We start from the raw sequence: 72,089 nt of genomic DNA on the forward strand, positions 1-72,089 counted from the left end.
TACTCTGAGCTCGAGCTATTGTTCACTCAATTATAGAGGCTACAACAACCCGATTGCAACAAAGTTTTCACAAGGCAAAGGCAAAACAGAATTTATCATAAATCAGAAATCGGAGACGAAACGAAAAGAGAAGGAGTCTTTCATATATGCAAAGTATTTACAAAGACCACACATGGTCTTACACAAATTATTTCCTAAGTGCGTAGTCCGCCTCGGGAGCTGCATCTTCGGGAGCTTCATCTTCATCTCCTCCATTATCGGATCCACTCGCAGAGTCTTCATCATCGGAAAGCAATGCTCCGGCCTCGTCCTCCAAAACCTTCGCACTCTCGATATGGGCCGTGAGGTCGAAGTCACGAGCATGTACCTCCTCAAGAGTCTCTCTCCGAGAGTGATGCCTAGAATGCTCGGCAACACGGGACAATCTAACCTCAGCAGTGTCAGAAATTTCCTTTGCCCGAGTGTTAGCGGCTTCAGCATCGGCTCGGTAGGAGGCCACGAGCGCCTTTGCCTCGGAGGTGTCCCTTGCAAGCTCAGTAGCCAACCGAGTCTCGAGCTTTTCAACCTTCTGGGATCGGGCCAAGTTCTCCTCCTTTACACTTTGGAGGTGACGCTCAACCGAAGACAATTGGGCCCGAACTGCATCTTTCTCCAAGGCGAGACGGTCCATGTTCTACTTCCACCCCAAAGTCTCTGCCTCTTTTATCTTGGCATCCTCACGAAGCTGCTCAAGCAATTCGGCCTTCTGCTGAACCTGCAGAATCAAAGTGTTAGTCGCCAATATCAAGTTAATACATAACAAGCTCCCAAAAATTTACATTACCTGTTCAATGAGCTCGGTCTGATCTTTGATGAGCTCTTGTCAGCTCGGCTCGAATACTCATGATCTCCTCTTCATTTTACACATAGAGGAGTTTGAGGGCGTCTCTTTCCTCCATAAGTTTTTGAGATCAGCCTCACATCGGGCCAGCTCAGCTCGGTATTTAGAGGACGCTTCTTGATGGAGCGTCGTAGCCTGTGCAGAAAGAAAGGAAATCAGACTTAGAGAAATAAGAACAAACGCAAGCATGGTAACATCATCGAGCGCATGTAAAACTCACTTGGTTCAGAAGCCGCTGAGCCTCATCAAAAATAAGTGATGCATCCAGGTCGGAAACATCATCGACCCTCGCGAAGCAGCCGCAAAATATATCATCCCCTTCGGAGGCCGTCCCCAAATCGAGTGTCCCCATGAACCAGGCATCCCGAAACTGCCCCTTAAAGAATGTGGGGCCGGTGGCAAATCATCAATGTTAATTGCCCCAAGCGAGTCACTTGGGGAATTCTCTTCTCTTTGAAGGGCCTCAGAACTAGACCCTTCGAGCACACCCGCCGGTTGCTCATCACGGCATGAGGCATCCTCAACACTCGATGACTCAGGGATTCTGCTCAGACCTTCCTGTGAGATCACTTCGATCTGCGGCTGAACCTCCTCGACCGTCATCGGTTCAGTAGTTCTCGAAACTTCAATGCCTACCCTCTTCCGAGACACCAGCAGGCAGTCGGCATCTTCTCCCTCCTCGTCTTCATCTCGTAGCGTTTGGGCTACATTGGCAGACATAACGACGGGATCAGTCTTCGACTTTCGAGCCTCGCTTTTCCTAGGCTTTAGGGTATCTGGTGGCGAGGCCCTTCTCCTTTTCTTGTCTTTGATCGGCTTCGGGACCTCCTCTTCCCCGGGGGGAGGCGGCCTCATGACGACATTATCTCCAAGACCTGTATGAGAAGAAATCAAGTTAAAAGGAAGTATTTTATAGGAAAGCATCAAACACGGACAGGGGAACTTACCATGATTTTTGGCCTCCCATCGACCCTTGGCCAAATCACGCCACGAGCGCTCAGCATACGAAGAGGTTGAAACTAGCTGTCGAACCCAACCTGCAAGGTCCGGGACTGCACCAGGAAACCAGGGGGAAGCTGCACCATAAATAAGAATATAGATGAGAAGAGGAAAAGGAAACATAATAAGTAATCAAACGTTATCGGTGAGGTTCTACTTACGCTTCATGTTCCATTCTTCGGGGAATGGTATCTTCTCGGCGGGGATTAAATCGGAGGTCCTGACTCGGACAAATCGACACATCCATCCTCGGTCCTTGTCCTCGTCTATGCTCGAGAACAACATCTTCGTGGCCCGGCGCTGAAGCCTTATCAGTTCCCCCCGATAAAGACGGGGGCTGTATAGCCTAATGAGATGATCGAGGGTGAAAGACATCCCCTCGACCTTGCTCGAGAAAAATATGAGCAAAATGACAATACGCCAAAAAGAGGGGTAGATTTGGCCTAGGGTTACTCGGTATTGGCAGCAGAAGTTGATTATGACAGGATCGACGGAACCTAGTGTGAAAGGGTAAGTATACATACTTAAGAACCCTTTCACATGAGTGGTGATGTCCTCCCCGAGGGTAGGAATCACCACCTCTTTATTCTCCTAGTGGCAGTCCTTTTTTACCTGCTCGAGATCGCCTTCGGATATCGAACAGATGTATCTAGACATGGGCTCGCATCGGCCAGGAACCGAAGAGGGTTTTTCAACTTTAAAGTCAGAAGTAAGTTCACATGGCCCAGGGGATGCACTCTTTGATACGTGGTTCCACCGGTGTTTTGTCACCGGCCGGCCGCGATGAGGAGGCCTTTTCTTCTTGAGGAACGGTCTTTGATGTTTTTTCCATTGCTATATGAGGTTTAAGGAAGGAAAAGGCGGAATTTGCGTTTTAATAAGAGATTGGCAAACGGAAATCGACAAAGTTGATGAACTTGAAGAGAATAAAAGAGCTTTTGAAGATTAGAAGAAGTTTGAAAGTAAAGTTTGAAAAGATTAAAAAGGTGGTCTATTTATAATAACCACTTTGACGGTTTGAAAGCACTAGTGGCTGACCATCAACTGGCGTTAATTAATGACCTTGGGAACTGCGCAGGCGCGACGCTTCAATCACTTATGTCGCTTACGTCACGATGTTGACGTCATAATTGATTGAGGTATTAAATCGAAGTCTCAAATTCGTTTCTTCTCGTTACACTCCAAAAAACGAGGGGACCATCTATATACGGTCGAAATCGAGCATACCCGATTTCGTTGGCATGGGACTTGCCTCGAGGGTGGCCTCGCAATAAATCAGACCGGAGCTCGAAGATGAGACATCGAGCCTAGAGATCGAAGTGTACGTTGAGACCGAGGCCAGCAACAATCGAGACTAAGTATGACCGACTTCGAGGGGAACATAATAATAGAATGACGAGATATCAGTAACCGGTCGAAAATCACGGCGTGAATCTCGGAACAGACCAAATCAGAAGCGGTTAACTAGCTGTTTATACGATTTTCTTCTGTAATTAGAGACATACCATAATTAGGTTTCCTCTACTATATAAAAAGGAGTTCCAATCATTTGTAGGGCAGGATTTTATTCACTCATAAGAATATACATATACGCTGCTTTCTTTGTCTTACTTACTGTTCATCACTGCTTGTTCCATCCTCTATTGTTCTTATTAACTAATGTCGAGACTATCTCGACTCGAGGTCGAGGCATTGTTTGTAGACCGGTTTGATTTATTTTATTATCTAATTTATCTATTTAATTCGTTGTTTATCAATTGGTACTAGTTTAAATCACATATCCTTAAAACCACAATATAAGTTTAATTGTTACTCAATTTTTAGGGTAAATAATATTCATGTTATAATCTCGATATTATAATTTCATTATTACTTATTCACAAATGCACTACATCCCAAATCAAGAAAGAATAAAAAATAATCCATTAACAAAAAGGTGAAAAGTAAAAGCAAGAAAACGCTGAGGAATTCCCATAAGGCTTGAGGAAGGGCTCAGCTACTCTTCCAACCAAACTTGCTGACAAAAGGACATATCTTAAATAGCCTTTAAATGGGAGAGAAAGAGCCAAATCTAAAGTCTTTGGATGATTCAATGCCTAAAAGCCCGTCATCAGTGGCTGCGCCTGCAAAAACAGACATGGCCAAAGCTTCAATTTCATCAGCATTAGCTCCTCAACCTTCTTGGTTCACTGCCAAAAGGTATCATTTCGCAATTTTTTGAATTTATGTACGTTAAATGGAAGAAACCAAGGTTCCTGGGATTTCTTCATTGTTTCGATACTTAAGAAGCAAGAGCCTTTTTTTCCCTTAAATTTGTCTGATGAACAGTTTCTGAAGAAAGATTTGACTTTAGAGGTATTAATATGGTGATGTAATGCTCATTATCACTTTGGGTTGTAATTTTTTTTATTTTTTATTTTTTATCTTGGCTAGAGGATTGTAATTTTTAGAGGGTTTTTTGTTGTCATTATTAGATACTAGAAGTTCATGATCTATGTCTGCGGGTAATAGAGAAATGAATGGATTAATTTTGTAAGGGTTTTATTCACTAACTGTGAAAAACTTTTAGCTGGTAGGTTACTTAAAACCTCAATTATAGGTATATGATCTTAGTGAGTAATGTAAATTGATGACCTGGGAAATATAGTAAGTCACTGCTAGTGTATATAACTTTATTCTAATGATACTTGTAGGGTTGACAGAGGATTTAATTAAAGCAGCGGCTAATGTATTTGATCTGAAAAAAAAACATATGGCTCTTAGAACTGGAGTGTCTATCACTATCCATTTTATAGGTCTTATTGTTATCTAGTACCAAGTTATATTAGCTTATGACATTTCTGCTGCCCATTGTCAGGTTACTAGCCATATTCTGTGTGATCAACTTGTTAAATTATGTGGATCGTGGAGCTATTGCGAGCAACGGTGTTAATGGGAAACGTAGTGAGTGTACTAAGAGCGGTACATGCTCTTCTGGCAGTGGAATCCAGTAAGATTTTTTTTTTTTTTTTTAAAATGTTTGTGAAATTTCATTACAAGTTTGCTTGGTTCCCAAGTGATTGATCAAAAGGGGAAGATGTGTATTTGATGTTCACTGTCTAAGTTTCTTCCTGGAAGATATTTAGTGTTTTGCTTTCTAATATTCTTTATTTTCTTGATGATTGACTAGTTATTGTATCCAAGAGTCCAATGATGTACTTATTATACTTTCCCTTGGATGATCAGCTATTGGATAATAACTATTCCTTGCTAAATTTAATGATTGGAACAGCCATTAAGTTGCAAATCTGTATGCTGTTGCTCAGACTTAATGTTAATCTTTTGTCTATTTCTGCAGGGGTGATTTTAACCTGAACAATTTTCAGGATGGTGTTATATCATCTGCTTTCATGGTTGGGCTTCTCGTGGCATCTCCAATATTTGCCTCCTTAGCCAAGAGGTGATAAATATTAATGCATCACAGGTTTGATGTTGAGATTTGATGTGTTGAGGTTGAGGCGTATTTCATATTTAAGTGCTATTACTGTAAAAAGCTAAGTTGCTCGGACTCGGGTGCGGATGTCCGATACGGGTGCAGATCCAGAGGTTAGATCCTTCATAATCTAAATTTTATGATTCGGGGGTACGGATCCAGGTACAGATACAACTGCAAGGATTCGGCTAAAAATAATTCACATATCTAAAAATAGAGTTATAAAAATATGTTTAATTTATGAGTTATGAGACATTTTGTGAAAAACTTACAAGGTCTTTAAGAAGGAGAAAACATTGATCAACATAGAAATTTCTATATTCAAGATATGCCATTTTCTTCAATTTCACCCTATTTTTTTTTAATTTCAGTATCATTGTATCTGTCCCGAATTTCTTCATTGATTTTGGTCAAAGTACCCAAAATTGGTTGACCAGATCCGATGCGGATCCCACACCTACACCCACACAACCGCACGTTGTGTCGACTGCTGCACCGAAAGTGAAGAGTCCGAGCAACTTAGGTAAAAAGTATATTTGAAAGCACCCTACAGAAATAAGCATTGCATTTCACTATGGAGATCATTTTTATCTAGCCAGTGAATATAATGAACTACTTTATTCTCATTGTACTCATTCTTTTTACCCCATTTTTTTTAGTTTGTCCCAATTTACTTGGTACGCTTTCTTGAAGTTTCAATCTAATATAAGATTTAATTACTTAAGATTCTTTTGTTTAATGTCAAACATCGCACTTTCCTTTCTAGGCCATGCCAAATCATTGATCACTTTCTGAAACAATTAACTCGCCACTTATTCTCCCACTTTTACTCTTCCTAGCATTTGAAGAAATCAAAAAGTATCCTTCATCTTAGAGGGATAACCAGGTGAAAATGACCTCTCCACCTCCAATCTTGAGGTTGAGGGTTCGTGTCACCACGGGAGCAAAGTGGAGAACGACCATTGTTAGGCAGGGCGGTTGGGGTGGTCAGTTTACCATATAAAAAAGTAAAAAGAAGAAAAGGATCCTTCATTTTACACTTGGACCCACTTGAACGAAATAATCCATATTTCAAACTCCAATTTGTTGTAGGTTAACGGTCTTTTCTACAAATCATTCAAAGTCAAACAATGACAATCAAATTGAATGGGAACTAAGTGCTCATTTTTTACCGTTTAACTATTATTTTAAGCATGTCTCTTCCTTCCAATGCACATGATATTAGTGATATAATTTGTCAACGAGTGGATTTGAAAACTTACATAATATTTCTAACCAGTAACTAAACTTTGTGTTTAACTTACCACTTATATTAAGCGCACTATAATCTGGATCAGTGCTTTCACCACAGCAAACTTCATAATTTGCTTGCCCTTCCTTCTATGGGATTAGTATATTGTTAAGAATGTTCATAAAACATGCAGTGATAACCACCAATCTAATCTTGAGATGATCAACCTTACCTTCAGCACTTACCTCTCCTTTTTCCGATGGCTCTTCTTGTTGTTTTCAGCTTAGTTTTTTCATCAATCATTCATCAGTGATTGCTTTTGAAACTTTGTTCGTTTTTATATCCTATTTTCATTTATGGTTAACAGAATTTATTTCAGCAGTGGTGGGAAATCCTTTGATATCACAGAAATCAAAGGTCTAGATGAGGTTTGGTTTGAGTGGGTGGAGCGTAAGTCAAACAACATGAGGAAAATGACTTTAAGCAGGAAAGTCATGCTGTGGATTTGTGGAATTCTGCACATTGCATCTGAAGGAAGGGGAAATGACCTTAGGAGATGGAAGATCAGAGATCACATGTAAACCTTTTTCTGCGCTAAAAAGTACAATGATTATGGCAGGTTCATTAGTGTTCTAGCAGTTCAGGAGCGCAAGGCAGTAATCATTTTGCCAGAAATAACATTTAATGGAGGGTGGAGAGATTTTGCTCTTAAGATTGAAAGGTTCATAAATAGGGAGGTCCCAGTCATTCAAAGAATGCCCATCCCAGTGAAGCAAATTCCTCCCAAGTCAGATGAAAATCATGCTTATTTGGAGGCTTTCAGAGCTGACAAATGGAAAGCGAAAGGATCCTCAACATCTGCTAGTGCTTCCAGCACTAATCGTATCACAGTAGTAGGGCCTGAAATCTCGGATCACGACGTTCTCTCCAGATGCCTGGTTGGAAGCTTCAAATCTTCTAAAGAACTTCCAACTCTATCGGACATTCGAAGATGGGCTAGCAGTAAATGGAGCTCAATCCCAGAGGTACAAATGTATGAAATGCATGGCTCCAAATTTCTTTTCGAATTTCCCTCAAGGAAATTGGCAGAACACATCAGAGTAGGAGAATGGAAATGGAGAAATCTGCTGATGAATTTTGACTGGTGGACGCCAACGACTGGATGTCTTCCTGCAGGCGCTACTCTCGATTGGGTATGGGTGAGACTTCTGGGAGTTCCTCTTCATCTCTGGTATCAAGACATCTTTAAACAAATTGGGGACAAATGTGGGGGTTGGATTGAAACTGAAGAAGAAACCACCTTGAGAAATCATCTGAAGTAGGCCCGCATTAAAGTCAAGGGTCCTTTTGAGCAGATCCCTAAATCTATCGAGCTTGAAAAAAATGGTGTTGTCTACACTATTCCGGTGTGGTGTGACCGTGTGAGGCACCGGCGAGCTGGAATTTTACTAGCAAAGATGAAAAGCTAGAAGGAGGGTTCAGGGAAAGTAGACTTATAACTGGGTCTACAAATGAGGGGTTGGTGCACAAGGTTCAAGGGACAGCTGGTTCAGACTCAAATTTGAAAATAAGGGAAGATATTATCATGGGGCCTGTAATTAAAGGCCCCGCCTACTAATGGGCCTGTTGAACTGGGCCAAGGAGTTCAACTTACAAAGTTCAATCTTGGTATTTCAAAAAGCCCAGAAATGGGGAATAAGGTCCAACTTTCAAACAAATTTGATATTCTCGATACAGATATAAGTGGAGATCCATTGATGGATGAGATTACTTCAAACCACCTGCTAAGGGATTCTGAACTCAACTCTCTCCCTCTTCTTATTTCTGAAGGTGACCAAGTCGCTTATGAATTTCCTAGTACTGAGGGATTATGCATGCGAGTTTCAAGAAAAGATGACAGGGAAACAATTATGGCGGGGGATTTCACTCCTTTCTCTCCTAGTGCAATGAATCCTCTGCAGATATTTGATTTTAATGAACGGGAAAATTGGTTGGTGGACGAAGCTGATCCTTTGGACACTCACTTTCTCGCAGCAGAGTCAGATGCTTCACTATGGGTTCGTAAAAATATTTTAAAGATGAGCAAGTCTTATGGGGTAAATTTTCAGGGGTGTGAAGAAGAAGCACTATCACTCTTCATGAAAATTGATAGGCGAAGGCAAGAGAAAAGATTGGAGACTGCTGTGAAAACAGTATCTACTCCAATTAGGAAGAAGGGGAGTATGGAGGTCCAAAATTTAGTTTTCAACATGAACTTTCCAGAATCAAGCTCAAGGAACAAGGGGAAATCCATCAGCAATGGTTATCAATGAAGGTAAAAATCTTATCCTGGAATGTTAGGGGATTGAATCGAAGAGTCAAGAGATCTGTAGTCAAAATGTTAATAGAGAAATGGAAGGCGGACATTTATTGTTTACAGGAAACCAAATTGGAGGGGGATATTAAGTGGTATGTGAAACAAATTTGGGGGAATGAGTGGGTCAAGTTTGGTTGTTTAGAAGCCAGTGGAAATAGGGGTGGCATCCTTGTATTATGGGACAGTAGGGTTTGGAAAGGAGAGGTGATTAATATAGGGAGTTACACTATCACTTGCACATTTGAGTCGCAAATGAATAACTTCTCATGGCACTTGACTGGAGTATGTGGGCCGCATAAAAGATTGGAAAGAAGGAGTGTTTGGTGGGAAGCTGCTGCTTCTAGGAGACTCTGTGCAGGCCCTTGGGTTGTTTGTGGCGATTTCAATATAACAAGATTCATGGATGAAAAGAGAAATGGCAATTCCATCACCAGAGCCATGACTGATTTTACTAGCTTTATTGAAGATATGAAACTTATTGATCCTCCACTACTTGGAGGGATTTATACTTGGACAAAGAGCAACAACTCTCATATAGCATCTAGAATTGACAGAATTTTGTTCTCTTCAGAATGGGATGAAAGCTTCAGAAGCATGAGACAATCAGTACTTCCTAAAGTATCATCTGATCACACCCCTATTGTTCTTGATTGTGGAGATTGGGAGAATGCTAAGTCATATTTTAAATTTGAAAACTGGTGGCTGGGTGTTGAAGGGTTTAGAGACAAGGTGGCTCAGTGGTGGTTCTCTTTCACCATTCAAGGCAGACCCGATTTTATCTTGGCACAGAAATTAAAACTCTTAAAAGGCAAACTCAGAGAATGGGGATCATCACAAGGTGAGAATCTGGAAGTCAGGAAAACAGATTGTCTGAATAAACTACTTGATCTTGATGCTGCACAGGAGATTAGGGACCTCACTGAAGATGAACTTATACAAAAGGCAAGTTTGGCCATGGATCTAGAAGAGATTGCAAAAACTGAAGAGATTTCATGGAGACAGAAATCAAGGGTACAATGGCTGAAACAAGGGGACAGAAACACCAAATTCTTCCATAGGGTGGCCAATGCAAACAGGAGGTTTAACACCATTGACAGACTCAACATCAATGGTATACAGGTGGAGGATTTGAATACTATCAAGGTCGAGATCCTATCCTTTTATCAGCAGCTATACAAAGAGCCAGAGGAATGGAGGCCAGATTTCAACTATCCACATGCCTCTAAGATCTCTGAGGTGCAGTGGTTACAAAGAGAGTTGGACGAACAAGAAATTTTGGAGGGCCTTAGAGCATGTGCAGCAGATAAGGCCCCTGGTCCAGATGGATACACTATGGGTTTCTTCCTCCATTGTTGGGAGGTGATCAAGGTGAATCTCTTGAACACTTTTCATAATTTTCATTCTCAAGAATAATTTGAAAAGAGTTTCAATGCTACTTATTTAGCTTTAATCCCCAAGAAAGTGGGGGCAGGAGACTTGAAGGATTACAGGCCAATAAGCTTAACAGGGAGTGTTTATAAGATTATCTCTAAGGTCCTGACAGAGAGATTGAAGAAAGTGATTCATAAGCTGGTGGATGAGCAACAAATGACTTTTATTAAAGGCTGACAAATTATGGATGCATCTCTAATAGCTAATGAATGTGTTGACTCCAGAATCAAAGAGAAGATCCCTGGCATACTGTGCAAACTAGACATTGAAAAGGCTTTTGATCACATCAATTGGAGTTTTCTTCTGATGCTGCTCAAAGATTTGGGCTTCGGAATCAAGTGGATCAGGTGGATCCAATTTTGTATTACAAATGTCAGATTCTCCATCCTTATCAATGGATATCCTGAAGGATTGTTTCCATCTCAGAGAGGCTTAAGGCAGGGTGATCCTCTCTCACCCTTCCTTTCTATTATTGTTATGGAAGGTCTGAATTGCATGATCAAGAAGGCTAATATGGAGGGGTGGATAAGGGGGTTCAAGGTGCCTAACAATGCTAGTAGCAATATGGAAATCACCCATCTTCTGTATGCTGATGATTCTTTAATTTTTTGTGATGCTAAAGTGGAGCAAGTGACACATCTGACGTTGATTTTGACTGTTTTTGAGGCCATCTCTGGCCTTCATGTGAACCGGAGGAAATCCCTGATCTACACTGTTAATGATGTCACAGATACTCAAAGATTAACTGGCTCCTTGGGATGTGAGGTAGGATCCTTGCCTACCACTTATTTGGGGTTACCACTGGGTGCAAAGAGCAAGTCTCGTCAGATATGAAATGTTGTCCTTGAAAGGTGTGAAAAGAAGTTGTTTAGATGGAAGAATAATTATTTGTCTATGGGAGGGAGGGTTGTACTAGTCAACAGTGTGTTAGACTCTCTTCCCACCTACATGATGTCACTGTTCCCATTACCAGCAAGCATTGAGAAGAAGATTGATGCTCTGAGGAGGAATTTCACATGGCAAGGCAATAGAGAGAAACAGGGTTACCATTTAGTTAAATGGAAAACCCTTACAACTAGCAGAAGAGAAGGTGGTAATTTGAAGCAACACAATAAAAGCCTACTCATGAAATGGCTTTGGAGATTTTCACTAGAGGAACAAGCTTTATGGAGGAAGGTGATATGCACAAAATATGGGATTGAAGGTGAAGGTCAGTGGAGCTCAGGTGCAGCGGCCAGTCCCTATGGAGTGAGTGTGTTGGAGATCTATTAGAGCTCTATGACCAACTTTTATGAGCAACACCAGCATAAAGGTGGGGAATGGAGCAAAAACTTCTTTCTGGAAGGATGTTTGGATAGGAAATTGTCCATTTAAAGACAGTTTCCCTGATTTGTACTGCTTAGCACTTCAACCTGATGCTACTATTGCTGAAACCTGGAGCCAGCAGGGTTGGAATTTCAGTTTCAGAAGATTTCTCAATGATTGGGAGGTAACCAGAGTGATTGAGTTCCTTAAGGTCCTGGAAACTTTCAAGGGACCAGTTGAGTAAGTGGATAGACTGACATGGGATAGCAATTGCAGAGGAGTTTTCACTGTTAAATCTGCATATGAGGGCCTTAACAGATCAGTCCAGCAGCAAGGGCCTTGGTTATGGAAGCATATCTGGAGTTTGAAGGTTCCTTTTAAAGTTGCAGTATTTTGTTGGCTAGTGGTCAAACAGGCTGTCTTGACTCACGAGAGTTTAATGAAGAGAGGAATGCTCCTGTGTTCCAAATGTTTCCTATGTGGTAAGGCCACCAATGAAACAAACAGTCATCTCTTCCTTCATTGTCAGGTCACCAGTAGATTATGGCAGCTGTTCATGAGTATGAAAGGTCTAAGTTGGGCAATGCCAAGAGATACCATGGAGCTTTTGTTTGTGTGGGACAACTTAGCAGCTGGAACAAGTCAGGAGAAGTGGTGGAGCATCATTCCTGCATGTATTTGGTGGACAGTTTGGTTGGAAAGGAACTCCAGGTGTTTTGAAGATTTAGCCAACTCTGAATAGAAGATCAAAATGAAATGCATATTTTTGTTTCACTTTTGGTGTAAAGAAGCTTTAGTGCAAGATGTAGAGTCCCTAGTTGATCTCATTGGGTCCTTGTAACTGACACAAGTCTTGCCTTGTTTTTGTCTTTTTGGAAGTCTTGTAACTAGGGTCTGTTTCCATTAGCACTATCTTTGTGCTAAGTTCAATTTTTAATGAAATATGTTACCATTTCAAAAAAAGTAAACACCTAACGACATCCTAAGTTGCGAGGACTCTTCATTTTTGATGTCGAACTCGTCTCGACACGACACTGAGACGGGTGTGGGTGCGGGATACGTTTGGGATTCGGTCAACCAACTTTGGATACTTTGATTGGAGTCCATGGACAAATTTGGGGGAAAATTGAGATTTTGATTTCATAAAAATAAAAGATAAAACAAATTTAAGACATGGGAAATGTCATACGTTCATCTTTTTGTCTCATATTTGTTGCTACAATATACATGTAAGTTTTTCACAGAATATCTCTCAAAATTAGGATATCTTTACAGCTCTATTTTTATAATGTTGAATTTTCTTAGCCGAATCCCAGCACCCGTATCCATACCTAGATCTGCATCTCCGAATCTTAAAGTTAAGATTTTGCCGAATCCGACTCTCGGATCCGTATTCGAAACAATTAACTCGCCACTTATTCTCCCACTTTTACTCTTCCTAGCATTTGAAGAAATCAAAAAGTATCCTTCATCTTAGAGGGATAACCATGTGAAAAGGACCTCTCCACCTCCAATCTTGAGTTTGAGGGTTCGTGTCACCACAGGAGCAAAGTGGAGAATGGCCATTGTTAGGTAGGGCGGTTGGGGTGATCAGTTTACCATATAAAAAAGTAAAGAGAAGAAAAGGATCCTTCATTTTACACTTGGACCCACTTGAACGAAATAATCCATATTTCAAACTCCAATTTGTTGTAGGTTAACGGTCTTTCTTACAAATCATTCAAAGTCAAACAATGACAATCAAATTGAATGGGAACTAAGTGCTCATTTTTTATAGTTTAACTATTATTTTAAGCATGTCTCTTCCTTCCAATGCACATGATATTAGTGATATAATTTGTCAACGGGTGGATTTGAAAACTTGCATAATATTTCTAACCAGTAACTAAACTTTGTGTTTAACTTACCACTTATATTAAGCGCGCTATAATCTGGATTAGTGCTTTCACCACAGCAAACTTCATAATTTATTTGCCCTTCCTTCTATGGGGTTAGTATATTGTTAAGAATGTTCATAAAACATGCAGTGATAACCACCAATCTAATCTTGAGATGATCAACCTTAACTTCAGCACACTTACCTCGACAGTAAACACCTAGCGACATCCTAAGTTGCGATGACTCTTCATTTTTGATGCCGAACTCGTTTCGACACGATGCTGAGACGGGTGTGGGTGCGGGATACGTTTGGGATTCGGTCAACCAACTTCGGATACTTTGATCGGAGTCCATGGACAAATTTGGTGAAAAATTGAGATTTTGATTTCATAAAAATAAAAGATAAAACAAATTTAAGATATGGGAAATGACATACGTTCATCTTTTTGTTTCATATTTGCTGCTACAATATACATGTAAGTTTTTCACAGAATATCTCTCGAAATTTAGGATATCTTTATAGCTCTATTTTTATAATGTTGAATTTTCTTAGCCGAATCCCAGCACCCGTATCCATACCTAGATCTGCATCTCCGAATCTTAAAATTAAGATTTTGCCGAATCCGACTCTCAGATCCGTACCCATATCGGATACCCGCACCCGAGTCCGAGCAACTTAGATCAAACTATTTTTCCCCTTGAGGTAAAGGAACTATCTGCCAAGTATCATTATCATATAAAACAATCATTTTCTCAATTTATCCTGATACCAATCTGGAGGATCCATTATCCCTGCCACAATCATAGCTATTTTGACAGTGGATAAGTTTGTAACAAAAGCATATTATGTAGGTGAGAGATAGTGATAACTTAAGAAACTATAAGTGAGTAGTTTGATTACCTTTTCAAACAGCTTCATCCGATGATTGCTTGACTGAAGCAGAGAATGTCGTTAAAGAAGGCAATGAGTCACCATGTGGACTTTTTGTACTTAGCATGAACAAAAACTTCAACCAGAAATAACAAGCTTCAACCAAAGTCCATCAAATGCATTTTCTCGGGGTACTCTCATCTAAGGGTTACAACTTACAAATGCCATGAACCTACTACACATAAGTATTTTGTCTCAGCAAATGTAACATCCAAGACATCCACATACTTCTCATCCAATCCACTAAAGCCATCAAATATTACATTCAAGACATCCACATGCTTCTCACCAAATCCACCAAATGTATGTACAGTTCTTGTCATTCCAACTTTTCTGACTCCAGCTCTTTCATATATGAACCTAGTTGGAGCACATCTTTTTAATCATTCCAGATAGCCAGACCAAGTTTAATTAAAAGTATACAACACCCCATCCTCACAGGGAATCCTTATCTACTTTAGAATTGACATACCCAAAGATATTGTTTCAGTTGTATGCCTATACCCTGTGGCGTGCCTTTTATTTAAACAATTTCACATACTTCTTACTTTTGTTCTTGTGACTTGGCAGTGTTAATCCATTTAGACTTATTGGAGTTGGACTGACAGTCTGGACCTTTGCTACTGCTGGTTGTGGCCTGTCAATTGATTTCTGGTCCATTACCATATGCAGAATGTGAGTAGATTATGCTGGTTCTTTCAATAGCCGTCTTCTATTACTTGTTTTTTGTACTTCTTTTAGTTTTTTTCTTTTGGTGGGATGTTGATCCTATTTTTTTTCTAAATTTATTTCCTCTACCAGGCTGGTCGGTGTTGGTGAGGCATCTTTTATCAGCCTTGCTGCTCCATTCATTGATGACAATGCCCCAGTTGATCAGGTTTGATTTGCAGTGTGATTCAGTTATGCAGCGGTGCTGACTCTGAGTACCTGATGCATGCTTGTACTGCTGTTCTTTTGTTTCTGTTTTGAGGCTAAAAAAGATTTTGATTAGTTCTGCATGCTAATATCTGTTGCTAATGCGATGGGTTGTTCCTTTGCTTGTAGTTCTGGTTCATTAATGTGCAACATTCTTTACGCTTATGAGACAATGTGTAAGCTTTTGCATCCTTTCATTTTAAAAAAACTAGTCTCTATGTTCGTGCGTTGCACGAGAAATGCGTATTGAAAATAATAAGCTTTCAATCGCTTATACTGTTGAATATGCACAAAGTAGGAAGTTTAATAATCAATTCTTTAAAATAAAAAAAAAAAATATATAATTCAAATCAAGTTATCAACAACATTTTTGACATAATATAGGAGGAAAAAATGGAACTAATTAAATATTTTAGAATCACAATGTTATATCATTAAAATTGTAAACTCACTTTAAAATACGATATTATTCACTATTGTTTGTGAAGCGATGCTGAATAAGTATGAAATATATCTAATATTTGACTTGTTTTGGTTCCAACACATAATTAACTTCCCGAACTATAGATAATATTTTCTTCACACTTGATTGTCTAATATTTATAGTAAGAATTATAGATAATGAATATAGAATTTGATTTCCATTAAAATAATGAATGGACGAATACGTTTTCTTTACGAAGTAGACTCTAAGAATGATATTTTGACTTGGACTCTACAATATTTGAATTGCTTTTCCGTTTTTAGACATTAATGTTTAAGATATAATTTAATTATGGAAGGGCATAATAGGCAGCTAATATTTTAAGGATATTTTTGTCGTTCAACATTTAGCGTAGAACATTCGTGCTTTTATAATAATATAGATGTTATGTCTATTTAACTTTGTGAGGTGTCCAATAAGGTATACACGTATTAATTGGGGCAGCGATTACCTTTGCTGTACATTTGAAGGATTCTCTGCATTGACATGTTACCTAGTCCATGGATTACCATGTTTCTTGATAAAGAAGTGCAATCACAATTCCTATAGTCAAATACTTAATATTAGTTTACAGATATGTATAGTGTAGTTTTGTCCCACATTGGAAGAGGAGTAATATTTCCTTATAGTGTATAACTATAAATAGGGACCTCTTGTATTGTATTTATCATCCAATATCAATAACATATTTTCTCCCGTGCCTTCTCAGATGGTATCAGAGCATTAGTGAGAAAAGATCGTTGTGCGTCATTCCAGCGTTAACCGGGAAGAAAGAACTTAGTCATCGTGCAATTTTTTCGGTGACCTAAGGCTTGTCTAAGTGAAAGTCACTTGCCACTTTCTGGCCATTTTTTCGCTAAGCTTCTTCAGGACAGTGTGCTCTCCTCAAAATTCTGAGCCTACCCATCTAATTCAAATCAAATTCCGACCACTTTTATGTTTTTCCGGCGTGAACAGTGACCTCTTCGGCCTTTTTTTGAAAACATTTCTTCAGGACAGCTTGCTCGCAAAGGAATTCCAAGTCTATCCATCCTGGTTACGACAAATTCTGACAACTTTGGAATTTTCCGGCGAGCTACAGTGTTTCCGGCGTGAACAGTCGGCACAAAACAATGTTCTGTTTTCCTGCTGTAAACAGTGTTTTTCAAGCTATTTCTTCAGTTTTCTCACAGGAGTTATTTATTTCCACTATTTCAAGTTAACCCTACTGCTACAAATTGTAGCGACATGGGAACCGATGCTTTGAATAGTCGGATGGTTTCTTTAGCAGAGTATATTGAGTTCCTTCAGTATAAAGCATGTAAGCAGACATTTTCTGAGATAGTTTCTGTTGTTCAAACAGGTAATAGCGTGACTTGTTTCTCCCAATCTTCATCCTCTGAGTCTTGGGTCATTGATTCAGGTGCATCAGATCATATTTCTGGTAACAAATCTCTTTTCACTACTATTTCATATTCTCAATCTCTTCCAAAAGTCACAATGGCCAATGGGTCTCAAACCATGGCAACTGCAATAGGTCAAGCAAGCCCACTTCCTTTCTTACCTTTAGATTCAGTCATTTATGTTCCCAATAGTCCTTTTAATCTTATAGCTATTAGTCGCTTAGCCAAATCACTTAAATGCGTTGTTTTATTTTTTGATGACCATGTTTTTATATAGGAACGCAGTACGAGGCGGATCATTGGTACCGGGCGTGAATCAAACGGACTTTATTACCTTATCCTTGCTAAATCATACGGACTCACATCTTGTCTTCCTTCTACAACTTGTCCTGTTACTGATTCACCAGATTTATTACATAAACGGTTGGGACATCCCAGTTTGTCAAAACTTCAGAAAATGGTATCTGGTTTATCTCACTTGTCAGCTCTAGAGTGTGAGTCATGTCAGCTCGGTAAGCATACCCGCTCCCATTTCCCTCGGCGTCTTGATAATCGAGCAGAGTCACCTTTTACTTTAGTCCATTCAGATGTTTGGGGTCCTAGTCGGGTCAGTTCCACCTTGGGATTCCGCTACTTTGTCAGTTTCATTAATGATTATTCCAGGTGCACTTGGATATTTTTGATAAAAAATCGATCTGAGCTGTTTTCTATTTTCCAGACCTTTCACGCTGAAATTCAAAATCAATTTGGGGTTTCTATTCGCACATTTCGTAGTGATAATGCCCGAGAGTATTTTTCTTCCCCATTTCAGTAGTTTATGAAATCTCATGGGATTATTCATCAAACATCTTGTCCGTACACATCTCAATAAAATGGGGTAGCTGAAAGAAAGAATAGACATCTTATTGAAACTGCTCGTACCCTACTCATACAATCTCATGCTCCATTGCGTTTTTGGGGGATGCATTTCTTACATCTTGCTATCTTATTAATCGTATGCCATCTTCAGCTATCCAGAACCAAGTTCTATTCTCTGTCATGTTTCCCCACTTACCTTTGTTCTCTCTTCCACCCCGTATCTTTGGAAGCACTTGTTTTGTCCATAACCTTACTCCAGGAACAGATAAGTTAGCTCCTCGTGCTCTTAAGTGCGTATTTATGGGTTTCTCGAGAACACAAAAGGGGTATCGATGCTACTCTCCTGACCTCCAGCGGTACCTTATGTCCGCTTATGTTGCCTTCTTTGAAACTCAATCATACTTCACAGGTTCAGGTCATTACTTAGATATTTTTGAGGTACTACCAGTTTCATCTTTTGGAGATTCAGTCACTCCAGCTCCACCACCTACAACTCCAGTTGTAGCTTCACCACCTATAGCTCCAGTTGTAGCTCCACCACCTATAGCACTCTGCAAAGGTGTACGATCCACACTTAACCCTAATCCCCACTATGTCGGTTTAAGTTATCATCGTCTGTCGTCACCTCATTATGCTTTTATATTTTCTTTGTCCACTGTTTCTATCCCTAAGTCTACACGTGAGACACTATCTCATCCAGGATGGCGACATGCTATGATTGACGAGATGTCTGCTTTACATGTCAGTGACACTTGGGAGCTTGTTCCTCTTCCTGCAGGTAAGTCTACTGTTGGTTGTCGTTGGCTTTATGCAATCAAAGTCGGCCCGGATGGCCAGGTTTATCGGCTTAAGGCTCGTCTTGTTGCAAAAGGATATGCTCAGATTTTTGGGCTTGATCATAGTGATACTTTCTCTCCCGTGGCTAAAGTAGCATCTGTTCGTCTCTTTTTGTCCATGGCTGCTGTACGTCATTGGTCTCTTTATCAGTTAGACATTAAGAATGCTTTTCTCCACGGTGATCTTGAGGAAGAAGTTTATATAGAGCAACCACTTGGTTTTGTTGCTCAGGGGGAGTTTAATGGTTGTGTGTGCAGATTGCGCAGGTAACTATATGGTTTGAAACAGTCCCCTCGAACTTGGTTTGGTAAGTTCAGCACAATTATTCAGGAGTTCGGCATGACTCATAGTGAGGCTGATCACTCTGTGTTTTATCGGCATTCTGCTCCTAATCTGTGTATTTATCTAGTGGTTTATGTTGATGATATTGTTATTACTGGTAATGATCAGGATGATATTACTAATCTGAAGCAACATCTCTTTCAGCACTTCCAGACTAAGGATCTGGGCAAATTGAAGTATTTTCTAGGTATTGAGGTCGCTCGGTCTAGCTCAGGTATTGTTATTTCACAGCGGAAGTATGTCTTAGACATTCTTGAGGAGACTGGAATGATGGGTTGCAGACCTATTGACTCTCCTATGGATCCGAATGCTAAGCTTCTGCCTGAACAGGGGGAGCCTCTTAGAGACCCTACGAGATATAGGAGGTTGGTTGGCAAATTGAATTACCTCACAGTGACTAGACGTGACATTTCTTTTTCGGTGAGTGTTGTAAGTCAGTTTATGGATTCTCCCTGTGATAGTCATTGGGATGCAGTTGTTCGCATTCTTCGGTATATAAAACCAGCTCCAGGCAAATGATTACTATTCGAGGATCGATGCCACGAGCAGATTGTTGGGTACACAGATGCTGATTGGGCAGGATCACCTTTTGATAAACGTTCTACGTCTGGATATTGTGTTCTAGTAAGAGGTAATTTGGTCTCGTGGAAGAGCAAGAAACAGAATGTAGTTGCTCGATCTAGCGCCGAAGCCGAATATCGGGCCATGGCTATGGCGACGTGTGAGTTAGTTTGGGTCAAACAGTTGCTCAAGGAGTTAAAGTTCGGAGAAATCAACAAGATGGAACTAGTGTGATAACCAAGCTGCTCTTCATATTGCGTCAAATCCGGTGTTCCATGAGAGGACTAAACACATTGAGATCGACTGTCACTTTGTTAGAGAAAAAAATACTTTCAGGGGATATTGTTACAAAGTTTGTAAAGTCGAATGATCAACTAGCAGATATTTTCACTAAGTCTCTTTCTGGTTCTCGTATTAGTTACATGTGTAACAAGCTCGGTACATATGATGTGTATGCACCGGCTTGAGGGGGAGTGTTAGTTTAATAGTGTAGTCTTGTCCCACATTGAAAGAGCAGTAATATCTCCTTGTAGTGTATAGCTATAAATAGGGACCTCTTGTATTGTATTTAAGATATTGTAGGTTAGGCTCAATTGAACTCTCTTGTTGGCGTGCTTAAAGCAAGTTGTGAGGTTATTCCTTTTTAATTGGTGGATCTGTCGAACATATCTAGATGTCATATTCAATTCTGTTCATGATGGTATCTGACAGAAAATGAGCACAACCAGGCTTTATGCAAGTTGTTTCCTAGAATTATCGTTTTCCGCTTTTACTAAACTGTATGGTACCATGTTTTTATTGTTATTCCTTAAAAACATGGAGAAGATGCTTTGATATGGACAACAATATTTCATAATGGAAGTGAACACTCTTTCTAATTCAACCTTCTTGTATATTCCTATTTTGTCATGTCTACAAATACATCCAATTATATACAGTCTGATGTGATCACTAGTTTTAACATGGTTCTTCAAGTTTATAGCTGCTCCATGTGTACCTGCTAAACGTATCTGCTTCTCATGTTATGTCTTTAATGTAATTTCTGCATGCTAATTGCCCTTCTTGTCAGAAAACAGCATGGCTGGGAATATTTTACATGTGCATCCCAACTGGGATTGCTGTTGGCTATGTATATGGCGGATTGGTGAGCTCGCTTTAGTTGCTATGACTTAATGTTTTCTTGTGTAATATTTTTCTTGCGGAGCATGTCAAGTTTTACTAAAGCTCCACTCTATGGTAGGTTGGAAGTCATCTTGATTGGCGCTGGGCATTCCGGATAGAGGCATTGCTGATGCTTCCTTTTGCAATTTTAGGTTTTGTGATGAAACCATTGCAATTGAAAGGTGACGTAATATTGATCTTTGAGTCCTATCCTATATGCACTTTGATTTCTGAACATGTTTCTACAGGGTTCTCGCACACCGGTTCACAAAATCCAGTGACTTCTGCGCAAACTTCTTGCCCAGAAGCAGGTATGTGCACACAATCACTCATATGGGTTTCATTTCACTTCCTCTACCTAGTTCAACAGGGTTCATGATTCGTGGCCTAACTTTCAGCATTTCACTCACAAGGTTCCCATATCTGGATAATGTGCTTGCGAGGTGCATCCTCCGAAGATGTTACTCTGTGAAGAGAAATGTTATATAAGCAAATGGTTGCCAAAAACTAGGAGGATCACACATCTAGATAGCAAGTTGTGTTGGGAGAAGTTCTTGTTTTGCACAGATGTGACACAGCTAGAAAGACTTTGATTGGGCACAAAATTAAAAAAGAAAGACTCTTGTAACTGTGGTCTAAAACAAGCCACAGATATTTGTGTGGCTATAAATCATCTTATTAAGGGTACAGTGGGAAATTTGAAGTTAAATTCTTCTAAATTTAGAAAGGTATCATTCTTTTTGGAGAGGGAAAGGACTAGAAGTTCAAGTAAAAGAAGAATTCTTCATCAGCCAAGTATCCAACCTATCTTTATAATTAAACTGTTAGCTACATTCATAATTGTTTTTTCCTTTTCAATTTCCTCCCATTATACTCTGAGGATCATAGTAGGAGCGGGTTTTCTAAAATTTGTTCCCTTACATGGGGGAAGGGGAAGGGGAAGGGGATAGTGAGAATTCAATCCACGCCTATTGCTCCCACCGGTACCATTAGATTATAAAGCCTTGGTGGTAGTAGAAGAGGGTTCTTTTCATAGAAATAGTGATGTTTGATTTTTGCTTCTGAAAACATTTGGTGCTTTATGGGCATCTTAGTTATGGATGTCGATGATACCTGCACTATATATTGTCTCTTTTTGTCTTCTTGAGCCGAGGGTCTTTCGGAAACAGCCCCTTTACTCTCCGGGGTAGGGGTAAGGTCTGCGTACACTCTACCCTCCCCAGACCCTACTTGTGGAACTCACTGGGTTGTTCTTGTTGTTGTATCATTCTTTTTGGGACAACCTAAAAAGGAGAGTGCGTCACATAAATTAGGACAGAGGGAGTAGAAGTTAGGTGGACACTTTTGTAAGGTACAACTAAAATGAGAGAATGTCACTTGAAATATTTTGGCCTATCTTATGTAGATTATGCACCGGTAAATAAGTTTTGATCTAATGGAATAAATTTTGATTTGCGCATGATGGTCGCCTTGTTGGAAATAGGTCTTCCTTTGACTGATTTCTTCTTCAAGACTTTATTGGTATGAATGCTGGGAGTTAATTTTGTGTGTGCTTTTTTGCTGCTATTGCTTAAAGTGGAGGAACGATTCATATAAATTTGGCTACTTTGACTTTGTCTAAAGGTTTTACTCACTTTCATAATGAAACTCGAGATTTAGGATGAACCAAAATCATTGTTTGCAGCTCTTTCATTCATATCATGTTGATTTTATTGCCTGTACAACTTAAGAATCAATTTACCAGTATAAAGTGACGAGTAATTCAAAGTGGTCAGGAATAGGTAGGTACTTCAGCTACAAACATTTAATACGAACATTAAATGAAGATTGCTTCAATAAACATTCTTTAATTAAAACTCTGGTTCAAATATATTTGAAACTATAGGCCACTAAGAGATAACTCTCGACTGTGATAAATATGGTTAATGTTACGTCTTTTCCTTATTATTTGTTTTCTTTACTAGGTTCTTTCTTTGTGGTTATATCGATGTCACCATAATTTGATCTCAATCTCTTGTCATTAATGCAGTTGCTTCAACTAGTATTGATGGTTCGTACCCAATAAGAAATGATTCCAAGGATGAGTAAGGAACCTTTATAAAACCATGGTCTATGACAGCCAAGATTTACCATCATTCTTGCAAACATGATTGTGATAGGAAGTCACCGATGACTGTAGACGACTTTACCATGTGTCTTATTTTTCTCTCTTCTTTTGCAGTTCAAAAAGTGCACCCAGAATTTTGAATCAGTTGACAAGATTTTGGAAGGATATGAAGGCGCTTTTGCTTGACAAGGTCTACGTTGTGAATGTCCTAGGTATTGTATTCACTTGTGCGACTCTGTCGTTTTGATGCTTTTTATTTTTACTGGCATGTGGTGAACCTCTTTTATGCTTCCTACTACTTTTTACAAATTTGATGATATCATCTAATGCACTAAACTAGCTAGCACTCAATTGCTATGTACTAGATTCTGATTTCTTCTACTTGCATGGTTCCTTGCAGGATACATAGCATATAATTTTGTAATAGGTGCTTATTCATACTGGGGACCAAAGGCTGGCTATTACATATACCATATGGTAAGCATTTAGAGCCATTACTTCACTTCATAACCATTCTCAAAAGAAAAGTGTATTTTTGTGTAAATCTGTTGATAAACTCTTTCTTTGTCTCCGAGATCGACATTTCTTTACAAGTTTAATGAGCCCAGTTGGTAAATACTCCATCCTGTTACATTATTTTTGTTGCATGAACTGGTTATGGTTTTCATCTTATTGTGGATCAGTCTCGCATTTAACCAAGTTAAACAAAAAGCACCAGTTCATGTTAGCTGATTTGCAATTGGCGCCTTCTGCAGAACAATGCAGATCTGATGTTTGGAGGTATTACTATCGTATGTGGAATATTTGGAACCTTAGCAGGAGGCTTTGTTCTGGATCGAATGACTTCCACAATATCCAATGCGTTTAAGGTAGACATTTCGCATTCTGAAGGTTTTCTTTTTAATATCTAAATCCTTATAAACAAATAAAAATATCTAAATCTCTTCTTATTTAATCCTGTGTCCTGTGTTTAATTCGAATATCATGTCCATTTAATCTGACATCAACTGGACTTTCTCAAACAAGGGTTGTGAACCTTCAGGAAAGTGATGTCCCCTCCCCCCCCCCCCCCCCCCAAAAAAAAAAAAAAAACAACTATTGTGCCTCAATTCCAAGCAAGTTGGGGTCAGCAACATGAATCCTCGCTGGCCATGTGCTCATCTCATATTTATATTATACAGATTAAACATACAGAAAATAGAAATAAATGAATACTGCTAGAAGTTCTCTGTATTTTCTATATATATATATATATATATATATATATATATATATATATATATATTAGTTTCTCGGCTACGTGCGTTGCACGTATATCCCTTGTCAATTGTTATCAAAATTTTCTGCATATTAATAATAATGTATGATTCCTTCATTATTTACCAGGTTTAGCAAAACTTACAGCATGCAAATAGAAAGGAGTAGAGATATAGAAACAAGCTTTTTCATTAATTTGATAAGACTGAAAAAACAAACAAGTTCTAACAACTTCAACATTTTCCTCTGAAATATTCCTAAAAACAATGAACAGCTTCTAATAAGACTAGTACACTGCGGGAGTAAAAAGTTTGCAACCACACCTAACTACACCTATGGTCTTAAGGAGACAACAACATTATATATGCGATTCATGTTCATGACATTGACTAAGAGCTCCCAAGCTCTTTCTCATTCCTCACAAGTCACAACCAACTAAAAGTGCCTTGATATGATTGTTTTCTTGGTGTAACGAGTAGCATTTTCTGTTAACCTATAACAAACACAATGACATTCTAAGTTTAATTAGCAGAGAAATTATATATTGATTAAGATCCATTTGAGGTATGTGACAAATTTGAATGTTATCCTTGCCAATTCATCTCCAAGAATCAAAGCATTTCAACAGACTTTTATACGCATCTTTGCTATATATCTGGTGGAAAAGACAAAATAAACTATGCATAATAAGACTGAATATGAGAGGAAACAACAACAACATACCCAGTATAATCCCACATGGTGGGGTTTGGGGAGGGTAGTGTGTACACAGACCTTACCCCTACATTGTGAAGATAGAGAAGCTGTTTCCAATAGACCCTTGACTCAGGAAAGCATAAGCACCACAGTAATGAGAAGACATACAAGAAGGGACAGCACCGAGAAGCCATGTAAAAGCGACATAAAAAACAACAAGATATTAAAATGACTAAAATGAAAGAAACGACAGGTAGTCAGAGAAACCTAATACCAACAGAATACGAGAGTACGTACTAATACTACCGGTATGAACAAGAATATGAGAGGAAACAAATAAATCAAATTTATGTAGATCTTCTTCTCCTTCAACAAAATTATAGCTCCTGAATCTAACTCCAATGATCTCGATTAGCATATAAGTGTGGCAAGAATGAAGAAATAGAGGGACATCAATTGTTCTTCAACGACCAAGAATTCAAGAACTACGTACAGCCATAAGAACTGGTCAAGTACAAGGTGAAACCAAATTTGTCTTAAATATTATAGACTTGTGGCTCTTCGCCTCCTGGTAACTGCTGCCCATTCAAAATAAATTATACATAGTGTAACATTAGTCTTTTCAGCTTTGGATTAGTTGAACTTGATTTTTGATTGTTCAATATATGAATTTCAAGAAGAATATAGTAATAGCAGTTAATTAATGAAAGAAACTCAATTATATTATTATGGAATGTAACTTCTTATTATTATTATTATTATTATTATTATTATTATGATTATTATTATTATTATTATTATTATTATTATTATTATTATTATTATTACGTGTCTGTACAATTATCAAGATGAATTTGGTTTATGCTAAATCATTGAATATAACTTCTCAAATTCTCCACCTTTTGAGAGAACGAAGAGGAGAGAGCCTATTATAATTTTGCTTGTTTGTAAATTAAGCAATAACATAGTTGTTAAAGGGCATAAATGTCGATTAATCTTACATGGGCATTTTAGTCTTTCGACTCTTCACTTTGTGCTTCACACTTATACAAATACATTACCAACACATTATAAAATGTGTAGTTATGTCTTTTCCCTTCAAGAACTAAACCCAACACTAATTCTCTCTCCGTCCGATCCCCTCCCCTTCTTTTCTGCACACACCCAGAACCATGGAGGCATAAGAAAGGAATGGAGTGAATGTCTTGTAGAGCAGAAAGATCTACTATGCGTTTTTATATGCATCAGAGAATCTCCTTAGTCATCACATTATCACAAGTATTGTAGCACTTGTTTTGAAGAATTCCCGAAACAATGCCGGAAAGCCAACAATTAGTGCAACCAAAACTATTCAAAAGCCAACCACCACTTTCCTTTTTTTTTTTTGGTTCTTTCTGAAATTCCCTGATTTCCCTCTCAATTTTACCTTTGATTAACAAACATGGAAGAAAAGGAGAAAACTGAAGGACTGCCTTTATTGGAGAAAGAATGGATTGGAGAAGTTCGCCAGAGAAATAAATAGACAGGAACATTGCCGTAAAAAAGAAAAGGGGAAACAGGATTTTCCAATGAAGAGGAAGAACGGGGTGGCGTGATTGTTTTTGAGGAAGAGGGAGTATTGGTGTTTGGATTTTTTGCTGGAAAGACGAAAAAGTCCCTCTTATTAGAAATTTTGTTATGCATTAGTAAGGGTACTTAAGAGAATTAGAAAATGGGTACAATGCTAACATACTACCTTCATGTAGTATGTTAGCCAAGACTCATATATATATATATATATATATATATATATATATATATATATATCAGTAAAAGGCCCAAAAAGGAAAACTGGGTGGCACCAAAAGCCTTGACCTCTTCTCTCATTTTTCTGGAAAGGGGGAGCAAAGAACAGCTAGAGCAAAGGACAAATTGTCTCCAGTTATCGAAAATGTTTGGGAAGTTGATCCCTCTCGTTATATTTGAAATTACTCAATCGATCAACCTTGTCTTGTATCGTGGTACTTATGGTATTCTTTGCATACAGTTACATTCTTCTTGTATCTTCGTCTTTGCTGAAAATGGTGTCTAAGGCATAGTAAAAGGTAATACATCATTTTGAAATAGGTTTTGAAATAGGACCTTAGCCCTCCCTGACGTGTGTGTAGTCTATTACTCATCTTGTGGAAGAGAATGAAATGATGAAAAGATTCCATTGCTGCACTCTTGTGTCCAGTCCTGCAAGTAATGTCAAGGCATCATGACATCAGAATTGCTACAAACACTCCTATAGTTCTCTCAGTTTCTTTTGTTTTACCCATTAGATGGCTTTTTACTGAGATGGGGGCCTTATGGATGTCTATTTTTTACACTATAGTGCATCCTGTAGAATTTCTTCCCCCTTTTGAATATTCTGTTGCTTGATTTTGTTCCTTCTCGCTGTACCAGGTTTAGCTTTTCTGACATGCTGATGGTGCTGATAACAGCAGTAGTGTAGGCCACAAATACCTTCTTAGACCGTTTATTCATTTGGCAATAATGTCGTCCAGGTTTAGAATTTTGTGCCAAGACAAGCATATGCTCAATCAAGAGAAAAGTAGCAATAAACCTTATTATCCAATGCTTGTTCAGTCATAAACCTCAAATTTATGGTGTTTGTACAAACCCTGTAATGAAAATTGGTGTACAGTTCTCACTAGGATGAAAAGTATCCAGGAAAGGATTGATTCTTCTGGCTATACAGCTCTTCTTGTTTCAGTTTAGCACATTCTCTGATTGATAAAGTTCAGTTATCATGTTAATCTCACCTATTTTCCTGTGGTGTATGTACTTGATATCCTTCCAATCCCAGCCACTGATGATGTTAGTGTACGTATTGCAGCTTCTTTCAGTGGCAACATTTTTTGGAGCGATATTTTGCTTTGCTGCCTTTTGTTTTAAGAGCTTGTATGCCTTCATTGCTCTTTTTGCAATTGGAGAACTGCTTGTATTTGCGACGCAGGTAATTTTTTTTTTGAATCATTTCGTATTGCCTACTTATATATCATAGCGCTTTTTTGATCATGTTATTTCTCAGCAGCATGCTTTATTGGAAGAAGATACCTTCCCCTTTTTCTTTGGTTCCTGTCTCGTGTCAGTAGATGTTGCATATGAGATCAGAAGTCTAATTTTTTAAGGCAAAAATAATGATTCAGAACTATTAGAATTGGTTTCCAATGATTGGTGGTATCACTCAGGCTTTTTCCTTTCTCTTGGGTGTTTCCTAAATCAGTAACTGGCTTTTATATAGTTACCTCCCGTACCCCAATTTAATTTAACATACTTTTTAGTTGTATTTATCTATCATTTGATGACTGTATCAGCCAGTTTCTTTTCTTCTTTAACAATATACACCACGAATGCAGGGCCCTGTAAATTATGTCTGTCTGCATTGTGTCAAACCAAGTTTGAGACCATTGTCTATGGCTATGTCCACTGTTTCGATTCACATATTTGGTGATGTGCCTTCCTCTCCTCTGGTGGGGGTTCTCCAGGTTTGTGTTATTTGTTTTGCAGTAAATATTTAAGGCCGTATGTTGCTGATGCAATTCTTTTTTTCTCTAATTAAGTCTATGACAGTGGTCAATGGAAGCTGTAACCTGATGTTGTTTTAAGCCGTACAGGACGTCCGTACTGATTTAGAGTTTTGTTATGCTACCAACAGATAAATGTGGCATGAGGCATCATCATTTACCAAATTATACATTTAAACCTCTTAGTCTATAAACAGGTTTATTCTTGAGGGGAATTTTGAAAAGTTTAGCTGTGGAAATCAAGGGACAATGATGAGAAATTCAAATATTTTCAGAAAAATAGAACTATTTCTAGTGCTTCTTTAGCAATGATAAGAATGTTGTTATGAATGTCTTTTTATTAGAAAAATGAGTTCTAAGACATGACAAGCCTTTGGATTTGGTATCCAAAATCATCAAGTTGCTTTGTAATGGTGCAGTTGTGGTATGTAGTCTATCAAAGATGTCCATATGGCCAAATGAACCACTTGTCGAGGCATTAAATTATTGGATTTAATTTTTATGTACTAACAGTATTACTTGTTAAAAACCAACTGACCTGTACATATCGGTGTGGATTAGCAACCTGGAAAAGATGTCAAGTAATTTACTACTCCTATAATCGGTTAAACTTCACCATAATTTCTTTGCTCTTTCAGTGTAAATTTGTATACTAAACTATTTTTGAGAATGACCTGTTATGGGTACGCAGTTCTTGCACTGCTAAATTGTGGCAATCATATAGTTGACTCTATGGTACTGCCGAATATTTGACATATAAAACTGCTGATTAACATTATCTTTTTACAGGATCACATTAACAATTGGAGGGCTACTGCTCTAATCCTGACATCAGTACTGTTTCTAGCCGCTGGAATATGGTTTATAGGTAAAGATGCTGCGTTTTCTTATTATGATTTCAAAATTTTATCCTCCAGAATGCATCCGTTTAATGTGGTTCAATAAAAGTTTTGGATTAAGCAGGGCGATTAAATATTGAATGTATGTTATGCAGGTATCTTTCTTCATAGTGTTGATAGATATAATGAAGAAAATGAGCATCAAGTTAGTATTGCTGATAGATCAAACACAATTCCACTTCTTGAGGAGAAATCTGCTGAAACAAGTCCAAGTCTCTGCTGATTCCCAGTTTACACTTAAACAAATGAAATGTGAATTTCTTGTATTATTATCTTGTTTGCAAATTCTGGTCCACTTGCCAACGGAAAAATTACTTATATGTGTTGATGGGAATCATAGGAAGCTTCTTCATCTTCCAGGTGCGCTAAACTCACTAACAATTATTAGAGGTACAACTGGTGGTCAAGAGTTACAATTTCGAACAGTACAATATATTAAAAATTGACTCCTGTCGTATTGAGCCTTTTCTATTTCTGTTAATCTATGGAAATAATACTCAATAATAATTATATTAGATTTATTATTTCTGTAGTTAATTTTGTAATGAAATTTTGTCATATTATTGCATGTTTCATGTTTCTACTACTACTCGTGACAGGGGCGGATGTAGTATATTACTACCGGGTTCAATTGAACCCATAACTTTTGACGGTGAGTAAAAATTTATATGTAAAAATTTATTAAAATTATAAAAATAATAGATATAAACCCATAACTTTAAAAGTTGAACCCATAAAATTTAAATTCTGGATCCGCCTCTGACTCGTGAGGGTGTGCCCGGGCATTGCCATAGCAAAGATTGTAAAGTTTTCTTTTTTCCTCTAAATTTGCTTGGAATAATTTATTAAAAAAAAGTTGGTTGGAGCAGTTGAGGATTAAAGCATCTATAAAAGATCAAAGTGAACCGTGGGATAGTTGATCAAAGGTAATCAAAGTTACTTGCTGATTTAGAGCGTTCGACTTTTGTAATCCGAATACAACTATTTGCTTGATCAAAATAAATATACTCTCTTCATCTTTTTTACAAAATAAAAAATATTTATTATATTTTGCAATAATTCTCTTGAAGTCAAATTGAGTTATAACATATTAGTGCTTAATATAACCTAGTTTGATTTAGAACTAATTTAAACTTTGATTAATACATAGTATAATATTTCAATACCAAGAAAAATAAAAAGATTTTAACTTGCAATACTTCTAATATCACATTTATTATTTAATAGTACCTTACTGAAGAAACTTAAATCGTCCTCATAAAGTTATGATTAAAAATATCATAGATGGTGATAATTAAAAAAAATGATTAATTATTACTCCAACTTAACTAAAATAAAATTACACTAAGAAAACTAAAACAAAAGTACATTAAGAAAATTACTCTATTATCTAAAATTAAAGCAACATCACAAATATGTGTTTCAAAATCGAAGTTGGTCAACTCAAGATTTTAGAAAACATTTTGTTTTGTAAATCGAAAATGATCTTTCTTTCTTCAGGTTAAAGAAATTTTCCAAAAAAAATCTCAATTTTTATAGAATACAATCTAACACAAAGGCACGGAAGTTTTCTCCAAAAAGTTTTCCACGGTGCATATAACATTAAAATGTGAATCTTTGCCTTTTTAGAAATCTTTTAGCATGTCACCTTGAATCGATGATGACTAATTTTTTAATGCCTTCTTTATATGCTTATCGGTATCTTATAGGATGGCCGGTGGGAACTATTCAACTTTTTTAAAATATATCATTTCATACTGAAAATTAATCGAGTATTGGTTATGTTTGCAAGTATGATGGGTATAAGTTTATGCATATACTTGCAACTCTAGTTCTACGTGTTTGGCACCTTCAATTATCACCATGTGAAATTTTTATTTACTTTATAGCCGATTAAATATCACGGCCCAAAGCTCAACCTGTCATGATGACGCCTATCATGATACTAGGCAAGCCCACAACTCACACATACCAACACTTTCAATTTAAAAATATACTAAAACAGGTTTAAATAAGTGAGAATCTCAAAAAACTGAATGGAAACACCTCAACTCATTACAAAATATTTTTTCCAAAACCTGGGTGTCACTGAGTACATGAGCATCTATACAGTAACACAGTCTAATACATTGTCAAAGAAAGTAGAACAGAATAATCAAAATTGAGAGATAGCGGAGGAGAGTCAAGGTCTGTGGACGCCAAAGCAGCTACCTCGATAATCTCCGACAGGTAAAACTCCACGATCAACAACCACCGTGCCCATAAATGCCTGGATCTGCACACGAGGTGCAGGGTGTAATGTGAGTACAACCAACTCAATAAGTATCGCAAATAAACAAGGCAAGCTAAGAGAAGCTTAAATTATTGAGGATACTAGTTATTCCGGTGTGATTCTACCTTTTTAGGCCAGCACAGTACAATATTTAAAACTAACTCATAAAACTTTGTGAGAAGAATATCCGTGTGTGCATGTGCACTATTTCTCAAATATCCTGCTCAAACAGTATTATGGCATGTAGAGGAAAGAAACAAGTAAATCAGATAAGTGATTAAGAAAATACAAGTTCCACACACTGCACGAACAACTCACGTGCTGCACGGACCACTCACGTGCTAACAATAGAACCTGCACGTACAACTCACATGCGACACGGACAACACACTCGTCAATATTATCAATATATAGATCTGCTCGGACAACTCACGTGCTACACGAATAACTCATGTGCCAATAATATCAATACATGGATCCGCACGGACAACTCACGTGCTGCAGGGATAACTCACGTGCCAATAACATAATCCGCCCGGTATAGCCGCAGGCCCCTGCCCAAAAATATCATATAGAAGCAATAAAGCAAGTATACAAGTATAAGATGAATGAAATAAGATTCTCATGTCCCTGGACTTGTGTAAATGACATGCTAAAGTGTAGGCATGTGCAAAGTGTGCTATCGTAGCTTAAATCGACAATTTCATCAATGAAAAGCATTTATTAAGCTCGTTTAGGTGTTAAACCTCTAAGTAGTCTCATCATCACTCAATTAGATCACATAAACTATTACAACATGTGGGATATCGAAGCTTAAAGCTTAACAGTCATTTCTAGGCTTATAAGAGCCCGAGCACAACTCAAACATGAATATATAATCCCGGTGCCCGCACATGGGCTCATCCCCACGCATGTGCGCACCCAAAATCACATAGCTATCACAATAATTCTGGCAACTAGTGCCTCAACTGAGTTTAAATATGATACTTACCTCAAGCAAATCGAATCACTCCGCTAGCAAGCCCCTGCCTCGCGAATCGGCCTCCGAACGCCTCGAATCTAGCCACAAACAATTCGATACAATCAACTCAAGCTATTGGAATCAATTCCATATGAAAATGCTAAATTCTTAATCAAAAGTCAAAAAGTCAACTCCCTCGGGCCCACATCTTGGAATCCAATAAAAATTACAAAATCCGAAACCCCATTCAACCACGAGTCCAACAATACCAAATTTACCAAATTCCGACACCAAATCGTCACTCAAATCCCCAAATTTAACTCTCCAATCCCTAGCCTAGAACTCCCAAAATTCCACCTCAAAAACACACAATCTTGGTGGAAAATTCAATGGGGAAACAATATTATTGAATAAAAATGATCAAGAGTGACTTACCTCAAGAAACCCCTCGAAAATCCTCTAAAATATTGCCTTAGTCCGAGCTTGAAATACGCAAAATGATTAAAATCACGAAACCCTCGAGTTTTAAAACACTGCCCAGCCTTTTCGCTTCTCCGGGTCATTTAACCGCACATGCGGTTTCGCTTTTGTGGTCAAAGCTCCGCATCTGCGGAGTTACACTGGAAACCGGCCTTGCGCACCTGCGGCCACTAATCCGCTCCTGCGGCCTCGCTTTTGCGAGAATTCTTTCGCTTTTGCGGACCTGCCTCACCAGGCCCCTTTTCTCTTCTGCGAGCTCCCTCCACATCTGCGAACTCGCAGGTGCGGAAATTCCCTTCGTACCTGTGCAACTCCCTAGCTCACCCAAATCCGCTCCTGCAATGTCTCCTTCGCTTCTGCTGTCACGCACCTTCGACCAAATTTTTCACAGGTGCGATCGCACCAGACCTGGTGCACTTCAACAATCCTTAATTCCAAACTTCGATCCGTTAACCATCCGAACTCTACCCGAGGCCCCCAGGACCTCAACCAAACATACCAACAAGTCCTAAAAAATGATACGAACTTAGTCGAGGCCTCAAATCACATCAACCAACATCAAAAATATGAATCACACCTCAATTCAAGCCTAACAAAAACTAAGAAATTCCAACTTCTACAATCGAGGCAAAACCTATCAAATCACGTCCGATTAACCTCAAATTTTGCACACAAGTCATAAATGAGACAACGAACCTTTTCCAACTCCCAGAACATAATCCTAGCCTGGTAACTACAAAGTCAACTCTCGCTCAAACTTCTCAATTTCCAAAACTTCTAATTTTCCAACTTTCGCCATTTCAAGCCTAAATCAACTACAGACCTCCAAATCACTATCCGGACACACTCCGAAGTCCAAAATCACCCAATGGAGCTATCGAAACCATCAAAACTCGATTTCGGAGCCATTTATACATAAGCCAACATTCAATCAACCTTTTCAACTTAAGCTTCCAGCCTTGAGACTAAGTGTCTCAACTCATTCCGAAACACTCCGGACTCGAACCAACTAACCCGATATATCATAATATAGATGAAAAGATCAAAAGGAAGCAGAAATGGGGAAAACGAGTCTATAACTCTCGAAATGACCGCCCGGGTCGTTACATCCTCCCCCTCTTAAACAACCGTTCATCCTCGAATGGGTCTAGAAACATACGTGGAGTCTCAAATAGGCGTGGATATCTTCTCTGCATATCCCGATCGGTCTCCCAGGTGGACTCCTCCATAGGCTGACCTCTCCACTGCACCTTCACCGAATCTATGTCCTTTGACCTCAACTTCCAAACCTGCCGATCCAAAATGGCCACCGGCTCCACATCATAAGTGTAACAACTCGACCGATCGTTTTGAGCATTTACTCCCCTTTCAACTATTTGAAATCTTGAATTGCTTCATATGATGTATTATGACGTGTATAAATCGTCGATTTTGTTTTCAGGTGTTTCGGAATATGTTCGGAAGAATGAATTCCATGTTGGACTCCTTAAGTTGAAAGAGTTGACCAAATTTGACTTTTTAGTATTCAACCTCGGATTTGAGTTTTGATGATTCCGTTAGGTCCAGATGGTGATTTTGGACTTGGGCGTATGCCCGAAACTTAATTTGGATATTTCTAGAATATTTAGACATCGTTTCTTCAAGAATAAGTGGTACCACATTAAGTAAATGAGCTCCAAATTCAGTTTTGATTGAAACATTAGATCCGTATTGAAATTACGGGGCCATATAAAAAAGAATCGTCAAATTCAGACATCGTATGAGAGAGTTATTCCCATTTCCGTGTCGGAAAAAATTGCTGTTTTTCTAGGGCAGAGGCAAATCACAGGTATCAAATGCGATTTGTCTCAGGTGTCAAATGCGACTTGCCTGGACAGATTCTAAAACGGGGGTTTCGGCCATTTTTAACACATTTGGATCTATGAAGCTCAGATTGAAGTGATTTTTGAGGCGATTTTCACCATATGGATTGGGTTCAGTGATTCTAACTCAGTTTTGGTTAAATTACACGAATCTATTGTTGTTTTTATCAACAAATTAATGTTTTGGGTTGAAAATGGTAGAAATTTCATAGATTTTAATTGAGGATTTGAAGGTCGAGTTGTGGTCGAATTTGAGTAATTTTGGTATGGTTGGACTCGTGGTTGAATGAGGGTTCAAATTTTATAATTTTTGTCGAATTCCGAGACGTGGGCCCCATAGTTGACTTTTGATTGACTTTTCGAGCGGAGTTGTATTTTTTTATAAATTGTTAAATTGTAAGCATTGGAGTATATTTTGATTAATTTGCATGTTGTTTGACTAGTTTCGGATCGTTTGGCTAGGAAATGAGGAGATAGGAAGGCGTTCGGAGGTTGATACGCGCAGAATAGAATTCCTGGAGCATTGTTTAGCTTGCTCGGTATTGGATTCGACTTATTCGAGGTACGTAACGCTTCTAAACTTGGTTCTGAGGGTATAAATCCCTAAATTACGTGTTATGTGAATTGTATGAAGGTGACGTACATACTAGGTGACAGGCATGTGGGTGTGCACCATAGAAATTGTGGCTTAATTGATTCCGTGGAGTTTTCTAATCAAATAATCATGTCATGTTCCACATATCCTCCATGTGTTTGAGAAATTGAGCTGAGACTCGTGTTAAAGATCATGTTTAGGCTACGTGCCGATATATTTGGGACCCACAGAGGTAGTATTGCTGTTGAATTATTTGTTTAAATTATAATTTTGTACTCGGTCACATATATCATTTGCATATCATATCTCAGTCTCTGTTGCCATTCATTGATACCTCATATCATCATGTCGGGCCGATTTTTATGAAATTGTGAGCCCGAGAGACTAGAGAGATTATTGACTCGTGGGGCTGAGGGACAGGTTGTGAGTGATATTTATGGAATCGGGCTGCACGTTGCAGTATGTTTCTTTTATTTATTTATTTCTGGATCTGGCTTATTATATTGCTTGGGCTGAAGGAGCCCCTCCGGAGTCTGCCCCCCCTCCCCACAGTGAGCGCAGTTGCATTTACATTTGGGATTGGATCTTGCCTAAGCATTTACATTTGGGAATGGATCTTGCTAAGCATTTACATTTGGGATGGATCTTCCCTAAGCATTTACCTTTGTGCATGGATCTTGCCTAAGCATTTACATTTGGGATGGATCTTCCCTAACCATTTACATTTGGGCATGGATCTTGCCTAAGCATTCACATTTGGGCATGGATCTTGCCTAAACATTTATATATGGGATGGATCTTCCCTAAGCATTTACATTTGGGCATGGATCTTTCCTAAGCATTCACATTTGGGATGGATCTTCCCTAAGCACTTACATTTGGGCATGGATCTTGCCTAAGCATTCACATTTGGGATGGATCTTTCCTAAGCATTCACATTTGGGCATGGATCTTGCCTAAGCATTTACATTAGGGATGGATCTTCCCTAAGTATTTACACCTGGGCATGGATCTTGCCTAATTATTTATATTGAGGGATGGATTTTCCCTGGGCTGGATTGGCCCTATACAATACTGAGTGGCCAACTGTCAGTTATTCTTCATACTGAGGGATGGATCTTCCCTGGGCTGGATTGGCCATATACAATACTCAATGATTGAGTACTTTGAGAGTTTGAGTTCACGAGACTCCATTGTAGTGCATCACATTGGCATGTAGTTATAGAGATGTCACATTCCTCATATCATTCTGAGTTGATCTATTTTACTTGTATTGAGTTTACCTGTTGAACTTGAAAGCATGCCTACAATTCTGTACTGTTATTTCTATATTGGACTGCACCTGTTGAGTTCGTCACTACTTTCAGCCCAAAGGTTAGTCTTGTTACTTATTGAGTACATGGGGTCGGTTGTACTCATACTACACTTCTGCACCTTGCGTGCAAATTTTGGATGTTGATGCTGCTGTACATGGCGGGAGCTAGCATTCAAGATGTACATGCGATCCATTCACAACTGCCTCTTGTTCTAGGTAACTTTAGAAGTTTTTTTAAATCTGTTCATGTATATTTCAAATTGATGACGTATTTTTATTTCACACCAGCTTTGTAAATTCTAAACTTAGAAGCTCATGATTTATACTACCGGTCCTTGGGGAGTATATTAGAGTCAGTTAAATATTAATTGAATTGGATTATTGTTATTTGGCTTACCTAGCGGGTGAAGTTAGGTTCCATTATGACTAGTTGGATTTTGGGTCGTGACAATAAGTCAAATAACCATCCAACTTAACCATGCTGAAGTCTAAAACAAGAGACGGATCGCCGACATACTTCCAGAGCATAGAAACATGAAACATTGGATGAACACTCGACACACTAGGCGGCAAGGCAAGCTTGTAAGCCACCTCTCCAATCCTATGAATCACCTCAAACAGACCAATGTACCGAGGGCTCAACTTTCCCTTCTTCACGAACATCATAACACCCTTCACGGGTGAAACCTTGAGTAATACCTTCTCCCCCACCATGAAAGAAACATCGCGAACCTTTCCGATCGGCATAACTCTTCTGTCTAGATTGTGCCGTGTGAAGCCGGTCCTAAATCAATTTAACCTTGTCAAAAGCATCCTGAACCAAGTCAGTACCCAATAGCCTAGCCTCCCACGGCTCAAACCACCCTACCAGAGACCGACACTATCTCCCATACAAAGCCTTATATAGAGCCATCTGAAATCTGAATGCTCGATTGGTAGTTGTTGTTGTAGGCAAACTCTGCGAGCGGCAGAAACAGATCCCAAGAACCCTGAAATCTATGACACAAGTGCGTAGCATATCCTCTAATATCTGAATAGTGCACTTGGACTGTCCGTCCATTTGAGGGTGAAATGCTATTCTCAACTCAACCCGTGTGCCAAACTCTCGCTGCACTGCTCTCCAAAATGACGATGTAAACTGTGTGCCCCGATCTGAAATGATGGACACCAGCACACAATGAAAGCGAACAATCTCGCGGATGTAGATCTCAGCCAACCGTTCCAAAGAATAAGTAGCCTCAACTAGAATGAAATGCGCGGACTTGGTCAAGTGATCCACAATCACCCAAAGAGTAACAAACTTCCTCGAAGTCCGTGGGAGCCCAACTACAAAATCCATAGTGATACGCTCCCATTTCCACTCCGGAACCTCAAGCCTCTGAAGCAATCCCCCCGGTATTTGATGCTCGTACTTCACCTGTTGACAGTTTAGGCACTGAGCTACAAACCCCACTATATCCTTCCTCATCCTTCTCCACCAATAGTGCTGCCTCAAGTCCTAGCACATCTTCGCGGCACCCGAATGAATGGAATACCGCGAACTGTGGGCCTACTCAAGAATAAACTCACATAGCCCATCTACATTAGGCACACAAATCTGACCCTGCATCCTCAACACCACATCATTTCGACATACTAGGCGGCAAGGCAAGCTTGTAAGCCACCTCTCCAATCCTAGAAGCACGTCAAATGGACCAATGTACTGAGGGCTCAACTTGCCCTTATTCCCGAACATCATAACACCCTTCACGGGTGAAACCTTGAGTAATACCTTCTTCCCCACCATGAAAGAAACATCACGAACCTTCCGATCGGCATAACTCTTTTGTCTAGACTGCGCCATGCGAAGCCGATCCTGAATCAATTTAACCTTGTCAAAGAATCTTGAACCAAGTCAGTACCCAATAGCCTAGCCTCGCTCGGCTCAAACCACCCTACCGGAGACTGACACTGTCTCCCATACAAATTTTCATATAGAGCCATCTAAAATCTGAATGTTCGATTGGTAGCTGTTGTTGTAGGAAAACTCTGCGAGCGGCAGAAACGGATCCTATGAACCCCTAAAATCTATGACACAAGCGCATAACATATCCTCTAATATCTGAATAGTGCACTTGGACTGTCCGTCCATTTGAGGGTGAAATGCTGTACTCAACTCAACCTGTGTGCCCAACTTTCGCTGTACTGCTCTCCTAAATGGCGATGTAAACTGTGTGCCCCGATCTGAAATGATGGACACCGGCACACCGTGAAAGCGAAGAATCTCGCGGATGTAGATATCAGCCAACTGCTCTGAAGAATAAGTAGTCTCAACTGGAATGAAATGCGCAGACTTGGTCAACTGATCCACAATCACCCAAATAGCATCAAACTTCCTCGAAGTCCGTGGGAGCCCAACTACAAAATCCATGGTGATACGCTCCCATTTTCACTCCGGAATCTCAAGCTCTAGAGCAATCCTCTCGGTCTATGATGCTCGTACTTCACCTGCTGACAGTTTAGGCACCGAGCTACAAACCCCACTATATCCTTCCTTATCCTTCTCCACCAATAGTGCTGCCTCAAGTCCTGGTACATCTTCGCGGCACCCGGATGAATGGAATACCGTGAACTGTGGGCCTCCTCAAGAATCAACTCACATAGCCCATCTTCATTTGGCACACAAATCCGACCCTGCATCCTTAATACCCAATTATCTACAATAATAGCATCTTTGGCATCACCGTGTCCTTAAGGACAAGCAAATAGGGATCATCATACTGGCGCTCCCTGATGCGATCATATTAGGAAGACCGAGAAACCATACAAGCTAGAACCCGACTCAGCTCCGAAACATCTAACCTCACGAACTGGTTGGCCAAGGCTTGAACATCAGCTGCAAGCAGTCTCTCACTAACATGAATAAATGCAAGGCTACCCATACTCACCACCTTTCTACTCAAGGCATCGGCCACCACATTGGCCTTCCAGAGATGATACATAATGGTAATATCATAGTCCTTTAGAAGATCCAACCATCTCCGCTACCTCAAATTTAGATCCTTTTGTTTGAACAAGTGTTGGAGACTCCGATGATCCGTAAATACCTCACAAGACACACCATAGAGATAATGCCTCCAAATCTTCTATGCATGAACGATGGTTGCCAATTCCAAATAATGAACATGGTAGTTCTTCTTATAGGGCTTCAACTGACGCGAAGCATAATCAATCACTCTACCCTCTTGCATCAAGACACACCCAATACCAATCCGAGAAGCATCACAATACACTGTATAAGAGCCAAAAGCTGAAGGTAGAACTAGAACTGAAGCTGTGGTCAAGGCAGTCTTGAGCTTCTGAAATCTCTCCTCACACTCATCCGACCACCTGAATGGAGAACCTTTCAGGGTCAATTTGGTCAAAGGCATTGCAATAGACGAGAAACCCTCCACGAAGCGATGATAATAACCTGTTAAGCCGAGAAATCTCCGAATCTCAGTAGTTGAAGACGGTCTGGGACAACTCTAGACCGCTTTTATGTTCTTTGGATCCACCTTAATCCCCTCACTGGACACCACATGCCCCAAGAATGCCACCGAACTAAGCCAAACCTCACACTTGGAGAACTTGGCATAAAGCTTCTCCTCCCTCAGTTGCTGTAGTACAATCCTCAAATGCTGGGCATGCTCCTCCTAGCTACGTGAGTACACCAGGTTATCATCAATGAATACTATGACAAACAAATCAAAATATGGCTGAAATACACTGTTCATTAGATGCATGAATGCTGCTGGGGCGTTGGTCAGCTCGAAAGACATCACAATGAACTCATAATGACCATAGCGGGTCCTGAATGCCGTATTCAGAATATCCGAGTCTCGAATCTTCAACTGGTGGTACCCAGACCTCAAATCGATCTTAGAGAACACCTTCGCTTCCTGAAGTCGGTCAAATAGATCATCAATACGCGAAAAAAGATACTTGTTCTTGATTGTAACTTTGTTCAATTGCCTATAGTCGATGCACATCCTCATAGTACCATCCTTCTTCTTCACAAATAGAACCGGTGCACCCCAAGGCGACACACTAGGCCTAATAAATCCCTTGTCAAGAAGCTCCTGAAGCTGCTCTTTCAATTCCTTCAACTCAGCTGGTGCCATACGATATTGAGGAATAAAAATGGGCTGAGTGCCCAGTACCAAGTCAATACCAAAGTCAATATCCCTGTCGGGTGGCATGCCCGACAATTCTGTGGGAAACACATCCAGAAAGTCTCGCACCACCGGAACAGAATCAATAGTAGGGGTATCAGCACCAACATCCTTCACAAAGGCCAAATATGACAAACACCCCTTCCCAACCATCAGTTTGGCCTTCAAATATAAAATCACTCTGTTCGGAACATAATCTAGAGAACCTCTCCACTCGATCCTTGGAAACCCCGGCATCACCAACGTCGCAGTCTTAGCGTGACAATCCAGAATACTATGACATGGAGACAACCAATCCATACCAAAATCACGTCGAAATCGACCATACTAAGCAATAAGAGGTCAACTCTAGTCTCTAGTCCCCCAATAGTCACTACACACGACCTATATACACGGTCCATAATAATGGTATCACCCACCAGCGTAGATACATGGACAAGTGAAACTAAGGACTTACGGGGCAGATCTAAATAACGAGTAAAATAGGATGATACATATAAATGAGTAGAACCGGAGTCGAATAATGTGGAAGCATCCCTGTGGCATACTGAAACAATACCTGTGATCACTACGTCTAAAGCAACGGCCTCTGGCCTGGCAGGGATATCATAGAATCGAGCCTGACCACCACCTGATCGACCTCGCCCTCTAGGGCAACCTCTAGCTACATGGGCCCCACCCCGAGCTGGCTGAGCGGGTGATATAACTGCTGGTGCTGGTATCATCGACCGAGTACTCTGTTGTGGAACCCCGCTCAGTAATCTAGGGCAATCCCTCTTGAGATGACTCAAGTCTCCGTACTCAAAACAATCCCTCCTCTGACGGAGACGATGCTCCTGATAACTCGAGGAACTACCTGTTGAAACCTGAGCAGATGAGGCATGGTGAGAACTCTGCTCTGGTAGTGCACTGATAAAGACTAGCCCTAACGAGCACTGTAAGAACCGTGGCAAACTGATGCACCACGATAAACTAGACGAACCATCTGAGCGGGCCTATAAGGACGACCCCTGCTGTGGTGGGAATGACCCGCAGAAGAAACACCGCTAAAACCACCCGAACCACGAGGCCTCTTGGCCTCCCTCTCCTCATGCTCCTGACTATGGACAAACTCTAGCCGCCGAGAAATATCAACCACCTCATCGAACCTAGCACCTGACACACTCTCCCAAATCATAACAAAACACAACTGATAGGTGAGGCCATCCACGAACCTACTAATCCTCTTGTCACGCCCCAAAATCGAGGAGCGCGACCGGTGCTCAACTGAGTGAACCCGACCGAGCAAGCCTGTTAGATTTTATTCTACCCAAACTCATCCATGAATAGAGATAATACATATTATCATTAATTAGACGAAAATGTGTTCATGTCTACAATACCAATTCATTTCCAGCTGTTTCATCATTTTTAAAGTCTCAAATGGACAAGTAATACATCCACAACATAACATATTTTGTCTTTTCCCAGCTCCAATACACAACCCACACTATGTCTACGGAGCCTCTATAGATAAGGAAGAGTACAATGATAATGCCGGCAACAAGGCCCCGGCTATACCTCAAACAGAATACACAATGTACAAAAGATTTATGACCCCGGAATGAAGTGGGGTTCACCAAGTCAGCTGGGAAGAAGGTGCACTGCTATCACTGATCAATATCTCCTGTTGTGGATCCACCTGCATCTATTTAAAGATGTAGCGCCCCCGGCAAAGGAACGTTAGTACCGTCGAATAGCACTAGTATGTATAATTAAACACCCTTTTAATAGAATGACAAATAATACAAATAAGATTATCATAATATCAATGAAAGCGTTAATCAACATCAAACCTCAATTTAGGATCGAAACAATGTTCAAATTAATTTCCACATCTCACATTGGGAGATTTTTTGTATCGATATACCATTGTCCACAATACCATTATTCACAATACCATTTTTCACAAAACCAGCACCACCGTACTCTCAGCACGGAGTCTGATCACGACCCGATCGGCTAGGCCATATCATTAGAGGCATCAACCACAATTTTTCTCAATATCAATACCACCGTCTTTAACACGGAGTCCGATCACGACCCAATCGGCTAGGCTATCCATTAGGGACATTAACCACAATTACCAATTCAATTATAATTTCCAGCACAACCACCACCATGTGTGCGGCATGGTTTCCGATCATGACCCGATCGGCTAGGCCGTCTTATTTGAGACATCAACCTTTTTATATCAATCATTGCATTTCATAATACTTTCACCTCCTTTCATTTCATTGGCACTAGTGGCCATAATTATAAGATCATTCTTGGCACGTTGGCCATATTCAGTATTTCATGATCACATTATCAATTTCAAATATCATCCTCATCATCAACAACAAACACAATTCAAATCAAAGTGTGTAGTATACATGTGAGCAATTTAGAGTCTAATGCACATAGAGATATTTCACAAAATTTGGCATAATAGCCTTCATTTGAACTTGACTTAAGGTGGAAACATTATTAATGCACAACCCATATTTTAACACATCCTCAATTGGTAGCATAACATGAATAGAGCATTTGTAATGCTTGTTGAACATATATCGTTCAACCCAATCTTACTCGGAATAGCCAATTTCATAATGAATCACTCGGGACTTACATAATTTACATGAATATCGTGGGATTCAATTCTAAGAGAAGAGTTTAGCCAACATACCTCACTTGAGCTTCCTTACACTCTAAAACGTTCCGGAATTCTTAGCAACTTCAATCTATTATAGAAATATAACAGATTGAATCAAAATTTGGAAGATGATCATGGTTCTAGCTCACTTGAGCATTTCATCAAACACTAGGTGTGCATAAGGTTTCAATGTCCTTTTTATGAAGGATTCCATCATCCCACAACACAAGCTTTACCATTTTTAGCTCAACAATCTTCCTATACCCTTTGATAATACATGCATGTAAAATAAACAACTCTCATGCCCAAAAATTACCTTGCTAGTTACCCATTTTTAGAAAATTTTGAAATTAGGGTTTAGGGTGTAGAATCTTACCTCTAGGATGAAGACCTAGTAAGCTTCCCTTCTTAATCTTCCAAAACTTGAGCAAGAATTGAAGAAAAATTATGGAAGAACACTTTCTCACGCTAGGGCACTCTCTCTCACTCTAAAATATCAAATTATGACTCAAAAATAGCCCAAAGAGTGTATTTAACGAAATAGGGTCGTGTTTTAAAAACCCAAAAATGGAGCTCCGAAACAAGGTATGCGATCGCATAACCGATATGCAGACCGCATATCGGTTGCATATTTGGTTACAAAATAGCCAAAAGAACTCCCTGTGTATGCGGTCACTATGCGGTCTGCATAACTGTTATGCAGCCGCATAATGCACCGCATAACAGTTATGCGGTCGCATAGTCGACCGCATAGTTGCTTCCAACTGACCCAATCAACTGCCTCACTCTGCGGCCATTATGCAGTCTGCAGAGTGGTTCTGCGATCGCATAATGGACCGCAGAAATGTACTTTTCCGCCAAACATTTTTCTTTACTTTCCGGTGCATTGTTCAACCCAAAAAGTCCGAGACGCGGCGAAGAATTTCTACCATCCTCAAACACGTAAGCCTATTCCGGCACCATGAAATATTATTTCCTTTTCAAACTTTACCGGGCTTTACACTTAAGTACTTCGAAATTTTTCGGGGTGTTACATTCTCCCCCTCTTAGGATCATACGTCCTCGAATGAGGGTAAAAATCCGTCATTAGCATCTTATGAAACTCAGTTTGTTTCATACCACATTCGAGCAGCCCCAAATTTGACTAACTCCCAAAATCTCCAAACTTTTTGCTAGAGTTTCCCTTGTAACTAGGCCTATCCACTAGTCAGAGAGCCCCAGAAACACATCCTAATAGCATATACATAATCCAACAATGTAACATAATACAAACAACACCAACTGTGGCCTCACAAGCAATTATATTACCAGAACAGAACACCCTTAACACCAAATGTACAAGTCATACATATTTCATAGGAATATCCCTTAGCATTTTCATAAGGCACAACTCATAATTACATGGTTATTCAAATAAATAAGGATACTTTTTCTTCATTTCTTCTTCGGCCTCCTAAGTAGCCTCTTCAACCTGTTGGTTTCGCTATAGCAATTTCACAGATGCAATTTCTTTATTTCTCAACTTTCGGATTTGCCGATCAATAATAGAAATTGGAATCTCTTCATAAGTCAATTCTTCATTTACCTCAATAGTCTCAACCGGAACAATGAGTGTCGGATCTCCAACTACTTTTCTTCAACATAGACACATGAAACACCGGGTGTACTAATGATATCTCAGGTGGTAGCTCAACCTTGTACATCACCTCACCGATCCTCTGAATGATTTTGTATGGTCTGACATACCTCGGAATCAATTTCCCTTTCTTACCAAATCACATTACCCCTTTCATGGGGGAAACTTTCAAGAATAACCAATCATTTTCTTTGAACTCCAAATCCCTACGACGAACATCCAAATAGGATTTCTGACGACTCTGAGCAGTCTTCAACTGCTCCTTAATGATTTTAAATTTTTCCATGGCCTGATGCACGAGGTCTGGCCCTATCAACTCTGCTTCCCCAATTCGAACCACCCAATGGAAGATCTACATCTCCTACCATATAAAGCCTCGAACGGTGCCAATTGAATGCTAGCATGATAGCTATTGTTGTAGGCAAATTCTATGAGTGGTAAATGATCATCCCAACTACCTTTGAAGTCTAGAATGCAAGCACGCAACATGTCCTCAAGCGTCTGAATAGTCCGATCTGCTTGCCCGTCAGTCTGCGGGTGAAAGGCTGTACTAAGATTCACCTGAGTACCCAAACCTTGCTGAAATTTCTTCCAAAAATTAGCAGTGAATTGTGCCCCCCCGATCTGAAATGATGGAAACTGGGGTGCCATGCAACCTGACTATTTCTTTGATATACAGCTGAGCATACTGCTCCGCTATGTCAGTAGACTTAACTGACAAAAAGTGTGATGACTTCGTGAGCCGTTCCACAATTACCCAAATTGAGTCAAACTTGCGCGAAGTGCGTGGTAATCCTACCACAAAGTCCATATTAATCATTTCCCATTTCCACGTTGGAATTTCTATGTTTTGTACCAACCCACCAGGCCTTTGGTGTTCGGCCTTCACTTGCTGACAATTCAGACATCTTGCCACAAAATTCGCCATATTCCTCTTCATATCATTCCACCAATAGACTTCCTTAAGATCATGATACATTTTCGTAGAACCTGGATGCACGGAGTACCTAGAAGTGTGAGCTTCAGTCATAATTCTTTCCCGGAGACCATCCACATTTGGAACACAGAGTCGCCCTTGGTACCTTAGTGTACCATCATCCATGCCAAGAGAAAAGGCCATGGTCTTATGATTATGAATCCCCTCTTTCAACTGCACTAACAATGGATCGTTGTATTGCTTCTCTTTGACTTCCACAACAAGCGATGATTCAGCCCTATTTTGCACAATTACCCCTCCTTCACTAGAGTCCGCAAGACGAACTCCCAAACTAGCCAATCGGTGAACTTCCTTGGCTAATGGCCTCTGATACGCCTCCAAGTGAGCCAAACTACCCATAGATTTTCGGCTAAGAGCATCCACCACAACATTAGCCTTCACCGGATGGTATAAAATATCGATGTCATAATCCTTAAGTAATTCAAGCCATCTTCTCTGTCTCAGATTCAATTCTTTTTGTTTGAAAATATATCGAAGGCTCTTATGGTCCGTGAATATATCCACATGGAGCCCATATAAATAATGACGCCAAATTTTCAATGCAAATACCACCGCCGCAAGTTCTAAATCATGTGTTGGATAGTTTTTTTCATGATTCTTTAGTTGCCTAGAAGCATAAGCTATCACCTTCCCATGTTGCACTAATACACATCTAAGCCCGATTCTTGAAGCATCACAATATACCACAAATCCATCTATACCCTCCGGTAGAGTCAACGCTGGTTCCGTAGTCAATCTTGCTTTCAATTCCTGAAAACTCTTTTCACAAGCATCTGACCATTGGAACTTAATTGCCTTCTGCGTCAATTTAGTCAATGGAGAGGCAAGAGTAGAAAACCCCTCCACAAACTTTCTATAATATCCAGCTAAGCCTAAGAAACTACGAATCTCTGTTGGAGTTTTAGGCCTCGGCCAATTCTTTACAGCTGAAATTTTCTGAGGATCAACCTTAATTCCCTCACTAGAAACTACATGACCCAAGAATATGACTAATTCAAGACAAAATTCACACTTTGAAAACTTTGCATATAACTGGTGCTGATGCAAGGTTTGCAGAACTACCCTGAGATGATCGGCATGGTCCTCCTGACTTCGTGAATATACAAGAATATCGTCAATGAACACTATCACAAAGGAGTCGAGGAATGGCTTAAAAACTCGATTCATAAGATCCATGAAGGCTGCTGGGGCATTTGTTAGCCCAAACGACATCACCCAAAATTCAAAATGCCCATACCGGGTCCTAAAAGCTATTTTCGGAATATCCCGCTCCCTGATCTTCAATTGGTGATACCCGGATCTTAAATCAATTTTGGAGAAGTACCTGGCACCTTACAATTGATCAAACAAGTCATCTATCTTTGGCAGTGGGTACTTATTCTTGATTGTGACCTTATTAAGCTGCCGATAGTCAATACACATTCTCAGCGACCCATCTTTCTTTCTTACAAAAAGGACTGGTGCGCCCCAAGGCGACATACTTGGCCGGATAAAACCCTTTTCTAACAAATCTCTTAATTGTTCCTTTAGATCCTTCAATTCTGCCAGTGCCATTCTGTAGGGTGGAATAGATATAGGATGTGTATCTGGCATCATATCAATCCCAAAATCAATCTCCCTGTCTGGTGGGATCCCAAGGAGTTCATCATGAAATACTCCCGGAAATTCATTCACAACTGGCACGGACTCAAGTGTAGGTGCCTCAGCATCGGTGTCCGTAACCCGGACCAAATGGTAAATACATCCCTTGTTGATCATTTTCATGGCCTTTAGGTAAGAAAAAAACCTACCCTTCGGCACTACATCATCACCCTTCCACTCAATAACTGGCTAATTTGGAAATTCAAACCTAACAGTTCTGGTTCGGCAATCAAGCTTGGAAAAACAAGAATAAAGCCAATCTATCCCCATTATCACATCAAAATCGACCATTCTCAATTCAATAAGATCGGACACGGTGTCCCGACCACGCAACGTAACAACACAATCCCTATAAACCCGCGTGGCTAAAATAGACTCACCAACCGGAGTAGATACAGAGAACGACTCATAAAGTTGTTCTGGTTCTATCCCAAATTCCATAGCAACATAAGGTGTGACATATGACAAAGTGGAACCAGGATCAATAAGAGCATATACATCATGAGATTGGACGGTTAATATACCTGTGACAACATCCGGAGAAGCCTCTGAATTTTGGCGACCCCTCATAACATAGAAACGGCCGGATCCTCCCGAACTCTGTGTTCCACCCCTAGCTGCACCACGCCATGCGGGTGTTGGAGTGCCTCGAGCTGGAGGAGGTGTTGCGGATGTAGTAGCTGCAGAACTGGTTGGCTGTGCCATACCCCTGACCGCACCCTGGCGGGTCTTTCCACACCTAGGGCATGGGGGCTTCCTCTGCTGCTGGAATCTACCACCATGACGACCCTGCTGATTGGATCCCCTGTTGCCCTGACCGGGCCTGAAACGGCTCCACTGCTGCTGGTGACTAGGCCCTGATAGTGGTGCACTAGCCGAAGACTGAACAAAGGACTGTGATGGACTTGACGACCCTCCTCTGAATGTTGAATTGCCACCACCTGAAGAACCACCAAAGTTGCCCATAGACCGGGCCTTATTACTACCCTCTCGCTCCATTCTGTTCCTTAATTTGCGGGTCTTTGTGGCTTGAGCGAATGCCACCATCTTTCCATAGTTCATATCAGAATTCAAGGCTGCTGTAGTAGCCTCATTAATTACCAAGGGACTAAGGCCCTGTACAAATCGGGCAACTCTAGCCTCCATAGTGGGAAACATGTAAATAGCATATTTAGATAGGTAGGAAAATCTTATATGGTAATCTCACACACTCAGGCTACCTTGCCTCAAGTTCTCAAACTCAGCAGCACGGGCTGCCTTAGTCTCGGCAGGCAAGAAATGATTAATGAAGGCATCGGCAAACTCACTCCACCTCGTCGGAGAGCTCCCGTCTTCACGGGAATCCTCCCATAGTTCAAACCAAGAATATGCCACCTCTTTCAGGCAGTAGGAGGCCAATTCCACTGCCTCTATTTCAGTAGCATGCATAACTCTAAGAGTCTTGTGCATCTCATCAAGAAGTGGGTGCAATATTTGACCTTTGGGTCTGGGAAGCCACTATTTGAGCCAACATCTGTATGGCTCTCCTAAGATCAATATTAGAAACACCAGAATCGGAAGCTGGAACTGGTATATCAGTTGTAGGGACTGTTGCACCTTCAGTAGGTGTAGGGACATGTGCGGTCTGATCAGTTGTAGTAGAGTCAGGCAGTGTAGTAACCAGAGGAATATTCTCACTCCTCGGGTGCTCACCCGCATCATCAATTATATGATCAATTGTCACTCCTGGGGTGACATTGGCTCTTTGGCCAGTTCTTGCCTTCTTCTTAGGTGCCATGTACTGAAAATTAGAGCAACTTAGGAATTAAAAGAGGAACAATCTTACAACAAGCTTTATCGCACGATCAAGAACATGAAAGAAGGGTATTATTCCTAAATGCCCATGTAGCATCCGAATTATAAAAGTGGTCGATAACATACCGATAATAAGGACTCTACTAGACACGGCTCCGAGACATCCTAGGACACTTTAAAACCTTAGGCTCTGATACCAAGTTTGTCATGCCCCAAAACCGAGGAGCGCGACCGGCGCTCAATCGAGTGAACCCGACCGAGTAAGCCTGTTAGATTTTATTCTACCCAAACTCATCCATGAATAGAGATAATACATATTATCATTAATTAGATGAAAATGTGTTCATGTCTACAATACCAATTTATTTCCAATTATTTCATCAATTTTAAAGTCTCAAATGGACAAGTAATACATCCACAACATAACATAGTTTGTCTTTTCCCAGCACCAATACACAACCCACACTATGTCTACAGAGCCTCTATAGATAAGGAAGAGTATAATGATAATGCCGGCAACAAGGCCCCGTCTATACCTCAAACAGAATACATAAAGTACAAAAGATTTATGACCCCGGAATGAAGGGGGGCTCACCAAGTCAGCTGGGAAGAAGGTGCACTGCTATCACTGATCGATATCTCCTGCTGTGGAACCACCTGCATCCATTTAAAGATGCAGCGCCCCCGACAAAAGGGACGTTAGTACCGTCGAATAGCACTAGTATGTATAATTAAACACCCTCTCAATATAATGAAAAATAATACAAATAAGATTATCATAATATCAATGAAAGACTGAATCAACATCAAACCTCAATTTAGGATCGAAACAATGTTCAAATTAATTTCCACATCTCACATTGGGAGATTTTTAGTATCGATATACCATTGTCCACAATACCATTATTCACAATACTATTATTCACAAAACCACTACCACCGTACTCTCAGCACGGAGTTCGATCATGACCCGATCGTCTAGGCCATCTCATTAGAGGCATCAACCACAATTTTTCTCAATATCAATATCACCGTCTTTAACACGGAGTCCGATCACGACCCGATCGGCTAGGCTATCCATTAGGGACATCAACCACAATTGCCATTTCAATTACAATTTTCAGTACAATCACCACCATATGTGCGGCATGGTGTCCGATCACGACCCGATCGACTAGGCCATCTTATTTGAGACATCAACCTTTTTATATCAATCATCGCATTTCATAATACTTTCACATCTTTTCATTTTATTGGCACTAGTGGCCATAATTATAAGATCATTCTTGACACGTTGTCCATATTCAGTATTTCATGCTCACATTATCAATTTCAAATATCATCCTCATCATCAACAATAAACACAATTCAAATCAAAGTGTGTAGTATACATGTGAGCAATTTAGAGTCTAATGCACATAGAGATATTTCACAAAATTTGGCATAATAGCCTTCATTTGAACTTGACTTAAGGTCGAAACATTATTAATGCACAACCCATATTTTAACATATCCTCAATTGGTAGCATAATATTAATAAAGCATTTGTAATGCTTGTTGAACATATATCGTTCAACCCAATCTTACTCGGAATAGCCAATTTCATAATGAATCACTCGGGACTTACATAATTTACATAAATATCGTGGGATTCAATTCTAAGAGAAGAGTTTAGCCAACATACCTCACTTGAGCTTCCTTACACTCTAAATGTTCCGGAATTCTTAGCAACTTCAATCTATTGTAGAAATATAACAAATTGAATCAAAATTTGGAAGATGATCATGGTTCTAGCTCACTTGAGCATTTTATCAAACACTAGGTGTGCATAAGGTTTCAATGTCCTTTTTATGAAGGATTCCATCGTCCCACAACCCAAGCTTTACCATTTTTAGCACAACAATCTTCCTATACACTTTGATAAGACATGCATTTAAAATAAACAACTCTCATGCCCAAATATTACCTTGCTAGTTACCCATTTTCAGAAAATTTCAAAATTAGGGTTTAGGGTGTAGAATCTTACCTCTAGGATGAAGACCTAGTAAGCTTCCCTTCTTAATCTTCCAAAACTTGAGCAAGAATTGAAGAAAAATTATGGAAGAACACTTTCTCACTCTAGGGCACTCTCTCTCACTCTAAAATATCAAATTGTGACTCAAAAATGGCCCAAAGAGTGTATTTAACGAAATAGGGTCGGGTTTTAAAAACTCAAAAATGGAGCTCCGGAACAAGTTATGCGATCGCATAACCGATATGCGGATCACATATCGGTCACATATTTGGTTACAAAATAGCCAAAAGAACTGCCTGTGTATGCGGTCACTATGCGATCATATAGTCGACCGCATAGTTGCTTTCAACTGACCCAATCAACTGCCTCACTCTGCGGCCATTATGCGGTCCGCATATCGGTTATGCGGTCGCATAATGGACCGCAGAAATGCACTTTTCCGCCAAACATTTTTCTTTACTTTCCGGTGTATTTTTCTACCATCCTCAAACACGTAAGCCTATTCCGGCACCATGAAACATTATTTCCTTTGCAAACTTTACCGGGCTTTACACTTAAGTACTTCAAAATTTTCCGGGGTGTTACATTCTCCCCCTCTTAGGATCATTCGTCCTCGAATGAGGAGCACACATGCCCTCCTAACATAGCTGCTCGAACTGCCTGCACAGCTCCTCCCTACGGGTCTGTGGCAAAAACTTCTCCAAGAAGAGAACGGAGAACTCATGCTGTAAAAGTGGTACTGCACCGACTGGACTGCTCCTCTCATAGGTCTCCCACCATTTAAAAGCTTCCCCAGTCAACTGAAAATAGTAAATAAGACCCCACTGGTCTCCACGGATACCCACCGTGCGAAGAATCCGTTGGCACCTATCCAAGAAATCTTGGGCATCCTCTGACTTAACCCCACTGAATGATGAGGCTGGAGCCTCCCAAACCTCTCTAGTCTCTTCTGCTCCTCATCATTCATAACGGGACCCACCTGGGACTGAGAAACTACAATCGGCTGGGCTGGTAGTATCCCCGGTGTCTGAAGTCCTTGCACCACCTGCTCTGGACTGCGGGCGGCGAGAGTCTATGTACCTCCCCCAGCCTGAGAAGTGGATGGTGCAGCCTGAACAGAGACCGCCTGAGCAAGGCTAGTGCAAACAGTCAATATCTAGGCCAAAGCCTCCTGAAGGCCTGGAATCACAATAGGCACAACTGGTGTCTGAGTTGGTCCCACCGGCTCAACCACATATGGAACCTGCTCCTGAGTTGGAGCAACTGGTAGGTCTACAGGTGCTACTCTAGCTGCTATACGAGCTGCACCTCGACCGTGACCTCGACCTCTCGTGGCCCGAACTGGGGGTACTGGTGGCCGTCCGCCTGATCTGGTAGCACGTGTCCTCACCATCTATGAGAGAATAGAATAACAAAAGTTTAGTTTCTGGAACCAACAAATTCGCACCACAAGAATACAAGATGTGAAGTTTTCTTAAGGGTTCGGCAACCTCTCGAAGATAAGTACAGACGTCTCCGTACCGATCTGCAAGACTCTACTAAACCTGCTCATGGATCGTGAGACCTATGTAACCTAGGCTCTGGTACCACCTTGTCATGACCCAAGACTCAACCTATCGTGATGGCGCCTATCATGATACTAGGCAAGATGAAAACTAACACATATCGACACTTTCAATTTAGAAATATACTAAAACAAGGTTTAAATAAGTGAAAATCTCATAAAACAGGATGGAAACGCCTCAACTCATTACAAAGTGTTTTTCAAAAAACATGGGTGTCACTGAGTACATTAGCATCTATACAATAATACAGTCTAATACACTATCTAAGAAAGTAGAACAGAATAATCAAAACTAAGAGATAGGGGAGGAGAGTCAAGGTCTGCGGATGCCAAAGCAGCTACCTCGATAATCTCCGATAGGTAAAACTCCACGATCAATAACCACCGTGCTCGAAAATGCCTGGATCTGCACACGAGGTGTAGGGTGTAATGTGAGTACAACCAACTTAATAAGTATCGCAAATAAACAAGGCAAGGTAAGAGCAGCTTAAATTATTGAGGATACTAGTTATTCCGGTGTAATTCTGCCTTTTCAGGCCAACACAGTACAATATTTAAAACTAACTCATAAGGTTTTGTGAGAAGAATACCCTTGTGTGCATGTGCACAGTTTCTCAAATGCCTTGCTCAAACAGTATTATGGCATGTAGAGGAAGGAAACAAGTAAATTAGATAAGTGATCAAGAAAGTACAAGTTTCACACACTGCATGGAAAACTCACATGCTGCACGGACCACTCACGTGCTAATAATAGAACCTGCACGGACAACTCATGTGCGACACGGACAACGCACGTGTCAATATTATCAATATATGGATCCACACGGACAACTCACGTGATGCACGAACAACTCACATGCAAATAATATGAATACATGGATCCGCACGGACAACTCACGTACTGCACAAATAACTCACGTGCCAATAAAATAATACGCCCGTCATAACCGCATGCCCCAGTCCAAAAATATCATACATAAGCAATAAAGCAAGTATACATGCATAAGATGAATGAAATAAGATTCTCATATCCCTGGACTGGTGTAAATGACATGATAAAGTGTAGGCATGTGCAAAGTGTGCTATCGTAGCTCAAACCGGCAATTTCATCAATGAAAAGCATTTTTTAAGTTCGTTGAAGGGATAAACCTCTAAGTAGCCTCATCATGGCTGAATTAGATCACATAAACTATTGCAACATGTGGGATATCAAAGCTTAAATCTTAACAGTCATTCCTAAGCTTATAAGAGCCTGAGCACAACCCAAACATGAATATATAATCTTGGTGCCCGCACATGGGCTCATCCCCATGCATGTGCGCACCCAAAAGCACGTGGCTATCACAATAATTCTAGCAACTAGTGCCTCGACCGAGTTTAAATACAATACTTACCTCAAGCAAATCGAATCACTTTGCTAGCAAGCCCCTACCTCGCGAATTGGCCTCCAAACGCCTCGAATCTAGACACAAACAATTCGATACAATCAACTCAAGCTATTGGAATCAATTCCATATGAAAAATGCTAAATTCTTAATCAAAAGTTAAAAAGTCAACTCAAGTCAACCCCCCGTGCTCACATCTCGGAATCCAATAAAAGTTACAAAATCCGAAAGCCCATTCAATCACGAGTCCAACCATACCAAATTTACCAAATCCGACACCAAATTATCACTCAAATCCCCAAATTTAACTCTCCAATCCCTAGCATAGAACTCCCAAATGTCCACCTCAAAAATGCACAATCTAGGTGGGAAATTCAATGGGGAAACAATATTATTGAATAAAAATGATCAAGAGTGACTTACCTCAAGAAACCCCTCGAAAATCCTCTCAAAAATCGCCTTAGTCCGAGCTTGAAATGCCCAAAATGATTAAAATCAGGAAACCCTCGAGTTTTAAACACTGCCCAGCCTTTTCACTTCTACGGGTCATTTAACCGCACCTACGGTTCAACTTTTGCGGTCAAAGCTCTGCATCTGCGGAGTTACACTGGACACCGGCCTTGCGCACATGCGGCCTCGCTTCTGCGAGAATTCTTTCGCTTCTGCGGACCTGCTTCACCAGGCCCCCTTCTGCGGAAATTACTTTTGTACATGCGCAACTCCCCAGCTCACCCAAATTCGCTCCTGCGATGCCTCTTTCGCTTCTGCGGTCGCGCACCTGCAACCCAATTCTTCGCAGGTGTGATCGCACTAAGTGATAGATACACCCCTTGTTAATCATCTTCGTGGCCTTAAGGTAAGAAATAAACCTACCCTTTGGCATCACATTATCCCACTTCCACTCAACAACTGGCTCATTAGGAAATACAACCCTTACAGTTCTAGTTCGGCAGTCGAGCTTAGCAAAACATGAATAAAGCCAATCCATCCCCATAATTACATCAAAATCGACCATCCCCAATTCAATGAGATCGGACACGGTGTCCTGACCACGTACCGTGACAACACAACCCCTATACACCCTTGCGGCCATAATAGACTCGCCAACCGGAGTAGATATAGAGAACGACTCTTAAAGCTATTCCGATTCTATCCCAAATTCCATAGCAACATAAGGGGTAACATAGGACAAGGTGGAACCGGAATCAATAAGAGCATATACATCATGAGTTTGGATAGTCAATATACCTGTGACAACATCTGGAGAAGCCTCTTTACTCTAGCGACCACTCATAGCATAGAAACGGCTGGGTCCTCCTAAACTGTGCGCACCACCCCTAGCTGCACCATGCCCTGCTGGTGCTGGAGAGCCTCGAGCTGGAGAGGGTGTTGAAGATGTAGCAGCTGCAAAGCTGGATGGCTATGTTGTGCCCCTGCCCGCACCCTGGCGGGATGAACGACACTCCCTCTGAATATGACCCCTCATTCCGCACCTGTAACATACTGACATGTCCTGGTAGCAGATACCCATATGCATCCTCCCTCACTTGGGGAATGGGGGCCTCCGCTGCTGCTGGAATCTCCCTCCTGATCAGCCTTGATGGTAGGACCCCTTACTGCCCTGATTGGGCCTGAAGCAACTCCCCTATTGCTGACTGTGCCCCGCTGGTGGTGCACTGACTGAAGACTAAGCATAAGACTGGGATGGACCTGATGACCCTCCCCTAAAAGCTAATCTCCCAACACCAAATGAATCCCTAGGGTTTCCAGCGGATCGGGCCCAACTACTACCCTCTCGCTCCATCCTGTTCTTTAACTTTCGGGCGTCTGTAGCTAGAGCAAAGGCCACCATCTTACCATAGTTCATATCATAATTTAAGGCAGCTTTGGCAGCCTCATTAATAACCAAAAGGCTAAGGCCCTGCACAAACCGACGCACTCTAGCCTCCATGGTGGGCATCATGTGAATAGCATATTTCGTAAGGCACGCGAACTCTATGTGATACACCCACACACTCTTACTCCATTGCTTAAGATTCTCAAACTCTGCGGCACGGGCTTCCCTATTCTCGGTAGGCAAGAAATGGTCTATAAAGGCATCAACAAACTCACTCTGCTTCGCTGGAGGGCTCCCCTCCTCCCGAGAGTCCTCCCACAGCTCAAACCAAGAATATGCCACCCCTTTCAGGCGGTAGGCGGCCAACTCCACTCCCTCAATCTCAGTAGCGCGCATTGTCACGCCCCGAACCTAGGAGCGAGACAAGCACCCCGTGCCTCACCTAACCTGGCATACCAAATTGCGACTAAGGGACTCTGAACACATAATGTCATACTTTGGCCATGGGGCCACCTTGCAAGACAATTTGCGAAGCAAAATATAAAACTGAATGGAAACTAGCACTAACTAAATATCAATATAAAGCTAGGCCGACAAGGCCGTCATAGCTACTACAGCTGACAAACCACCAATTTATACAAACCCAACATAATGCACTAACCAACAGGATATGCCTACAAGCCTCTACTGATAGATGTACTATGATCGGAACAGGGCCCCGACCTACCCATAACATATATACAGATATACATAAGATGTACACAAAACTCTAGTCCTGGCAACTCCGAAAGACGTGGAGCTTACCGATCAGGCGGAACTCGGAAAACACCTACTGAGGAGGTCTACCCGTCTGTCTGTCTGAACCTGCACGCATGAAATGCAGCGCCCCCAAAAAGGGACGTCAGTACGAAATAATGTACCGAGTATGTAAGGCAATAAAATAACTGAAATCTGAAACTGAACTGATAATATGATAACTGAAATTAACTGGGAGTCAAAGATGACCTGGAGATATACTTACCTGCTGATACTGACTCAACTCCTTCAATATAGTAAGTAAAATAATTGTACGGCCTTATAAGGCTCGGTATATATAACTGCTCTGCCATAGTAGGCTCGCTTATAGGCGCTCGGCCATACTAGGCTATGTATCTCGACCATGCTGGGCTCGCTCATAGGCGCTCGGCCACAGTAGGCTCGGTATATAACTTTCCATCTGATCAGAGGTTGCCCAATAGGGGCCTGCCCATCGATTATAGCTCGATGGTAATGAAAATACTGTAATACTGTATATATAGGCTTGCTGCTCTCTTGACTGAAAGAAGACAATACTAAAATTGAATATAGAGTCTCGATAAGGAATAATATTGTAACTTATGAGACTAGAATAGTGTGAATAAATTCATGAATATGAACTTCTCTTTTTGTCTCATTACTAACACATGTAGCTACGAGATCATGCCAAAATGAAGGAAGGCTTAGCCTTAACATACCTTATCACAATCTTTTCAATCACCAAGTTGAACTCACCTCTTCGCACCTTAATCTACAAGAATGATAATAATACTATCGTTAAGTTACGAAAGGTACAACTATCGCACAACGAACGACAAACCTATTTTGTATTAAAACGGGCAGCATCTCGCCTATAATATGCCCTTCCTCCAACTTCAAGATAACACCAACAATTCAAGGACAGAACAATAACAACATATATACATCATTTTCCAGCCCTATATACACCATCAAATACTACAAAACAGCCCAACACACCCCAATCTCTTCGTACACAAAACGACCACCGTAGTAGTGTCAAACGACCCGAAAATGTTATGACGAACGACCAGCCAACCACCCTACATTTATATGGTGTTTATAAACCCCCTTCCTCCTCCAAAACTCCACAAAATAGTAATAAAACACGCAGCCCAACAGCAACACAAAACAGTCCACAAAACAGTCTGCTACAAGTGAATAACTCGAACTCACGGCTTCCGATCACCATCCCGTGAGTTCTTACATGTATAGAACGACTTACCATGAATTTACAGAAGAAAAAATGGATGAAAGAGAGCATTAAACTCACCTTATTTGTTGGATAACTCAGCTCCTATCTTGGTTCTTCAAACTCTAAGTTTTACCTCCAATTGGAACTTGAAAGGGAGAGAAAATCAATTAGGGTTTGTGGAAAATTTTTGGGAGGATTCTTTGCAGAGCTTATGTCTGGTTATTATGCTCTATTTTAAGTCTAATATATGAAGAAAATAGGCCCTTAAAAGGCCTCTTTGGACGACCCGAAATGGCCCATTTTTGGGCTTTCATTTAAGCAAGTAGGTGACACACCTACTTGTCACCTAGCAGCTTGCGCAGTATCGCAAAAATGCACATATCTCTCTACTCCGATGTCGTATTGACAAATGGTTTAATGCATTGGAAAATAGACTCATAGATATTTAATTTGATGGGTGGAACACACCATAACTCTAAGTATATTGGGAGAAAATTGCAGTTACATTTGACCCAAAGTTTCAGTAAAACTTATGAATGTAACTTGTGATGACTTTCATCGACTTTTGTTCCACAACTCGCTTGACTTAAAAACATAACACACGGATGTAATACGACTAATATAAATCATAACATAATCTCTTTATCATGTTAATCACCCTAGTCTCACCCCAAAGGTACATGTTATAACATTCCCAACTTGTCGACTTTCGATGAAACATTGTTTTATTTAATTGCTTTAGCTTCTGAACTGTCCAACCCTCTTTGTACTTGTTGTTCATGATCTTCAATATTTGTAACCTCAGAGGTAACATGATTAACTTACTTTATATACTTTTAAATATTATCTCATTTTTTTGTCCTACATTAGTTTGCTTACGACGCATTTTTACATACGAAAATATAGGGTGTAACATCACTCCCCCTTGGGAACATTCGTCCTCGAATGTTTACTCTTGGAGACTTTGGAAACTTTTTCCAGAGTATCCTTCGTACACTAGGTTAAAACCAACCTGCACGTAGCCAGAAACATACTATGCATGCCACACATGGCCAATCTTTATAAATAGCAGCAATTTGCCTCACCGACCGTAAATCATAAATATTGAAAGTGAAAAATAAAAGCTTACCTGATGACCTGCTAGCCTACATAGAGCTATGTTGTAGCGTCCCATCTCGAACCATATCTTCATTTTGAAATAGGTGGGGGTATTTATACTTCATTTCTTCCTCCGATTCCCACGTCATCTCTTCTACATCCTTGCTCCTCCATAAAACCTTTACGGAAGCTACCTCCTTATTTCGTAGATTGCGGATTTGCCGGTCTAGGATGGCAACTGGAATTTCCTCGTATGACAAGTCCTCTGTAATCTGTACATCATCCGTGGGCACCACTCGGGTAGGATCGCCAATGCACTTCCGTAGCATAGATACGTGAAAAACCGGATGGACAGACTCCAATTCTGAGGGCAACTCTAACTCATAAGCTAGTTGGCCCACTCTCCGAATGATCCTATAAGGCCCAATATACCGTGGGCTAAGCTTTCCTTTCTTGCCAAACCTCATCACGCCCTTCATAGGTGATACCTTTAAGAATACCCAGTCATTAATCCTGAACTCTAAGTCTCGTCGCCGCACGTCAAAATATGACTTCTGACGACTCTGAGCTGTCAACAGTCGCTCCCGGATAACCTTTACTTTCTCTATGGCCTGCTGAACCAGGTCTGGCCCATGTAACCCAGATTCTCCAACATCAAACCACCCTATAGGAGATCTGCACTTACGCCCATACAAAGCCTCGTACGGAGCCATCTGGATACTGGAGTGGTAACTGTTATTATATGCAAACTCGATAAGAGGTAGATGTTCATCCCAACTTCTTTTAAAATCCAACACACATACTCGTAACATATCCTCGAGCGTCTGAATTATGCGCTCGGCTTGTCCATCAGTCTGTGGATGAAAAGCTGTGCTGAGATTCACCTGAGTCCCTAGACCTCTCTGAAATGACCTCCAAAAATGTGCTGTAAACTGAGCCCCACGGTCAGATATAATAGAAACTGGTACTCCGTGTAGCCGCACTATCTCCTTAATATATAACTTTGCATAATCTTCTGCTGTATATGTAGATCTGACCGGTAGGAAGTGAGTTGATTTCGTGAGCCTATCGACTATCACCCATATGGAATCGAACTTACGATTAGAACGAGGTAAACCCATGATAAAGTCCATGTTTATCGCCTCCCATTTCCATGTCGGGATCTCTATAGTCTGCATTAGCCCTCCGGGCTTCTGGTGTTCTACCTTCACTTGCTGGCAACTAGTACATTGGGCGACAAACTCAGCAATGTTCTTCTTCATATCATTCCACCAGTACATATCCTTAATGTCATGATACATCTTCGTCGATCCAGGGTGGATGGAATACCATGAATAATGTGCCTCTGACATAATCCTGTCTCGTAGCCCTGCTACATCTGGAACACACAAACGACCCTTGTATCTGAGAACCCCATCTCCCTTGAGCTCTAACAATGGCTTCTTCTGCTGCGGAACTCGCTCTCTCAACTCGACCAACTCTGGGTCCTCGTACTGCCTTTCCTTGACTTCAGCTATGAGGGATGATTTTGCAGTGTTTTGGATTACAACTCCACCATCCTCAGAATCTACTAACCGAACCCCCAACGAAGCCAATTGATGAATATCTCTAGCTAATTGTCTTTTCTCGGGCTCTACATGTGCTAAGCTACCCATAGATCGGCGACTTAAGGCATCTGCTACAACATTAGCTTTCCCTGGATGGTAGAGAATGTTAACATCGTAATCTTTCAATAACTCAAGCCATCGCCTCTGTCGCAAATTCAACTCTTTCTGCTTGAAAATATATTGTAGGCTTTTATGATCAGTAAATATATCAACATGAACACCATATAAATAATGCCGCCATATCTTAAGTGCATGGACAACCGCAGCTAACTCGAGGTCGTGGGTCGGATAATTCCTCTCGTGCTTCCTCAACTGCCTTGAAGCATATGCAATTACCTTCCCATGTTGCATCAGGACACATCCTAACCCGACACCTGATGCATCACAATACACGGCATAACCCTCTAGACCCTCTGGAAGTGTTAGAACTGGAGCTGAGGTCAACTTGTTCTTAAGCTCTTGGAAACTCCGCTCACAAGCCTCTGTCCATTGAAACTTAGTTTCTTTCTGTGTCAACTTCGTCAATGGTGCCGAAAGGGAAGAAAAACCCTCTACGAACCTCCGATAGTATCCTGCTAAGCCTAGAAAGCTACGAACCTCTGTCGGAGTGGTAGGTCTAGGCCAAGATTTCACGGCCTCAATCTTCTGAGTGTCCACCTTTATCCCTTCATCTGATACAATATGCCCCAAGAATGCTACGGACTTCAACCAGAACTCACATTTAGAAAACTTAGCATACAACTTACGATCACGGAGGGTTTGGAGTACCGCTCGCAGGTGGTCCGCATGCTCATCCTCTGAACGGGAATAAACCAGAATATCATCAATAAATACTATCACGAACAGATCTAAAAATGGCCGGAATAGGCTATTCATCAAGTCCATAAATACAGCGGGTGCATTAGTCAACCCGAAGGACATGACAAGGAACTCGAAGTGGCCATATCGGGTCCTGAAGGCTGTCTTCGGAATATCTTTTTCCCGAACTCTGACCTGGTGGTACCCCGACCTCAAATCAATCTTGGAAAAGCATCTAGCTCCCTGCAACTGATCAAACAAGTCATCGATCCTTGGAAGTGGATACTTATTCTTAATAGTTACCTTGTTCAACTGCCTATAATCGATACACATCCTCAGCGAGCCGTCTTTCTTCCGCACAAATAGTACCGGTGCACCCCAAGGTGAGGTACTGGGCCTAATGTAACCTTTCTCCAGCAAATCTTTTAACTGCTCCTTCAACTCCTTCAATTCGGCAGGTGCCATTCTATACGGAGGGACGGATATTGGTTGAGTTCCTGGAAGCAAATCGATGCTAAAATCAATCTCTCGCTCTGGAGGAATACCTGGAAGCTCATCTGGAAACACATCTGCATACTCTTTGACTATGGGAATAGACTGAAGTGTAGGTATCTCAGCATCTGCATCTCTAACTCGCACAATATGATAAATGCACCCTTTTGCGATCATTTTCCTCGCCTTCAGATAGGAAATAAACCTACCTCTGGGTGTTGGTGTATTACCTACCCATTCAAGGACTGGCTCACCCGGAAAATGAAATTTGGCTACCTTTGCTCGGCAATCAACTGTGGCATAGCAAGCTGCCAACCAGTCCATGCCCATGATAGCATCAAAGTCCATCATCTCTAGCTCAACTAGGTCAGCTGAGGTCTGACGACTACAAATTGTCACCGTACAACCTCGGTAAACCCGTCTAGCAATAATCGATTCTCCGACCGGTGTAGATACCGCAAAAGGATCACTTAGTATTTCAGGCACTATACCAAACTTCCTCGCGACAAATGGGGTAATATACGATAAAGTAGATCCTGGGTCTATCAAAGCATAAGCATCGTGAGAGCAAATGGTTAATATACCTGTCACAACGTCTGGTGAAGACTCCTGGTCCTGTCGACCCGCTAAAGCATAGATACGGTTCTGATTACCACTTGAACTGGAACCTCTACCTCTGCCTCGACCTCTACCAACCGAAGACTGAGACTCACGCCTTGAAGGATGCACGGACATAGACGATCCTGTTGCTGAACTCGCTGGTTGTGCCATTCCCCCAGAATCTCTATTTGGGCAATCTCGCATCATATGCCCCGGACGCCCACATGTATAACAAGCATCAGAACCTGCTCGGCATTGACCCAAGTGTCCTCTACCACAGATGTCACACCATGGAGGAAATGACCATGTCTGCGCAGAACCTCGTTGTCGCTGCAAACCCGACGCCCGTGAGCTCTCACCTGGTCCTGACTGAGTATAGCGGTCATACCCGTAACCCTGTAACTGAGGTGGCAGAGGCCTAGGTGGCCGTCCGAAGTACTGGGTCCTATAACTACCCTGAGATTGCTCCTGAGACCTGGGAAATCTCATCCTCTTACGTTGCCCTTGCTCAGCCCTCTCTGTACCCTGCTGCCGACGCCTACCCCTTTCTATATTCTGGGCGAATGCCTGAATCCGGGAGATATCCATACTATCCTGCAATGCAGCGGTGGCACATGCCTCGGTTAACTCTGGGGCTAACCCTGCTATAAACCTGTGAATCCTGTCCCGCATAGTAGAAACTATGGATGGTGCATATCTGGCCAATGAGTCAAAACGGAGACTATACTCTCGAACACTCATATTACCCTGCTTGAGGGCTAGAAACTGATCGACTCGAGCCTGTCGGATCTCCCGCGGTAAGTACTGGTCAAGGAAAGCATCTGAAAAATTCTCCCAAATAGCTGGAGGTGTATCACGTCCCCTGGACCTCTCCCATCCCTCATACCAAAGGATGGCTATATCTCGGAGTCGAAAAGCTGCTAGCTCAACTGCCTCTTTCTCCGTGGCATGCATAACACGAAAGATCCTGTGAAGCTGATCTACGAAATCCTGCGGGTCCTCCCTCTGATCTGTCCCCGTGAACTCTGGGGGACTCAAAGCAATAAACTCTCGGACCCTTGAACTCCCAGACCCCTCAGAAGTTCCTGCACTAGCTGATGCCCTAGCATGTTGCTGGGTAGCTACCAACTGTGTCAACAAATGCACCGCACTCCTTAAGTCCTGATCTGATGGAAGTGGAGGGGGAACTGGATGTGCGGTTTCCCTAGGAATCTCCGTAGTTGGTGGAGGAGCCGGTAATGGCTGAGTAGGGGTCTCCCCTTGAGCCTCAGACTGGGCCCCATCTACTGGGGGTACCCTGTTGGTCCCCTCACCTACTACTGTATCTCTCCTCTGGCTAGCCGTAGTCTCCCTAGTCACCGTCATCTATGCATGCAAACACCAACACATAAGTTTAATTCAAATTTCCTATAACTCAGTTCTATAGCACGATTTAGATTTCAAAGAAGTGTAACCAACTCCTAAATGCCCTGTAGTTCCTTGCTTATATAATGTGGTGCACAACACATCTATAAACAAGACCCTACTAGACACGGCTTGTAGACTCCCTAGGACAGAACTGCTCTGATACCAAGTTTGTCACGCCCCGAACCTAGGAGCGAGACAAGCACCCCGTGCCTCACCTAACCTGGCGTACCAAATTGCGACTAAGGGACTCTAAACACATAATGTCATACTTTGGCCATGGGGCCACCTTGCAAGACAATTTGCGAAGCAAAATATAAAACTGAATGGAAACTAGCACTAACTAAATATCAATATAAAGCTAGGCCGACAAGGCCGTCATAGCTACTACAGCTGACAAATCACCAATTTATACAAATCCAACATAATGCACTAACCAATAGGATATGCCTACAAGCCTCTACTGATAGATGTACTGTGATCGGAACAGGGCCCCGACCTACCCATAACATATATACAGATATACATAAGATGTACACAAAACTCTAGTCCTGGCAACTCCGAAAGACGTGGAGCTTACCGATCAGGCGGAACTCGGAAAACACCTACTGAGGAGGTCTACCCGTCTGTCTGTCTGAACCTGCACGCATGAAATGCAGCGCCCCCAAAAAAGGGACGTCAGTACGAAATAATGTACCGAGTATGTAAGGCAATAAAATAACTGAAATCTGAAACTGAACTGATAATATGATAACTGAAATTAACTGGGAGTCAAAGATGACCTGGAGATATACTTACCTGCTGATACTGACTCAACTCCTTCAATATAGTAAGTAAAATAATTGTACGGCCTTATAAGGCTCGGTATATATAACTGCTCTGCCATAGTAGGCTCGCTTATAGGCGCTCGGCCATACTAGGCTATGTATCTCGACCATGCTGGGCTCGCTCATAGGCGCTCGGCCACAGTAGGCTCGGTATATAACTTTCCATCTGATCAGAGGTTGCCCAATAGGGGCCTGCCCATCGATTATAGCTCGATGGTAATGAAAATACTGTAATACTGTATATATAGGCTTGCTGCTCTCTTGACTGAAAGAAGACAATACTAAAATTGAATATAGAGTCTCGATAAGGAATAATATTGTAACTTATGAGACTAGAATAGTGTGAATAAATTCATGAATATGAACTTCTCTTTTTGTCTCATTACTAACACATGTAGCTACGAGATCATGCCAAAATGAAGGAAGGCTTAGCCTTAACATACCTTATCACAATCTTTTCAATCACCAAGTTGAACTCACCTCTTCGCACCTTAATCTACAAGAATGATAATAATACTATCGTTAAGTTACGAAAGGTACAACTATCGCACAACGAACGACAAACCTATTTTGTATTAAAACGGGCAGCATCTCCCCTATAATATGCCCTTCCTCCAACTTCAAGATAACACCAACAATACAAGGACAGAACAATAACAACATATATACATCATTTTCCAGCCCTATATACACCATCAAATACTACAAAACAGCCCAACACACCCCAATCTCTTCGTACACAAAACGACCACCGTAGTAGTGTCAAACGACCCGAAAATGTTATGACGAACGACCAGACAACCACCCTACATTTATATGGTGTTTATAAACCCCCTTCCTCCTCCAAAACTCCACAAAATAGTAATAAAACACGCAGCCCAACAGCAACACAAAACAGTCCACAAAACAGTCCGCTACAAGTGAATAACTCGAACTCACGGCTTCCGATCACCATCCCGTGAGTTCTTACATGTATAGAACGACTTACCATGAATTTATAGAAGAAAAAATGGATGAAAGAGAGCAGTAAACTCACCTTATTTGTTGGATAACTCAGCTCCTATCTTGGTTCTTCAAACTCTAAGTTTTACCTCCAATTGGAACTTGAAAGGGAGAGAAAATCAATTAGGGTTTGTGGGAAATTTTTGGGAGGATTCTTTGCAGAGCTTATGTCTGGTTATTATGCTCTATTTTAAGTCTAATATATGAAGAAAATAGGCCCTTAAAAGGCCTCTTTGGACGACCCGAAATGGCCCATTTTTGGGCTTTCATTTAAGCAAGTAGGTGACACACCTACTTGTCACCTAGCAGCTTGCGCAGTATCGCAAAAATGCACATATCTCTCTACTCCGATGTCGTATTGACAAATGGTTTAATGCGTTGGAAAATAGACTCATAGATATTTAATTTGATGGGTGGAACACACCATAACTCTAAGTATATTGGGAGAAAATTGCAGTTACATTTGACCCAAAGTTTCAGTAAAACTTATGAATGTAACTTGTGATGACTTTCATCGACTTTTGTTCCACAACTCGCTTGACTTAAAAACATAACACACGGATGTAATACGACTAATATAAATCATAACATAATCTCTTTATCATGTTAATCACCCTAGTCTCACCCCAAAGGTACATGTTATAACATTCCCAACTTGTCGACTTTCGATGAAACATTGTTTTATTTAATTGCTTTAGCTTCTGAACTGTCCAACCCTCTTTGTACTTGTTGTTCATGATCTTCAATATTTGTAACCTCAGAGGTAACATGATTAACTTACTTTATATACTTTTAAATATTATCTCATTTTTTTGTCCTACATTAGTTTGCTTACGACGCATTTTTACATACGAAAATATAGGGTGTAACACGCATAACCCGAAGAGTATTATGCATCTCATCAATGAAGTCATGTGGGTCCTCCTCGGGATTAGCGCCCGTGAACACCAGAGGATCCAATTGCAAAAATCCATTCACCCTAGAACTAGTGGAATCCCTTGGTTGGCTAGAAGATGTGGGTGCAACATTCGACCTTTGGGTCTGAGAAGATACTATCTGAGTCAGCATTTGAATAGCTCCCCTAAGATCCCCATCAAAAATACCAGAACCGGAAGCTGGGGCTGGAGGTGGAACCGGAATATCAGGTGGAGGAACCGTCGTACCCTCAGTAGGTATATGGACTGGTGTGTCCTGGTCAGGTGTAGTGGAATCAGGCAGTGAAGCAGTCAGGGGATTATCTTCACCCCTCGGGTATTCACCTGCATCATCAAATAGAGGGTCAACTGCCACTCATGAAGCAGTATTGGCCCCTTGGCAAGTTCTTGCTCTCTTCTTAGGTGCCATATACTGAAAGTTAAAGGAATGCACGAGTTAGAGGAGGAACAGTTGCACAATTAGTTTCATCGCACAATCCAGAATATCAAAGAAGGGTATTGTTCCTAAATGTCCAAGCAGCCTCCAACTTATAAATGTGGTCGACAACACACCGATAAGAAGGACTCTACCAGACACGGCTCTGAGACACCCTAGGACACTTTAAAATGTTAGGCTCTAATACTATGTTTGTCACGTCCCAACCTCAGGCAGCGCAACCGGCGCTCAACCGAGTGAACCCGGCCGAGCAAGCCTATTAGATACTTTCTACCCAACTCACCCATGATCAAGAAAAGATGTTATTTCATTAATTATACAGTAGGAAGCTCATTCGTGCAATACTAAATTGTTTCATTAGCTACTTCGCCTTTCAGTATCAAAATACACACATTCTCATAGTCTGAGTGGAACAAGTGATCAAACACAACATAACTTGCTGAACATTCCCAACACCCATATACAACCCACACAGTATCTACGGAGTCTCTAAAGATACAAAAGAGTGTAAAGAAGGTACCGGCAATAAGGCCCCGGCTATACCTCAGAAAGTACAACAATATAAACAAAAGATATATTACATGACCCCGGCACCTATCTATGATCAACATTGTCTGCTATGTAACCACCTACATCCATTTAAAGATGTAGCGCCCCCGGCAAAAAGGACGTTAGTACTGTCGAATAGTACTAGTATGTATAATTAAACACTATCTTAATAGAATGAACAATAATACAGGGGGGACAGTCAAGAATGGAAAATGAGCTTCAAATAACACTAAAACATCAAGTTAAAGATCACTTAGATTTTCAAGTCAATTGCCACGTTATTTGGTTGGATGGTTTTATTTTTATGCCAATATACCACAGTCCACAATACCATCGTGTTCTTACACGGAGTCCGATCTCGTCCCAATCAGCTAAGCCATCTTATTTGAGACATCAACCATATTCACTATTTCATTCACAATACCACCGTGTTATTACACGGAGTCCGATCTCGACCCGATCGGCTAATCCATCTCATTCGATACATCAACCATTCCAATCGATCGTCTTACTTCATATTCCTTTCCCATCTTTTCAACACATTGGCACATGTGGCTTTAACTATAAAGTCGTTCTTGGCACTTGGCCTTGTTTCATTATTCAAGTTCCTTTCCACAATCCAACATTATTATTATCATCAATAACAACACAGTTTTAATTCAAGACTCTTGAGTTCACATATGAGCAATTTAGATTTCAAGGCACATAGAGGCTTTTCACACAATTTGGCATAATAGTCTTTAATCGAATTTGACGTGAAGTCTAGGCATATTAGCACATATTCTAGGTCTTGAACATTTCCTCAGATGACGATATAATATGATGAAGGCATGGGAATACATATTACACATACATTTGCAAAGCAAGCACATTTGGGATAGCAATTTCTAGAACGTTCTACGTCGAATGCATGAATACCGTGGGATTCAATTCTAAGAAGAGGGGATTTAACCAACATACCTCAATTGTGCCTCTTAAAACTCTAAGATGTTTCCGGAATATTAGAACCTTCAATCTATTTTAGAAATATAGCAAAATTGAACCAAAAATTAGGAAACAATCATGATTCTAGCTCACTTGAGCATTCTATCAAACACTATGTGTGTATTAAGGTTTCATGGCCCTTTTTATGAAAGACTCCAATAATCCACACCCCATTCTTTTCTATCTTTAACTCAAAACCTCCCCATATACTGTAGGAACACATGCATGCAAGGTAAGCACTCCCATCCCCATGAATTACCTTACTAATGGCCCATTTTAGTTACATTTTGAAATTAAGAGTTTGGGTGATAGCATCTTACCACCTAGGAAGAAGACCTAGGTGCCTCTCTTGATAATCTTCAAGGTTTTAAGTGAGAATCGAAGAGAAATTTGATGAAGATCACTTTCTCCCTCTAGGACCCTCTCTCTCACTCTAAAAAGATCAGAAAATAAGTTCAAAATGGTCCAAGGTAAGTGTTTTAACGGAATAGGGTCGGGTTTAAAAACCCCGAAAATGAAGCTCCGGAACAAGATCTGTGGTCGCATATGCGACCACATAATGGTTATGCGGTCCGCAAAATTGGGTACCAAAACTGGAGAGGAACTGACCAGGTCTGCGGTAACTATGTGGCACACAGACCTATTCTGCGGTCACATAATGCACCGCAGAACGGTTCTGCAGTCGCATAGTGCACCGTAGAACCTCCCTCTGAAAAATCCCAAGAGGGGATATGCGACAAGAGTGCGGCCCGCAAAACGGTTATGCGGTCGCATGATGGCCGCGAAATTTGACACCAAAATGGCCCAGAAAACTGACCTACTCTACGACCATTCTGCGGTCGCAGAATAGGCCGCAGAAATGCCTACTTCTTCCCAACATTTTCTTCAGCTCATCAGCGCACTGTTCAATCCAAAAATTCCAAATCGCGGCTCGGAAGCACGCCACAAAGAATTTCTACTACTATTAACCTCTACGCCTACTTTGGCATCACGAAAATCCAGGTTTTTAGGAAAAAATTTACGGGGCTTTACATATATCTCTTCTAGGATTTCAGTGCCTATCTTCTGAATTTTTTGAACATTCTAGTATTCATATCTGACTGTACTATTCTAGAGTGCACCACCTCGTGTCTCATAAGGAGAACGATTATCACGTTTGCAATATCCTTCGAAGATGTTTGCTAATGCTAACAATACATCCACCATTTTGGGCTACTCTAACCCCAGTTGGATCCTGATATCCCGTCCTTCTCTTAAATTATATATATTAGCTTTCATAGGGCATAACTGAGATGGGTGTGGCCAATTGTATATATCTCTGTTACTATTGAAAGTAACTTAGAATGCTTATATTTCTCTACATGGACTATAAATACTAATAATCTTCACTAACTGGTACCCCAACCACCCGCATCTGCGGACCTCCAAGTGCATCTGCGCTTCTGCTTCTGCGAACAAATCGCTGCAACTGGGGGTCCCTGCTCTTCCAGCCCAAATCCGCCTTTGTGGAGAAATCTGCGCTTATGCGCCTGCGCATCTGCACTCTACGGTATGCACCTGCGGACTCAACCTTCCCCAACCACGCACTGCATCTGCATCTGCATCCGCCCAGCCGCATATGCGGCCTCACACATGCGGCCCATCCATCGCAGGTGCAAAAGCACCAGAACTCAGAAACCTTTAGCCATGCCATCTTAATCCAAAATGATCTAAAACACACACGAGGCCCCCTGGGACCCTGTCCAATCACACCAACTAATCAAAAAACATAACACGGACCTACTCAAAGCCTCAAATCACACAAAACAACATCAAAACTATGAATCACACCTCAATTCAAGCCTAAAGAAACTAATGAACTTCAAACTTCTTAAACTCATGTCGAACCTCATCAAATTAACTTGGATTTACCTCAAATTTTCCATACAAGTCCCAAATGACACAACGGACCTATTCCAACTCCCAGAACCACAATCTGAACCTGATATCACCAAAGCCAACTCCCGGTCAAACCTATGAACCTTCCAAACCTTTAACTTGCCAACTTTCGCCAAAAAGCACCAAATCAACCTATGGACCACCAAATCCAAATTCGGACATACGCCTAATTCCAAAATCACCATACGAACCTATTGTAACAATCAAAACACCATTTCGGGATCGTCTACACAAAGTCGAATTCCGGTCAAATCTTACAACTTAAGCACCCAACCTTGAGACTAAATGTCCCAATTCAACCCAAGACTCCCCTGAAACCAAACCAACCGACCCCGCAAGTCACATAGTCACAAACGCACATGTGTAATGTATCAAATAGGGGAAATGGGTCTAAAATACTCAAAACGACCAGCCGGGTCGTTACATTCTCCCTATCTTAAACAAACGTCCATACTCGAATGGGTCTAGAATAACACCCAGGGTTTCAAAAAGGTGATGATATCTGCTCTGCATCTTCTACTCTATCTCCCATGTACCCTCCTCAACTGTCTAACCTCTCCAATGAACCCTCATCGATGTTATATTCTTTGATCTCAACTTTCAAACCTGCCGGTCCAAAATGGCCGCCGGATCCACATCATAAGTCAAATACCCGTCC

General features: G+C 40.8%; 1 protein-coding gene across 1 annotated transcript; it reads left to right on the forward strand.

The window, feature by feature from the left end:
- Positions 1-3,835: 3,835 nt before the first annotated feature.
- On the forward strand, positions 3,836-30,075 carry LOC107819293 (putative sphingolipid transporter spinster homolog 2). The gene is made up of 16 exons (XM_075252317.1): positions 3,836-4,078; positions 4,737-4,868; positions 5,217-5,318; positions 15,054-15,158; positions 15,285-15,360; positions 20,932-21,006; positions 21,103-21,205; positions 21,272-21,334; positions 23,053-23,107; positions 23,245-23,342; positions 23,531-23,607; positions 23,886-23,999; positions 27,944-28,063; positions 28,467-28,595; positions 29,424-29,502; positions 29,629-30,075. The coding sequence occupies exons 1-16, from the start codon at positions 3,930-3,932 to the stop codon at positions 29,754-29,756; spliced, it is 1,605 nt and encodes a 534-aa protein (XP_075108418.1). The 5' UTR covers positions 3,836-3,929; the 3' UTR covers positions 29,757-30,075.
- Positions 30,076-72,089: the final 42,014 nt, after the last annotated feature.

This window comes from Nicotiana tabacum, chromosome 4 (assembly GCF_000715075.1).
Source record: "Nicotiana tabacum cultivar K326 chromosome 4, ASM71507v2, whole genome shotgun sequence".
NCBI classification, from domain to species: domain Eukaryota; kingdom Viridiplantae; phylum Streptophyta; class Magnoliopsida; order Solanales; family Solanaceae; genus Nicotiana; species Nicotiana tabacum.

Coding starts and splice junctions, on each gene's coding strand:
- LOC107819293 (XM_075252317.1), top strand. CDS start 3,930: ATGGGAGAGAAAGAGCCAAATCTAAAGTCTTTGGATGATTCAATGCCT. Junction 21,335..23,052: donor AACTTCTTGCCCAGAAGCAG/GTATGTGCACAC, acceptor TCATTAATGCAG/TTGCTTCAACTAGTATTGAT. Junction 28,596..29,423: donor CTCTGGTGGGGGTTCTCCAG/GTTTGTGTTATT, acceptor ATCTTTTTACAG/GATCACATTAACAATTGGAG.